The sequence below is a fragment of the Dendrobates tinctorius genome, unplaced genomic scaffold (assembly GCF_039654945.1).
Source record: "Dendrobates tinctorius isolate UK_male_01 unplaced genomic scaffold, ASM3965494v1 ptg000138l, whole genome shotgun sequence".
Classification (NCBI taxonomy): domain Eukaryota; kingdom Metazoa; phylum Chordata; class Amphibia; order Anura; family Dendrobatidae; genus Dendrobates; species Dendrobates tinctorius.
In genome coordinates, this window is record NW_027361806.1 from 14379259 (window position 1) to 14451347 (window position 72089).

At 40.6% G+C, this 72089-nt stretch overlaps 1 protein-coding gene across 1 annotated transcript; it reads left to right on the forward strand.

Moving 5' to 3' along the window:
• Positions 1–34102: 34102 nt before the first annotated feature.
• FOXD3 (forkhead box D3) lies at positions 34103–35808 on the forward strand. The gene has a single exon (XM_073544974.1). It carries the CDS (start codon positions 34481–34483, stop codon positions 35576–35578), a length of 1098 nt encoding a protein of 365 aa, XP_073401075.1. The 5' UTR covers positions 34103–34480; the 3' UTR covers positions 35579–35808.
• Positions 35809–72089: the final 36281 nt, after the last annotated feature.

The following is a 72089-nucleotide window of genomic DNA, read 5'->3' on the forward strand; positions in this document are numbered from 1 at the left end:
TATCCTGGTAATATGTCCCTTATTCTGGACCCCATCCTGGTATAATATTAATAATCTTAATTCTATAGCACCAACATATCACTTTACATTTTAGAGGGGACTTGTGCAGACAATAAAGACATTACAGCATAACAATAATCACATAAATCAATATATATATATATATATATCTACCATCCTGGTGTATATGTCCCTTATCCTAGGCCCGATCCTGGTACATATATCCCCCATCATCCTGGTATATAAATCACCCATCCTGGTATGTATATCACTCATCCTGGTATATACCGGTATGTCCCCCATCTTGGTATATGTCTTCCATTCTGCCACTGTTATTTAAAGCATAGAAAAAAATAAACAATTATACTCAGCTCCGCTCCCCCGCCGTGCTGCATTTTCTTCTGAAGCTGCCAACTGACTTCAGCGTGCAAGCGACGGGAACGCATGACATCTCTGTTCGCGCCCCATTCACGTGCACGCTGGCGTCTGCTGCTGGCCTCTGATTGGCCGGCAGTATGTACTGCTAGGACGCACATCTACTTGAAGTTTGTGCTGGCGACGGCGGACCCCACCTGCACGGACCTCTGTGACCGTGATCGTTATGCCCCTGCTTAAATGACTGCAAACAGTGGCTGCCACATGGGCTACCCTGGCCTGGACCTTGCATTACATGATCGTCCAATGATTTGATGAGTGGACACATGGAGCTACCTTTAGTAATAGATGCTGATCTATGGCGGTTACAGCAGCCGAACACTCAAAGTCTAGTGAAGATAACCCTTTGGCCATGCACTTGGGAAAAGTACAATATTTTGATGTGAAAATCAAGTATGCCACATTATTAGAATTCATTTATTATTGTGTTATTGAAAACAAAGCAAAAAAAATATCACTTAATAGAATAATTTAAAAAATGATACTGTACAGAATTATAATGGTGTCATCTCCCAGAGAGATAGGTAGATAATCCTTCAGTTAATTCCGCAGCTAGGTTAAAGTCTTTAAGAGCTGCCTTAGGCCCGCAGTGTTTCCAGCTGGGCTTTAAATGCCTTGTAATACCGTCTTGTGATGGGATTATTACTTGCACAGAATAGGTTTCCATTTCAAGCTTCTTTATTAGTATCGCCGTCTTTTTTCCTCTCCGCACTTTACCTTTGTGACCAAAGTCTTTAAGATTCCGGAGGAACTTTGAAGTTCATCAGCTTAAAAAAAAAAACACATTAAAAGAACCAAGGAACATTATTATATGCTGGAAACAGGGACTACATGACAACCAAGGCAGGGGCATGATATGATGGCATGATTTCATAGAGTACGACCATGAGAACCAGTTACTATAAATATGTAAAAAAAAAAAAAGGTTACCTGGTGTAAATGCCGCTGTTTTCCTGAATCCGGCATTGTTTTTCTTTTGTTCCTGCTCCTCCTGGTTCCTGAGATATGGTCCCATCTTACTGCTATATAAATCGAGTATTTTATACAAGTGGGTGGGGTCCTCAACTATTTCTGGGAGTGTCTTCTTGAAGACCACGCCCACTTGATAACAAGTCTCGATTTATATACTGGGAAGACGAGGCCATATCTAGGGAACGGAGAGTCACAGGAACAAAAGGAAAACATCGCCGGATTCAGGAGAACAGCAGCTTTTACACTAGGTTAAAAAAAATTACATATTTATGGCAAGTGGCAGCTCCTATTTATTGTGCCATTGACACGACTTTACGGCCAGGTTGTCACAGAGATTTAATGTACACTGGACATTGTGGGGTAATTGCGGCTAATATTGATAACATTTCACATAAAAATGTTAAAATGAGCCTCAAAATTGTATTTTGGGGGTCACAAAACTGTTTTTCAACTTCTAATTGTGATTTCAATAGTCGAATAAGGAACCTGGCAGCGACAAATTACCTGTGATTATCATACAAGACGCAGCTCTAAGCAACAAAATGTCTGCTTTTATCCAAAACATCATTGCATGACCTTAAGGCTACGTTCACACCATGAGCTTTTGGTGAGTTTTTCATGTTGCAGATTTTCTGCACCATTCTGCACACATTAAGTAAAATATATATATATATTTTTTCAAAAATATACAGCGTAAAAAAATCACCATAAACTCATCATGGGAACGAAGCCTTAGGTGGGCTGGGGCAAGAATAAAAATTATTGACACATAGCCAAAACCTTAGGGAGTTTGCTTTGAGAAATCTGCTTTAAGGGCAAGTTTACCTGAAGGAATGTTTATTTATTTACATACATCCGGCTTCTTTTTTCTTCTTTTCACTGTTTTCTCCCATACCTTTTTTGTATTGGTACCACTTTATGCGCTTCAGTAGTTTTTACTACTACTATTATGTTATTAATATAATAGTCATGATACTTAAAAAGATATTTATAATAATCTAAAAGTATTTAAAAATGTGAGATTATCTTTGCAGTTTAAAGAAATTAATACTTAAAATAAAAAAACATAAAGTCCAAGTTCTTACATAGTGTAAAAAAACTCTACAGCGTTTAAGGGTGTTTTCATATTGCACTCTCTGTCCCCGTCAGGGCAGACATCCAAAATCCCTTGCAAAACCATGTCCAGACGCATGCGCCAACGGAGCCAATAGACTGTAATGGTGACAGCAGCCAACGTGAGCTCTGCCGTGCACTTTTTTCAGGAGTGTACGCCTTACAGGAGGTGGACACTGAGACGCATGACAGATCTCACATTCGCTCTGCCGTCCCCATTTGAGTCTATGGCCTCGTCGTTGGCGCATGCATCCGGACTTCGTTTTTGCAATGGATTTCGGTCATCTGCCCCGATGGGGACACAGAAAGCAAAACTAACAGTTCAAGCAAAGTGACTGTGATTTCATGCAAATTCCTGCCAACTGCGCCTTTACAGATTATCACTGGTGCTCTTTTTCCTTATAGACTTGGATGAGAAGCCTGAAAAGCGCATGCGAAATCGCCATTGCATTTTTCAGTGCAGAATCACAGGGTTTTTGCGCTAAAGGAAGAAGAATCCATGAGATCTGAACTCCAGCACCAATGAATCATAGAATCATAGAATCGTCGAGTTGGAAGGGACCTCCTGGGCCATCTGGTCCAACCCCCTGCTCAAAGCAGGATTCGCTAAATCATCCCAGTCAGATGTCTGTCCAGCCTCTGTTTGAAGACTTCCATTGAAGGAGAACTCACCACTTCTCGTGGCAGCCTGTTCCACTCATTGATCACTCTAACTGTCAAAAAGTTTTTTCTAATATCTAATCTGTGTCTCTTCCCATTCAGTTTCATCCCATTGCTTCTAGTCTTTCCTTGTGCAAATGAGAATAAAGTTGATCCTTCTACAATGTGACAGCCCTTTAGATATTTGTAGACAGCTATTAAGTCTCCTCTCAGTCTTCTCTTTTGCAAACTAAACATTCCCAAATCCTGCAACCTTTCCTCATAAGACAGGGTTTGCAGACCGGTCACCATTCTGGTCGCTCTTTTCTGAACTTGCTCCAGTTTGTTGATGTCTTTTTTAAAATGTGGTGCCCAAAACTGGACACAATATTCCAGATGAGGTCTGACCAAAGAGGAGTAGAGGGAAATAATGACTTCACGTGATCTAGACTGTATGCTTCTGTTAATACATCCTAGAATTGCATTTGCCTTTTTTGCTGCTGCATCACACTGTTGACTCATATTCAGTCTGTGATCTATTAGTATACCCAAGTCTTTTTCACATGTGCTGTCACTTAGCCCTATTCCTCCCATTCTATATATGCTTTTTTCATTTTTATTGCCCAGATGTAGTACTTTGCATTTCTCCCTGTTAAAAACCATTCTGTTAGTTGCTGCCCACTTCTCCAGTTTATTTAAATCTTTTTGAATCCTCTCTCTCTCTTCTCTAGTATTAGCTATCCCTCCTAGCATTGTGTCATCAGCAAATTTAATCAGTTTACCCTCAATTCCTTCATCTAAATCGTTGATAAAGATGTTGAACAATACAGGGCCCAGGACAGAGCCCTGTGGTACCCCACTTGAGACATTCTTCCAACTGGATGTGCAGCCATTTACGACCACTCTTTGGGTCCGATCACTAAGCCAGTTATGAATCCACCTAACAGTTGCCTTGTCCATTCCATACTTAGTCATTTTTTCAATAAGGATTGTATGAGAGACTTTGTCAAATGCTTTGCTGAAGTCAAGATATACTATATCTACAGCATTTCCTTGATCCACCCAATCAGTGATACCGTCATAGAAGGAAATTAAGTTAGTCTGACATGACTTATTAGTTAGAAACCCATGCTGACTCTGTTTAATCACTTCATTCTTATCCAGGTATTGACATACATGTTGTTTAATAATTTGTTCAAAGATCTTTCCTGGTATAGAAGTCAGACTCACCGGCCTATAGTTGCCTGGGTCCACCTTCTTCCCCTTTTTGAAGATAGGAACAACATTTGCTCTTCTCCAGTCTTCTGGCACTTCTCCTGTTCTCCAAGAATTTTCAAAGATTATGGAGAGGGGTTCAAAAATTTCTTCTGCTATCTCCTTCAGTACTCTGGGGTGTAATTCATCTGGACCTGGAGATTTGAATTCATTTAGGTTAGCTAAGTGTTTCTTCACTATCTTTCTGTTTATAGATATCCTGGATTCTTCTATTCCCTTAATAGGACAGTGAATAACAGTTGATGTTGCATTTCCTTTCTGAGAGAAAACAGATGCAAAATAGGAATTTAAAAGTTCAGCCTTCTCAACATCCTGTCTTACCATTTCATCATTTTCATCCTGTAAAAATCCTATAGCATCTTTGACTTTTCTTTTACTTTTGACATATCCCCAAAATCCTTTATTATTGCTTTTGACATCTCTTGCAAGCCTCAGTTCATTTTCAGCTTTAGCTAATCTGATTTGTGCCCTGCAGGTTCTGCAGACAGCATTATATTCTTCTTTAGATATGCCTCCCTCTTTCCATTTTATAAACATTTTTTTCTTCCTTTTTAGCATGTGCTTAAGTTCTGTGTTCATCCATCCTGGTTTCCTTAAATGCTTCCTATTCTTCCCTCTTTTCGGAATTGTTAACAACTGTGCTTTGAGAATTTCATTTTTCAAGATTTCCCATCCTTCCTGGACATTTTTGTCTTTAAGGATATCCAGCCATTGGATCCCTCCAATTCTCTTTCTGAATCCCTTAAAATCTGCCTTTCTGAAATCTAACATTGACGTCTGAGTCTTCACAGGTCTTCCACCTCTAGTAATCCAAAATTCTAAAATAGCATGGTCGCTATCTCCTAGGGTCCCAGCCACTTTTACCTCCTCAACCATTTCCTCCCTGTTTATAAGGATTAGATCCAAGGTAGCAGTTCCCCTTGTTTTCTCCCTTACCTTTTGGAAGATAAAGTTGTCAGCAAGAGAGGATAAGAATTTCCTTGACCTGTTAGTTTTGCCTGAGAGAGATTCCCAACAAATGTCTGGATAGTTGAAATCTCCCATGACAACTATGTCATATTTTTTGGAGAACTTGGCCATCTGATGCATAAATGAGAAAATGTTAAAGCATAACTTTTATTGTGTAGTAAAAAACATGGTGAGGAAAAGCAAAAATATGAAGGATCCATAACTGACGCGTTTCGGGTTATTCATAGCTTTAATTGTACAATAAAAATTATGCTTTAACATTCTCTCATTGATCCTCATGGACCTTCTCTTCCATTTCTGACCTGGATACCAGCCTGCTGTTGTTCCTACACTCCTTGCACCACACTGACCACGCAGGGTCTACCAGGGCCCACGCAGGGTCTACCAGGGCCCATGCAAGGTCTACCAGGGCCCACGCAAGGTCTACCAGGGTTCCTAGGAGAATACGAGTGGTTTTCACACTGAATCATCCTGGAAGGTGAGCTGATTACTATTTTTCCTTCTTACCTTTTGCGCTAAAGACTTATTCAAACGTTAAGGTTTTTTTTTACTTGTGCATGAATAAAATGGACTGATTTTTGTGAGTGTTCTGGGTGAGCTTTTCATCCGTGTTTAGTCAATGTGTCTGTTTTTACAGTCAGTGATTTTTGTCAAGTAAAAAAAAATAAATATGGCAAAGCTCCTCCTGTCCAATACAATGTACAGCACACGGATGGTATCTGGGGGTTGTTTGTGACTTGGAAGAAGGAAACGACATGTCTCCTTAATGTTTTGCACACACACTATCCGCAGCAAAAAAAAACGGACATGTGAACAGCACCGTAGCCTATAATGGGTATGAGTTGCACCTGCGAAAGACAAAGATAGAACATGTACGTGAAAAACGGACGTCTGAATGGGTCCTAAAAGACACGAAATTGGCACACTAAGAAAAAGCAAATAAAAAGATACCGCATTCATGGCTACATTGAGGGTATGTGCACACGTTGCGGGTTCGTGTGCGGATCCGCAGCGGATTTGGCCCTGCGAATCCGCAGCAGTTTTCCATGGGATGTACAGCACCATGTTATCCTATGGAAAACAAAAACCGCTGTGCACATGCTGCCGAATCATCCGTGCGGAAACGCAGTGGTTTATTTTCCGCAGTACGTCAATTCTTTGTGCGGATTCCGCAGCGTTTTTACACCTATTCCATTCTAGGAATCCGCAGGTGTAAAAACCGCAGGCGAAATCCACACTAAATCTGCTAGAAATCCACAGGAAATCCGCAGGTAAAACACAGGCATTTTGACCTGCGGATTCTGCAGATTCCGTGCGGAAAAATCTGCACACGAATCCGCAACGTGTGCACATACCCTAAAATCTGCCCCAATGTGTGTGTGTAAAATAGTAGATTTAATGTTGAGCCTATACAGAGGGGACAATGTCTGTACAACGCTGCGGAGTATGTTGGCCCCATTCGGGTATGTGCACACACGGCAAACACTCAGCGAATTTTCCATCTGGCAAAGGGGGACACATATGGCAAATCCACAGCAAAATCTGCAGCTTTTCTTACAGCCCTAGTTTTTGCTGCATATTTATCGCTACAGAATTTGCCCCATGTGCACAGAACCTATAAAGCACCAGAACTGCTAGGTAATCGACTCTTTGTATACTTCTCCTTATTAACTAGTAAACGTAATTATTATTAATGATTGTTTTGAAATCATATAAACTTATGATTGTTATTATCGCTGATGATATTTTTATTATTTGCCACTGTTACTGTTCCTAGATCCTATGATTAGGGAGAGAAAATAAACATTATAAATCTTCCAAAAAAGAACATAAATAGATTTAAAACAGGAGAATTCATGTGTCAAATCTAATAAAAGTCTACTGGAAGCTGTGCGCTGCTCCCCCTAGTGTTATTTTGGAGAACTGCTCTGCTTCGTAAATGTAAGCCAATGTAATAAACAATATATTATTATTATTTATTATTATAGCGCCATTTATTCCATGGCGTTTTACATGTGAGGAGGGGTATACATAATACATACAAGTACAGTAATCTTAAACAATACAAGTCACGACTGGTACAGGATGAGAGGGGCCCCTGCCCGCGAGGGCTCACAATCTACAACGGGATGGGTGAGGATACAGTAGGCGAGGGTAGAGCTGGTCGTGCAGCGGTTTGGTGGATCGGTTACTGCAAGTTGTACAGTAGGCTTGTCGGAAGAGGTAGGTCTTCAAGTTCTTTTATCCGCTATATAATGGCGCGTTCACATGGGGTGAAATTGTTGCAGACATTTCTATGACTACCCCAATCATCTCAGTAAGATTTGGAAAAATCAATGCACATATACTCTCAGATTTATTAAATGGATTTCCCAGTAACCAAAATTTCTGCAACTTATCTACTGAATGTAAATATATTATATAGGTCAGAGCAGCAATAAATGATTTCAGGACCTGGGATCCCTCCAATCCACAGTACTGAAAGGGGGCATCATACGTAAAAAAAAAAATAATTTAAAGTTTAGTTAACCTTCAAATGCTAAACTTCTGGTTTCCTGCAGCCAACACTAGAGTGAGCACACTGCATTCAGTTTATACTTTAAAGGGGTTGTCCACACCGGAGCAACATGTTGGTTTGCCATACAGCTTTCCAAATCCTGATAGTGTGTGATGTACATGCCCTTAGTGTTTGTCTTCACTTTCCGGATTCAGCAGTCATCCCTTGATTGCAAGATTGTGATTTCCATACTTGCAGTCATATAACAATCGCTGGAACCGACAAACAAAGCCAAAACCTAACAGAGTTTATATTGCCATCATTAGGATTTGGCAAGAGGTGGAAAATCCTTCTACTCAGGGGTGGATGGGTGTCTTATAGACGCTTCTCAATTACTAAACCGTGGGCTTGATGTCACCTAACAATACAAAGGTGACATCAACCCCACCAATATTAACCCCACTTGCCACCGCTACAGGGCAAGTGGGAAGAGCCGGGCAAAGTGCCAGAAAAGGCGCATCTAATAGATGTGCCTTCTCTGGGCAGCTGGGGGCTGCTGTTTTTAGGCTGGGGGTGGGGCAATATCCATGGCCCTTTACCAGCCTAAGAATACCAGCCTACAGCTGTCTGCTTTAGCTTGGCTGGATGTCAAAAATGGAGGGGACCCCACGCCGTTTTTTAAAATTATTTATTTAAATAATTTAAATAAACAGCGTGGGGACCCCTTTATTCTTGATAATCAACCTTGCTGAAGCTGACAGCTGAGGGTTGCAGCTCCCCAGCTGTGAGTTTTGCCTGGTTGGTTCAAGAAAATAGGGGGAACCCACGTCGGGTTTTTCATTCATTTATTTCATTATATCACAGGCGGTGGTTGAGAAATACCCCCATCATCCGCTCCTGCTCTCACTGTTATTAGCGGCAGCAAGTGTCGGATGATGGGAGTAATTGTCCCAAAAGCCCCCACCTACTGTCATTTTTCGGACTTTAATATAACTCTCATCATTCTCCTCTGCTCGCGCCGATCGCCGGCAGAGCAGGGGAGAATAATGAGAGCCGTCTTCAGCTCCTGCTCTACCGGCAACAGCGAGCAGGAGGGAAAGAATGAATGAAAACCCGACGTGGGGTCCCTCTCTGTTTGTGAACCAACCCGGCAAAACTCACAGCTGGGGGCTGCTATTCTCAGGCTGGTAAGGGGCCATTGATCTTGCCCCCCCCCGCCTAAAAATAGCAGCCCCCAGCTGCCCAGAAAAGGCGCATCTATTAGATGCACCTATTCTGGAGCTTTGTCGGGTTCTTCCCACTTGCCCTGTATTGGTGGCAAGTGGGGTCATAAGGGGTTAATGTCACCTATCTATTGTAAGGTGACATTAAGCCCGGATTAGTAATGGAGAGGTGTCAATAAGACACCTCTCCATTACTAATCCTAGAGTTATTCAAGGCTTAAATATACACACACAATAAGAACAAAGTATTTTAATGAAAGAATACACTACACACAGTGTTTAAAGCTTTATTATACTCCTAATTCCATATCGACGCTATTGTTCTCCTGTTAAAAATTATAAAATAATAAACCAACAATATCCATACCTGTCCGGAGCTCAGTCAAGTCCCACAGCGTAATTCATCTCGGGGGGTAATCAGTTTACAGGCGGAGCACTGCTAATGCGACCGCTCCGACTGTAAACTACTGGGGAATGAATGGAAGCAGTGCGCATAGGCTCAGTGACGTCACCGCTAGTACTGAGCATACACCGGCTGCTTCTCATTGTTGCCAGCAGAGCAGGAGAGAAAAATGACAGCTGCGTTCAGCAACGCGTTTACTGTAGCGCTTCTTCCCCAATGGCCGCCCGTGTGGTCCTGATGCGGCACACGTGCAGCCCACGGTTGCCACATGTGTGCCACACGGAGGTGCCACGTATCCACATGGACACACGGATAGCTCCGGTACCATTTTTTCCGGTACCGGAATTATCTGGACGTGTGAGACCGGCCTTAGATTGCCTATCAAACTTACAAGCCATGTGTCATGCCACTAATCAGCAATGGGAGCCATGTTGCCAGAAGTGCCACACATGACCATTGGGGCCACTGGAAGAACCATGGGGGGTATAAGTGCTGGATGGGAGAGTAATTTAACATTTGATCACATTTGCAGCTGTGTTTTAAGAAAAATGTAAAAGTTGGATAACCCCTTTAAACTGAAAAATAGCCCAGTATGCAATATAGAGAGGTCAGGTGTGATAGAAAATCAATGATTTCCCACGCGGACACACGATCACTGTAAGCTCCGGCATTGGTAAGGTCAGTATGTCACCACTGTGCTCAATGATAGACTCATCATCACAATTCCACAAGCGTTTTTTGTAATTTTGTGTTTATGGAGTTCACCAAGCAGAAAAATTTTACATTTATTCTATGGGTTGTTGTGATTATAGTGATAAGTATAAAGAGTCCAATTCATCATTGCATTTCCGCCAGTTTTCTGGAGTGACCAGCTCTCAATCAGTGACTTTGATTTGAGACAGAATCATGAAACGATTTGCACTTTCTTCCATGTTGTCTTTTGTGGTATAGTTAGTTTTCTGATTTTTACATCAGTATGGCTTTTCCAGATGTTTTAGGGCTCATACAGACTACCGTATCATCCGTCCAGGTGCGATCCAACAAAACATCAGATTGCACCCAAACCAATGTTAGTCTATGTGGCACATTTGTTTTATTTCCTTGCTGCCTGCTTGAGTTTTATCAGATATTTGGATCACACTCAGCCATTCCAATCAATGACTCCATGGAAAAAAATCGAACTGCACTCTGATGACATCTGAGTGTGGTCCAATTTCTGCGCACTGACACATTGAAGACGATGGATACATTTTGTTCTCCATCTTCTCCTCATCAGAGAGAATCGAATCACACTGTCCTGACACTCTGATCACACACTGATCAGAGTTTGATCAGAGTGTCATTTGCATAATTGACCCGATTCTCTTGGATGAGATAATCTACGACTGTCTGCATTTGCCCTTAGACAGATTAATTAAATGCGACTTATAAAAAAAAAAGTTGCAAAATTTGGAAAACTCTACCCCAGTCCTCCTGGAATTATTACCTATTAAACAGTTATTATGTTGAGTCATTTTACAAAACATGCAACTTTTTGGCGGGAGAACCACTCAAAGACGTTCGAAAAGGACAATCTGAAATTTAGGACAAAGTTCATGCATCACGAGCGAAATTTAGTTTAAAAATACATCAGCAAAAACCAAAAGCAAAAAAAAAAAAAAAAAGACTAAAAAAAACCACAAATGACAATTTGGGCTCACAGACTTATTAGAAAAACTTCCTTTTTTAAAATCATTGGGTTTTGTCTGATCACTTTCCGATTCCCATGGGATTGGTAGTTTTTCCATTGGTGTCTTGTATAAGTGATTTTTTTTTGTCACATGAACTGTAGTTCCTTTTAATGCTATTTTAGGGGAACGTATAACTTTTTATCCACTTTCAATAGTTTTTTTGGAAACAGAATAAATATAAAAGCTAAACTGGCTTTACTTTATTGCTTTCACCTTTTTTTCAGTTTGTTTATTGTACAGTAGTACAAACAATAAATATTTTAGATTTATATATGTGTACATTATACATTCTTTTAGGGTAGGTTTTATCTTTTAGAAAAAAGTAATTTTTTTCTTAAAAAGATTCCTTATTGATCCTTAGCTTGACTCTTTTTTGCGTGCAAAATCATTTGTTTCGCTGTATAAGGCCGGTTTCACACGTCCTGATATTTCCAGTACCGGAAAAAACGGTACCGGAGATATCCGTGCCCGTGTGTTAATTTGTCACATTCGTGTGGCATCCATGTGCTATCCATGTGTCCGTGTGTGATCTGTGTGCTGTCCGTATGCTGTCTGTGTGTCCGTGTATTGAAGCAATTTGTTTCAATGTTAACCCTATGACTTTTAAAACGCACACAGTCTACATCGTTCTAAGGCCGGAGTCACATTACCGTGTGGATGAGATATGCTAATGACATTCAGCTCCTGTTCTGTTGCGATTGTGATACGAGTGTCAGTGCTCAGATCCTCTCACATGAGAGAATCGGAGCACAGGTGCGGAGGAGAAGGAGAAAGTAATTTCTTGATGTCATGCATGGCCAGCGTTCGCAGAAATCGTACTGCACTAGGGTGACATCCGAGTGCAGTCCAATATTTCACAGGCACCCATAGACTTGTATGAGTACATGCAATCCGATTCTCGCAGCCATTCCCAGCACTTGTTTTCGCATGCCGAACCGTAGTTAGAAAATAATTGCAGATGTGCACTGCCCCATAGAACACTGGGCCGAGCGCGATCTGATTTTTTATCGGATTGCACGCGTCCGATTTATTCACTCATGTGAGCGAGCCCTAATACAAAGGATTCTATGGGGAATTGAATGAGGAATTGCATCCGTAATACGGTCTGGAAAATAAGGCCATACTGCGCCCGACCCAAGTGAAATGACAATGGACTGAAAAATGAAAAGTAAATCTCTTTATTGGAAGGAGTAATCCAGGTGTCTAGGCCGGGACTGAAGAACTGAGAGAAGAGGCCTGACGTAGCTTTCTGCTCAAGGTCGCTCGCCTCCAGCCGAGATTTACGTGATTGTAACTTCGCCGGATACACTGCCAGTTTTGTGACATGATCTGTTTTTTATTTTTTAGGACCGCTATATAAACAATTGTGTTATTCTGCTGTAAATTAAGAGGGCACATCCTTGCAGAAGCTGAAAATGGAGAAGGTATTTTAATAGGTTTATTACACAATCATTCATATCGCTTCACCCGATCACCAACAGATTTGTTGTGTTTTTTTTTACTTTCCTTTCCTTTTTTGTTTTAGTATTTTTGCTTTCTTACAAAGTTTAAAGATAAATAATAGTTAAGGAAAATCAAGTTTGATCTTTGCATCCATCTATTTTTTTTATTTTACATAGAAACACAGATAAAGCTGGAAAATATATATAATTATGAAAGCCTCCCATACTATAAATACCATCATATACCATTATATTCTTCATATTCTTATTTATTTGCATAATGAGTCTGTTTCCTCCGGGTTCTCCGGTTTCCACCCACATTCCAAAGACATACTGATAGGGAATTTAGATTGTGAGCCCCAATGGGGACAACGATGATAATGTCTGTAAAATGCTGCGGAATAATATAGCGCTATTTATGCAAAAGCATAATAATAATAAATAATTATGGGGGAACAGAAAAGTTAGCGCAAACTGGTGATGGATGCAATTCAGAACAGTTCCACGAATAGACCGCATTTTGGCTAGTTAACTAGTCACAGAAACAGACAAGGATAGATAAATAGATAGATAGACAGACAGGGACTAGTAATGATTGAAGCACTGGCCAGATGACTGGTGAAAGAACTTCAGAATATTCATCATACTTAAACTACTAATTTTAACAAAGGAGCTTGCTTCATAAGTATTCACAAGACCCAAAGCCCCCTGCCTTTGAATTAATAGCCATTTTTTTTTGCTGACAGGTTCACGTTAAATAATATGTATGCAATATGCAACGAGACAAGTCCACTATTCTTTGATGACTTAACTTCTTATTATATCTTTATAGCAGTCAGAGACATGTTTTTTGTTCTTGCATTTAGCTGTAAATCCATTGAATAGAAATAAAGTCCAATTCATATGTCACGTCAGTAACTCACACACCCTTTCAGCGCCGTCCCACTCACTGCGGTCACAGCTCTGCTTCCCCTCATGCCAGGCTATCTCCCTGAGTTTGCCTTTTGTAGAATTCCTCAGGACTTCTGCATCATCTTGCTGACGAGTCTCTGCAGGAATTTAACCCTGCTGTGTCCTGCAGAGATTAACTTCCCTGGCCTATCTGCTGACAACAGAGCATATATTAGGTAGCTGTGGCCTCTACTCCTTGCCTGAACTTAGGTTCCTGGTTCCCGTTTAAGTGCTATTTTGTCTTGCCACTCCTGTTACCAACCCGGCTCATTCACCCATTCTGACTCACCTCTCCTCTCCTGACTTTGGCTTTATATTGTGAACCTATGCTGCCTACCCTGACTTCGGACCATCTGATTACATCTCTGCCTGTGCCCTCTGTACCGCGTATATCTGCCTTGACACTTTGTAAACCAGGTATTGGTACTTTTGGCAGTGTGGACTGGTGCCAAGTCCTGCTGGAGAATGACATTTCCATCTCCAAAAAGCTTGTCAGCAGAAGGAAGCATGAAGGGCTCTAAAATGTCCTGGTAGACGACTGTGCTGACTTTGGTCTTGATAAAACACAGTGGACCTACACCAGCAGATGGATCCCCAAACCATCACTGACTGTGGAGACTTCACACTAGACCTCCAGCAGCTTGGATTGTGGCCTCTCCACTCTTCCTCCAGACTCTGGGACCGTGATTTTCAAATGAAATGCAAAATTTACTTTCATCTGAAAACAACACCTTGGACCACTGACAACAGTCCAGCTCTCTTTCTCCTTGGCCCAGGTAAGACGCTTCTGGCGTTGTCTATTGGTCATGAGTGGGTGACACAAGGAATTTGACACTTGTAGCCCATGTCCTGGAGACGTCTGTGTGTGGTGTGAAGCAATGACTCCAGCAGCAGTCCACTCCTTGTGAATCTCCCCCAGATTTATGAATGGCCTTTTCTTAACAATCATTTCAAAGCTGCGTTTATCCCGGTTGCTTGTGCCCCTTTTTTTACCACACTTTTTCCTTCAACTCAACTTTCCATTAATATTCTTGGATCCAGCACTCTGTGAACAGCCGGCTTCTTTAGCAATGACCTTTTGTGACTTCCCCTCCTTGTGGAGTGTGTCAGTGACTGCCTTCTGGACATCTGTCAGGTCAGCAGTCTTCCCCATGATTGTGGAGCTACTGAAACAGACTAAGGGACCTTTATAAACACTTAGGAGCCTTTACAGGTGTTTTTTGTTAATTATTCTAATTTCCTGAGATAATGACTTATGGGTTTTCATTGGCTGTAAACCATAATCATCAACATCAACAGAAATAAACACGTGAAATAGATCACTCTGTGTGTAATGACTCTATACAATATAGGAGAGTCACTTTTTGTATTGAAGAACTGAAATAAATTAACTTTTTGCTGATATTCTAATTTTGTGATAAGCACCTGTATGTTGTACATTTATTTATCAGACCATTTTTATTAAGCAGACCACTTTACATACATTTACTATTATTAGTCAAAAGTTTTACTATGATTTCATATCTCCCAAAAAAAGAACCATGTCCCAGTCTGCTGGCAGCAGTGAGAGCAGACTGTGTGATGGCCAGTGATGGGGGTCTGCAGCTTCAAATCTGCACAGGGGATGGCAGTCACTGATGTAATCTGTTCTGTGACAAAGCCTCTGCTGTGTGAATGAGACAGCTCTGTGCCACTGATGTCTTCACACAGCAGCAGATTTGGTGCAGTGTATGTGTGAGCACTGTGTCTCTAATGACACAAATACAGATGGGAGCAGTCTGTCCAATCAGCAGCTGTAACAGTGTGAAGTGTTGGGGGGGTGTATGTATGTATTGTGCTGCTTTCACAAATACAGAATCACTGCTGTGTTCTTTCCAATGCTGGAATAATGATAAAGATGAGTGCTGGTGCAGTTTACTGCCAGCCAATGAGAGGGCAGTGGGTGGTGCTGGTTACTGGAGCTTGCTGGGAGTTTGGTGGAGCTTCGCACATACACTGCACCAAATCTGCTGCTGTGTGAAGACATCAGTGACACAGAGCTGTCTCATTCACACAGCAGAGGCTTTGTCACACAACAGATTACATCAGTGACTGCTGTCCCCTGTGCAGACTAGAAGCTGCAGACCCCATCACTGGCCATCACACAGTCTGTTCTCACTGCTGTCAGCAGCCTGGGACAGTGAGGGAAGGAATTACTGATAATGAGTTATGTATTGTAATCATGGAATGGCCCAGAATACAGGACGATTTTCACTCCTCACTAGTTTCACTTTCCATATATCACTGTTCAGCGTGTGTCTGGGGGAGGAGCAGCTGGGTGGTCTGCTCTCTGCACTGAGGCTGATAGAGGGGGAGGATTTGTTACTGTGTGATGAGGGCTTCTTCATGTGGATGGGGAGGGCCTGTAGCTATGGAGGGTGGGGTTGTTGCTATAGAGGCCATGTTTGGAGTAGAGTAGGAGGTTACGACTAGTTCTCATTTCAGTGCCATAACACCCCCCTTGGACGTTCTGTTCATAATATCTAGAAAACCGTGCAAACTAGTGACAGAAAGTAAATTACTTATTGTCATAATTCTGCAGCCCAGATATGTACTGAGATTACGTGAAAAGCCCGGACAACCCCTTTAAACAAATCCAGCAAGCTGCTCTGCCCAAGCCGACGAACTAAAGGAATACAAGTTAGTGTGGTGCTCCCAAAACATCATCACTTGCAGTAGCTTATATTGTTGCGCTCTAAAACTATAAAAAAATGAAATCCATCTTTGCTCTAGTTTGCTGTAGATGCATATTGCAAGTAGTACAGCCAGACAACATATACCGTTGTGCTCAAAAGTTTACATACCCCGTAGAATTTTTGCTTTCTTGGCCTTTCGTCAGAGAATATGAATGATAACACCAAAACTTTTTCTCCACTCATGGTTAGTGGTTGGGTGAAGCCATTTATTGTCAAACTACTGTGTTTTCTCTTTTTAAATCACGACAGACCAAGACATCCAAATGACCCTGATCAAAAGTTCACATACCCTGGTGATTTTGGCCTCATAACATGCACAGAAGTTGGCACAAATGGATTTGAATGGCTACTAAAGGTAACATCCTCACCTGTGACCTTTTTGCTTGTAATCAGTGTGTGTGCATAAAAGCTGAGTGAGTTTCTGGGATCCAGACAGACTCTTGCATCTTTCATCCAGCCACTGATGCTTCTGGATTGTGAATCATGGGGAAAGTAAAAGAATTGTCAATGGATCTACGGGAAAAGGTAGTTGAACTGTATAAAACAGGAAAGGGATACAAAAAGATATCCAGCGAATTGATAATGCCAGTCAGCAGCATTCAAACTGTGATTAACAAATGGAAATTCAGGTGCTCTACGGTCAGGTAAACCAACAAAAATTTCATCCACAACTGCCAGGAAAATTGTTCAGGATGCAAAGAAAAACCCAAAAATAACATCAGTTGAAATACTGGACTCTCTGAAAACTAGCGGTGTGACTGTTTCAAGATGCACAATAAGGAGGCAGTTGAAGAAAAATGGGCTGCATGGTCGAGTCACCAGAAGAAAGACATTACTGCGCAAATGCCGCAAAGTATCTCACCTACAAAAAGCAAAACAGCAAAGACATAAGCCTCAAAACTTCTGGAACAAGGTAATTTGGAGTGAAGAGACCAAAATTGAACTTTTTAGCCACAACCATAAACGTTACATTTGGAGAGAGGTCAGCAAGGCCTATGATGAAAGGAACACCATTCCTACAGTAAAGTACGGAGGTGGATCCCTGATGTTTTGAGAATGTGTGAGACACAAAGGCACAGGAAACTTGGTCAAAGTTAAAGGAAAGATGAATGCAGCACATTATCAGCAAATACTGCTGTGCATGGGATGTACTTGGATGTTCCAACATGACAATGATCCAAAACACAAGGCCAAGTCGACCTGTCATTGGCTACAGCAGAACAAAGTGAAGGTTCTGGAGTGGCCATCTTAGTCTCCTGACCTCAATATCATTGAGCCACTCTGAGGAGATCTCAAGCACGCAGTTCATGCTAGACAGCCCAGGAATTTACAGGAACTGGAGTGTTACCATGAGTCCTGTGCCTGCCAATATTAATGCTTTCTGAGACCATTCAAAGTGAATGGAAAAGCAAAAACACAGAATTTTCGTAAACTCCAAGCACTGATGAGACAAGAATGGGCGGTTATCAGTCAGGACTTGGCCCAGAAGCCGATATCTTGCTGCCAGAACGAAGGGCAGAAGTCTGGAGAAATAAGGATCAACATTGTAAATATTGTATCATGATTGGTTGTCGGGTGACCCGGGACCAAGGGCTCCTTCCCTGTCCCTAATGCTAGGGGGCACCCAAGCTCGCCCTATTCCCCTGGGTTACTTCTGATGGTGAAGATGCCAGGGCCATGTACCTTGCCTTATCTCCTGTATCCGCCTTCCATCTGTACCCTTCTCCCACCCAGGAAAGAGGGGAGCAGCCGTGCACCACAGAACACCAACCAAATGAACAAAGCAACATGAACAAGGGGTGACTAAAACTACCAGACATACCAATATTCACTCACATAAAACAGAGGACTGCACCGGGGAGTGGAGGATGGGGAAAACCAAATTAGGAGAAGGAAAAGGAATTATCACACTTACCAACCCAGGCAACAGTCACAGATAAATCCACAAAACTCCTTCTCATCTCATATAACCTCCAAGATACCCTCCTCCAAGCCATACAGCATAAGTTATCTCTGACAATGTGTTTCAGTCAGGACCCAGATTATAAAGGGAATAGGAGTGGCTAACCGAGCTCAGCTGAGTGCTCAGACTCCCAGAGCTCCCAGCATGACCTATTAACCCCTGTACTATAAAAAGAAATGAATACCATTAAAAAGGAAGGTGAAATGCTTCTTATCAGCGCAGGAGTAGGAGCAATCAGACACTGCGGTCTTCTGGCTCCTCTCTATTGTGGTAACCCCATAACATCTTGAGTCTTTCCATAAATGTTATGTATTTGTAAATAAAAGTTTAAAAACGTATAAAACATTTAAAATTGTACTTCAGCAACCATGGAAGCATCTGACTGAAGTATGTAAAAACACAGAAACTTGTTGTGAGCTCATTTTCTCATTCACCTTTGATGTCCGATGAACTCCCTCTGCTGGTGAAAGGAGGTGGTGAAACTGATTTGGATGGGAGAATCCTGTCACCTGAACAGGTGGATTGCGATTGGACATCCGGAATCTCTGAGTGGATTTGAGGCAGCTGACGCCCTGTAGGGTTGCTGGTGATTTCTCTGCTCTGAGCTCTGGCCTCCAGTTCAGTTCCTGTCTTCTAAAGCTAAGTTTGCACTGTTATTGTTCCATGAGATTTTGTCTGATTGGCTTAGTTTTGTGTTCTGCCAGCCCCGGCTGGGGCTATGCTGAATTTCCATTTTTGTCCCTGATCGGTTAAATCTCTTTTGCTCTGTCTTCAGAATATATCGGAGTGCTGATAAAGGGATTTTGAAGTCTAGTGACTTCAGGGCCGTTTTTCCTATCAGACGTGTTGGGACATTTTTTTGCGGATTGCAGCCAGCATCTTTTCTGTCCTTTCCTATCTGGTTAGTTGGGCCCCATCGTTTGCTCTGCCTGTCTTTCTGTCTGTGTTTGTGTTTTCATCTGTTTTCACCAACAATACATGTTGGGGGCTGTCTATTGCTTTGGGGTCTGCTCTGGGGCAGTTTAGATTTCCCCTTTCTTTCTTTAGGCTTATTTAGTTCTCTGGCTGTCAAGAGGCGTCTAAGACCACCATAGGAACGCTCCACGGCTACTGTTAGCTGTTGTGAATAGGATCAGGGGTCTGCAATCCGCTAGCTACCAACCGCTCCGGTTTTCTGGACTTAGCTTGCATTTTTGTTTTTTCCTCCTCCGGTGACTCATTCATAACAGAATCACCAGCCATACCGCAGATTCTAGGGTACTCAATAGCAGGAAAGAATTGTAAAAAAAAAAGTGTCAGAATTTTTTTTTTTAAATGTATATTTTTTCCTCTTTTTTTCTTGGGCCGTAGGAGGAATTTTTTCTTAATGGAGATTAAGCAATTGTCTGATCGTGTGGAGCAGCTCGCTGCTGAAGTGCGGGGAATTTCCACCTATCTTGCTCATTCACATGCTGCTGAACAAAAGATCCCTACTCCTGATGTGTTTTTTGAGGATCGGTCTAAATTTTAGAATTTTAAGAATAATTGGAAATTATTTCTTGCCTTGAAGCCTAGCTCATCGGGGAGCTCCGCGCAGCAGGTTAAAATTGTCATCTCTTTGCTGCGCGGCGATCCCCAGGATTGGGCGTTTTCTTTCACACCTGATGATCCTATTCTAACTAATGTGGACGCATTTTTTCAAGCCTTGGGTTTGTTGTATGATGAACCTAATGCTATTGATCAAGCTGAAAAAGCTCTGTTGGCATTGAGCCAGGGTCAGGATTCTGTAGAGTTGTACTGTCAAAAATTCCGAAAGTGGGCGGTCCTTACTGCCTGGAATGATGGTGCATTGGCAGCTCTCTTTCGGAAGGGTTTGTCAGAAACCGTAAAAGATACTTTGGTGGGATTTCCTGTTCCCTCTGGTCTTGACGATTCTATGTCATTAGCCATTCAGGTTGATCGGCGTTTATGTGAACGTAAAATTACACGAGAAATGTTGCCACCTGTTGAACAAATGTCTGAACCTATGCAATGTGATAGAGTTTTGTCTAGGGCGCAACGTCAGGAGTTCAGAAGGCGTAATAAGCTGTGTTTTTTCTGTGGAGATGCCTCTCATAATATTTCTGTCTGCCCTAAACGAGAGAAACGTTTTGCACACACATTTGCTGTGGGTGGTGTACAACATAAGTTTCTTCTGGCAATTACTCTGATCTGCTCCCTGTCCACATTTTCCACTAAGGCTTTTGTGGATTCAGGAGCGGCTCTGAACCTGATGGACTTGGATTTTGCTAAACGTTGTGGGTTTCCTATGACACATCTGCAGACGCCTATCCCTTTGAGGGGTATTGATGCTACTCCTTTGGCGAAGAATAAAACTCAGTTTTGGACCCAGGTGGTAATGCGGGTCGCCCCAGACCATCAAGAAAATTGCAGATTTTTGGTGTTGCATAATTTGCATAATACCATTGTTCTGGGGTTTCCCTGGTTGCAAATCCATAATCCAGTTTTGGATTGGAAATCTGTGTCTGTGGTGAGTTGGGGTTGTCAGTGTGCTCTTAGTGACACTCCTGTTTTCTCCACCTCTCCCCAGTCGCATGATGTTCCTGACTATTTCGCTGATTTTTATGATGTATTTAGTGAGATTAAGTCTGCGTCTTTGCCTCCTCATAGGAGTTATGACTGTGTAATTGAACTGAGCCCTGGGTGTAAATCTGTACCCGAGCATGAGGCTATGCGATCTTATATTAAGGAGTCGTTGGAGAAGGGTCATATTAGACCATCCTCTTCACCCTTGGGTACTGGGGGGTTTTTTTCGTGGCCAAGAAAGATGGTTCATTAAGGCCTTGTATTGACTATCGTTCCCTCAACAAAATTACTGTTAAATATCAGTATCCGTTACCCCTGATTTCTGATCTATTCTCCAGAGTTAAAGGTGCTTGCTGGTTTACCAAGCTTGACCTCAGGGGGGCGTATAATCTTATTCGCATTAAGCATGGGGATGAATGGAAGACGGCGTTTAATACTCCGGAGGGACATTTTGAGTACCTGGTGATGCCTTTTGGGCTCACTAATGCCCCTTCTGTCTTCCAGTGCTTCATAATGATATTTTCCGGGACTTTGTGGATAAATTTTTGATCATCTATCTGGATGATATTTTGATCTTTTCCAGGGATTGGGACTATCATGTGGAACATGTTCGGACTGTGTTCCGGATTTTGAGGGAGAATTCCCTGTATGTTAAGGGGTCGAAATGTCTTTTTTTGGTGTACAGAGGATTTCATTTTTGGGATTTATTTTGTCTCCGTCAACTATTGAAATTGACCCGGCCAAGGTACAGGCCATTTATGATTGGGTTCAGCCCACTTCTTTGAAGGCCCTCCAGAAGTTTTTGGGTTTTGCTAATTTTTATCGTAAATGTATAGCTAATTTTTCTGGTATTGACAAACCATTGACTGATTTGACTAAGAAGGGTGCTGATGTGCTGAATTGGTCTCCAGAGGCTGTTTCTTCCTTTCAGGAGCTGAAGCGGAGGTTCACTTCTGCTCCGGTTTTGCGGCAACCTGATGCCTCACTCCCGTTTCAGGTAGAGGTGGACGCTTCTGAAATTGGTGCAGGAGCTGTTTTGTCCCAAAAAGATCCGGTAACATCTAAAATGAATCCCTGTGCTTTCTTTTCCCGAAAGTTCTCCCCATCTGAACGCAACTATGATGTGGGGAATCGGGAACTGTTAGCCATGAAATGGGCATTTGAGGAGTGGAGACATTGGTTGGAGGGAGCTAGACATCAAGTCATGGTCCTCACTGACCACAAGAATTTGATTTACGTTGAGTCGGCCAAACGCTTGAATCCTAGACAGGCTAGGTGGGCCTTGTGTTTCACACGTTTTGATTTTGTGGTCTCTTTTCTTCCGGGCACTAAGAATGTCAAGGCAGATGCCCTCTCTAGGAGTTTCTTTGCTGATTCTCCTATTGTGACCAAGCCTGCTACCATCTTAGGTGAGGGGGTAGTTCTTTCTGCCATCTCGCCCGATTTGAGACGTGCTCTGGAAGAGTTTCAGGAGGACAAACCTGAGCGTTGTCCCATTGGAAAATTGTACGTTCCTGACCAGTGGAGGAAGAGAGTAATGTCTGAAGTTCATTGCTCCGCATTGGCTGGTCATCCAGGTATTTCTGGTACTAGAGATTTGGTGAGTCGGTCTTTTTGGTGGCCCACCTTATCTCGTGATGTCAGGAATTTTGTGCAGTCCTGTGGGACTTGCTCCCGGTCTAAACCTTGTTCTCGCTCTAGTGGGTTTTTGATGCCTTTGCCAGTGCCCAGGAGGCCATGGACCCATATTTCAATGGATTTTATTCCTGATCTGCCTGTCTCTTAGAGAATGACTGTTATCTGGGTGATTTGTGATAGATTCTCTAAGATAGTCCATCTTGTACCACTCCCAAAGTTGCCATCTTCCTCAGAGTTGGTGACCTTGTTTTTGCAACAGGTGGTTCGCTTGCATGGGATTCCTGAGAACATTGTATCTGACAGAGGAGTTCAGTTTGTCTCTAGATTTTGGAGGACTTTTTGTTCCAAGCTGGGAATTCAGTTCTCCTTCTCCTCTGCGTGTCACCCTCAGACCAATGGGCAGACGGAGAGAACAAACCAGACTTTGGAGTCTTATTTGAGATGTTTTATCTCTGCTGATCAGGATGATTGGGTCTCATTTTTGCCCTTGGCCGAATTTGCTTTAAATAATACAGCTAGTTCTGCCACTTTGATGTCACCTTTTTTTGTAACTTTGGGTTTCATCCTCGATTCTCTTCAGGGCAGGTGGAGTCTTCTGACTGCCCAGGTGTTGACACTGTGGTGGAGAGAATGCACCAGATTTGGGACCAAGTGGTGGATAAGTTGTCTCTCTCCCAGGAAAAGGCCCAGCGGTTTTCCAACCGGCATAGGACCATTGGTCCCTGGTTTAAGGTGGGTGATATGGTTTGGTTGTCATCAAAGAATATCTCTATGAAGGTGGCTTCTCCAAAGTTTAAACCTAGATTTATTGGACCTTACAAGATTTTGGAGATTCTTAATCCGGTCTCTTTTCGATTGACTCTTCCTGTTACATTTAAGATCCATAACGTGTTTCATAAGTCTCTGTTGAAGAGGTTTGTTGAGCCAGTAGTTCCTGTGGTGGCACCTCCTGACCCTGTATTGGTTGCAGGTAATGTGGAATATGAGGTTGAGAAGATACTGGATTCTCATCTGGCCAGACGGAGACTCCAGTATTTGGTTAAGTGGAAGGGTTATGGCCAGGAGGATAATTCTTGGGTCTCTGCATCTGATATTCATGCCAAAAGATTGGCTCGTGCTTTTCATCGGGCCCATCCTGATCGGCCTGGTGGCGTGGATGAGGGTTCGGTGACCTCTCCTCAAGGGGGAGGTACTGTGAACTTATTTCCTCGTTCACCTTTGATGTCCGATGAACTCCCTCTGCTGGTGAAAGGAGGTGGTGAAACTGATTTGGATGGGAGAAACCTGTCACCAGAACAGGTGGATTGCGATTGGACATCCGGAATCTCTGAGTGGATATAAGGCAGCCGACGCTCTGTAGGGTTGCTGGTGATTTCTCTGCTCTGAGCTCTGGCCTCCAGTTCAGTTCCTGTCTTCTAAAGCTAAGTTTGCTCTGTTATTGTTCCATGAGATTTTGTCTGATTGGCTTAGTTTTGTGTTCTGCCAGCCCCGGCTGGGGCTATGCTGAATTTCCATTTTTGTCCCTGATCGGTTAAATCTCTTTTCCTCTGTCTTCAGAATATATCGGAGTGCTGATATAGGGATTTTGAAGTCTAGTGACTTCAGGGCCATTTTTCCTATCAGACATGTTGGGACATTTTTGGTAGGGTTTTTGCGGATTGCAGCCAGCATCTTTTCTGTCCTTTCCTATCTAGTTAGTTGGGCCCCATCGTTTGCTCTGCCTGTCTTTCTGTCTGTGTTTGTGTTTTCATCTGTTTTACCAACAATACATGTTGGGGGCTGTCTATTGCTTTGGGGTCTGCTCTGGGGCAGTTTAGATTTCCCCTTTCGTTCTTTAGGCTTATTTAGTTCTCCGGCTGTGAAGAGGCATCTAGGACCACCGTAGGAGCGCTCCACGGCTACTGTTAGTTGTTGTGAATAGGATCAGGGGTCTGCAATCCGCTAACTACCAACCTCTCCGGTGTTCTGGACTTAGCTTGCATTTTTGTTTTTTCCTCCTCCGGTGACTCATTCATAACAGAAACTACAAACTTTATGAAAAAAAAATTTTGTTGCAATCTCAAACCTTTTCACCATGGCTGTATACAGTGGTGAGAAAAAGTGTTTGCCCCCTTCCTGATTTCCTTTTCTTTTGCATGTTTATCACACTTATATGTTTCAGATCACCAAACAAATCTAAATATTAGACAAAGATAACACAAGTAATCACAAAATGCAGTTTATAAATGAAGGTATGTATTATTAAGGGAAAAAGAAATCCAAACCTACAGGGCCATGTGTGAAAAATTGATTCACCCCCACCTTAAAACATAATTTACCTGTGGTTTATCTCATCTTTGGGAAGCTGAGTTCACAATCCCTAGCCACACCTAGGCCTGATTACTGCCACATCTATTCTCAACCAAGAAATCACTTAAATAGGACCTGCCTGACAAAGTGAAGTAGACCAAAAGGTCCACAAAAGCTAGACATCATGCCACAAGCCAAATAAATTATGGAACAAAAGAGAAACAAAGTAATTGAGATCTAACAGTCTTGAAATAGTTATAAAGCTATTTCTCAAGCTTTGAGACTCCAGAGAACCACAGTGAGAGCCATTATCCACAAAAGGCAAAAACAAGTAACAATGGTGAACCTTGTCAGGAGTGGCTGGCTGACCAAAATCACCAAGGAATGCAGCGATTACTCAACCAAGAGGTCACAAAAGACCCCACAACAACATCCAAAGACATACAGGCTTCACTTGCCTCAGTTAACGTCAGTGTTCATGACTCCATCATAAGAAAGAGAATACAAACACATGGGCCATGCACATACAGTGAACACGTCAGTAAGACAGTGTTCACACCATAAAGAAACTGGAACATAGAGAAACACAGTACAACAAACGTGAAAAAATACTCCTGTAAAAAAAATTTCAACAATAAACAGCAAGTGCTATTAAAAAGATGATAGCAAAACAGGGTATTTAGTTGATACGTTTTTTGCAAAAAATGTATGCAAAGCCGCTCTACCAACGCCAAGGTATACCCATCAGAGCAGTTCTATCCAATGTATTTAAAACCTGACCATGTGAACAGTACCTATATGAGCAGGGTTCAGAGAGGTAATGTCTGATGTGGACATGCTGTGTGAGACGGCTTTATATGTGCATGGCCCACATGAGAGGGGTGAAGTCCTCCCAAAAACTTGCAGATGCAAGAAACCAATAGAATACAAATGCATGGGCCATGCACATACAGTGAACAAGTCAGTAAGACAGTGTTCACACCACCAAGAAACTGGAACACAGAGAAACACAATACAACAAACGTGAAAAAATACTCTGCTGTAAAAAAATTTATACTGCAGAGTATTTTTTCACGTTTGTTGTATTGTGCTTCTCTGTGTTCCATCATAAGAAAGAGACGACAAAAATGTCCTGCATGGCAGAGTTCCAAGATGAAAACCACTGCTGAGCAATATGAACATAAAAGCTTGTGTCAGTGTTGCCAGAAAACATTTTGATGATCCCAAAGACTTTTGAGAGAATACTCTGTGGACTGAAGAGACAAAAGTTGAATGTTTTGGAAGGTGTATGTCCCATTAAACTGGCGCAGAAGTAACACAGCATCTCAGAACAGTAACACCATACCAACAGTAAAATATGGTGGTGGTGGTGGTAGTGTGATGGTCTTGGGCTGTTTTCCTGCTTCAAGACCTGGAAGACTTTCTGTGGTAAATGGAACCATGAATTCTGCTGTCTGCCAAAAAATCCTGAAGGAGAATGTCCAGTCATCTGTTCATGACCTCAAGCTGAATTGCAGCAGGAAAATGATCCAGAACACATCAGCAAGTCCATCTTTGAATGGCTTAAGAAAAACAAAATTAAGACTTTGAAGTGGCCTAGTCAAAGCCCTGACTTTAATCCCATTGAGATGCTGTGGCATGACCTTAAAACCCTTGGAAACCCTCCAAATGTGGGTGAACTACAACAAATCTGCAAAGATGAGCGACCAAAATTACTCCAAAGCGTTGTAAAAGACTCATTGCCATTTATAACAAACACTTGATTGCAGTTTTTGCTGCTAAAGGTGGCCCAACCAGTTATTAGATTTAGTGGGCAATCAGTTTTTCACACAGGGCCCTGTAGGTTTGGATTTCTTTTTCCCGTAATAATAAAGACATTCATTTATAAACTGCATTGTGTGATAACTTGTGTTATCTTTGTCTAATACTTGGATATATTTGGTGATCTGAAACATGTAAGTGTGACAAACATGCAAAAGAAAAGGAAATCAGGAAGAGGGCAAACACTTTTTCAGACCGCTGTATATATTTTGCTGATTAGGCAGGCTTTTCTTTATTCTTCTGTAAAGTTTCTGTTCTGATCAGCACTTGGAGCCAATCAGGTTCTTCAGCTCCTTTCTCAGCTTCCCATCTCACAAACACAAGTGAGAAACTGCAGCTGCATCCCCCTCCTATCCCTTGTATTCAGGACTTTAACTATTTTATGACTACAGCAGGTTTTTTTTGGACAGTGTAGGTTGGATAATGAGAACTGAGTGCTACCAGGAGGTGAGATTTTACAAAATATCAGATAGTCACATGTATTCAATCAAGCACAAAACAATGAATTAAACCTGTGCTAATGATATGAAGACCTACAGACAGAAAATTCCAAACAAGCAGAAGGCACCATGTATTTCAGCATAGACTCAAATGAAATTTCATCCAATGCGGTCACTGCCAACCCGCTCCTGGGTAGCTGTTTCAGGCCAGGCTGGACAGAAGAGCAGCTTGTTTGTATAGATTTCCAACAACAAATATTTTGGCTAAGGTATTTAGGCTTCCATTGGATCCTGCACCCCTCTCCAGTTATAAAACCACAATCTGGTGCTCCAGCCACTGCCAAAACAGACTGCACTGAAGCATTATATGTGAGCGATCAGAACTGTGTGCAGGCTGTTCCACCAGATCTACCTCCCATTTGGTGATAATAACTCAAAAAAAAAAAAACAGGATGTTTTCATCAAATATACTTTACTGACCTCAAAAATATATGTAAAATATATATGGAGAAGGCTTGTATGGAAGGTCTATGTAGTGTGTATGGAAGGTCTATGTACTGCAGCCTGGATCAGCCATGGAAATGAGATTGACCTGGGCTGATAGGGCATGAGGAACAATGATTGGTGTGGGATACATTAAAGAGATACTTTTGTTTTAATAAAGTACAACACTACTTTACAGATGTAAAGGAAGAATCCACCACATTGATATAAATTGTGCCATATTATACAGTGATGGTCATGGTGCAATATATTTAATGCCACCGAAACTGCAACAATCTTTAAAAAAATACTCTAAGACAATACTGAACTTGCAAGGTTCAATAGCGACCGACTATTGTAGGTATTTTAATTTGGGTAATATGGTGATAAATATGATGCAATGTTACAACTACTCCATCACAAATTCTTAGGCTGGGGTCACAAATGTCTAAATAATCAGTCTAGAAAAGTGGGACCATTTATTCACACTTTTCATCCGTGTGCAATCCGTTTTTTTGTTACTCAGCAGCTATTAATCTTCTACAGTACTATTTACAGTTTCCTATGTTACAGAATTGCAATGTATCGTACGTCATCCGATTTTTTTTCTCTCTGATTTCAGAGTGAAATCGCTTTTTTTCTCATGCCGAACATATTGACTGGCTCATTGAATAACATTGGTCCAGGTGCAATCCCTTTTTATCGGATTGCACTCGCCGCTCGTGAAAGAGGGTTAATAAATGTTGCACACTTTTCACACATCATATTTTACGACACTGCTGGGACATGTTTCTAGCAATGGGTCACTGTCCACCTCTAACACCCTGTAAATGAATTTATTGTGTGCCAGTTTATATAAAGTACATGTATACATTAATCAGACTGGCCACGTTCACACGGTCAGTATGTGGTCAGTATTTTACATCAGTATTTGTAAACAAAACCAGGAGTGGAACAATCAGAGAAAAAGTATAATAGGAACTCGTCACCACTTGTCTGTGTTTATCACCCACTCCTGGTGTTGACTTACAAACACTGATGTGAAATACTGACCAAATACTGAACGTGTGAACGTGGCCTTAAGATCATGTATTAAGCTTTATGTTTTGGGGTGTTTTCTTTTTTTTTTATTTCATACAATCTAAACGTCAACAGCAAATCACAGGGGGGGAAAAAAAATGACAATCTACAAAATGAATAAAGTTATCACCCTGGTCTTTTGCAAGTTTTGGAGGATTTTTGTTTTGTAATTTATTTTGTGCATTTGTGATTTTTTTTTTTTTTATTTATGTTTTGGGGCTTTTTTTATTTTATTTTTGGAGTTATTTTATTCTTTATTTTTCCTATAAGTCTAGCTGCCATTAAAAAAAAATTAAAATATTAATAATACATCATAATTTAAAAATGACATCCTAATAAGATATAAAACATATTTACCAAGGCCACTGTATAATAGAGACACATCAGCATCATTTCTGCATTTTTCACCAATTTCTAATTTTGGCTTACAAATATTGATCTGAAATCCTGAACGTGTGAACGTGGCCTTAAATTGTAAAGAAAAAAAAAACACACTATAGAACTGGAACCTTCTGCAAACAGCTAGAAATCAGCAGGAGACAAGGGCCCCAGGATGAAGTGCAATAATTAACCCCTTACCTCTAGGGTTGTTTTTTTTCTTTTTATGTAAGGTGTTGAAAGATGAAAGGGTGCTAACCTAACCTAAATACCCCAACCCAAAAGTGTTTGGATGCCATGGAGGGGTTCAAAACACAGGTGAAGGTGTGAGCTTCAGTAATAGCACAGGAAAAGGCATGAGCTTGGCCATAACACCCTCCCTGTCCTCTAAATGGGGGGGGGGGGATAAAAATGACTCCCATCATAGTGTTTGACAGAATGATCCAGGGTGATAAAGCAGCTTCTCCAGTGGGGGTAACAATGCTGGATTCTCCCTTCTAAGCTGAAGCCTGGAGGGATGAGGAGCCTCCATGAGCAGCAGCCTCCTCCTCCTCTGCCTCCCTCCTCTCTTCTCTCCCTGTATTCTGCTCATTGTGATGAAAGCTGACATGCAGATCACTCCATACTAATGTGCAATAATTAACATAATAGCTGTAATTAAATGCACGCTAACAAGGCCATAAATATATCATGTAGTGTTACTGTCTCACTGCCCCTAAATGCTCTCTCATCGTCCATTAAACCTGGGGCCTCCTGCAGGATGGATGTGTGCGCCATCCCAGCAAAAATAAATCCCACAAATCCTGGATGGAACGAAGAGAAGGGACCTGGAGGTGTCTGGAGGTGTCCTCCATTCATTATCTGCACCACCATCATCATAAGAATAACAGAAAAATATAAGAAAGGACAGAAAAAGTGTGAAAGTATAAGGATTAAAATAATACAGTGCATAATAACGTGGAAATATTGAATGTCAAATATTAGTCAAATATCATGAGAATGTGGAAATGTTATGGATGACAATAAGAAAACTAAATAAAAAAATCAAAATTTTAATATCATAATTGCAAAAATTGCAACTAATCATCATTAGGCAGAATATAATAATATGTAAAATGCTATCAATTGCAACATAGAGATCAAAATAGTTATGACTGATCTTTTTTTTTTTCTTTGCTTCTTGCCAGCCCATCCAGTGCAACCACCAAGAACAATAGATCCTACACCTGAACAGCAGATATCTGTATCACCATTGTTTTATCATGTTTGTTATTTTATTTAAAAAAAAAAAAATAAAGGACTGGAGCTGAGTTGTGTAATGATTACAAAGGGTTAAATCGATTCTGCTTTGGATCAGTTGTTATAAACTTGGTGTATAAAGGAGATATCTAGAGAGGGAGACTCCTGTGTACGAAGTGCAGCTAAAGATGGCATCAAAGCTCTGACACTGATTGGGATCAATCATTAGTGAAAGTAAGAAGATTAGAGAGTTAAAAGCGGACATCACTGATTCCCCTGCTCCAGAAATCCTTCTAAACCCACTGTGTGCAGATAGGTAGATGATAGATGGATAGATAGATATAGATAGATAGGTATAGATAGATAGATAGATAGATAGATAGATAATAGATAGATTGATAATGGATAGCTAATAGATGGATGATAGATAGATAGATAGATAGATAATAGATGGATAGATAGATAATAGATAGACAAATAGATAGATATTTAGAATAATAACATTTATTATTGAAAACACATTTTATATTTAGAATAACATTGCACTACTGTTCAGAAAAGCAATATATAAATTTTAAAAGTTATGCTAGGAAGACCCAATATGGGTCTTGCAAAGTGCTGTACAGGTAGAATAGATAGATCGATAGATAGATAGATAGATAGATAGATAGATAGATAGATAGATAGATAGATAGATAGTTTGGGCAGGTATACACTTGGTTGCAGTGCCCCCATGCTAGGTTATTATAGCTGCCACCCTTTGATATTTTGCTCTGTCTGAGCTCCTGATCCTATTATTGGGAGCCTCTTCCTGTGTCATCTGTGCACTTTTTGTTAAATACCTTCAGCGTTTTATAGCCAATTGCAATTAGGATTAGAAGAGGATTTACCCAACACCAGATCTGTCAGATGGACTAGAGAGCAAAACCAAATCTTTACAGAGCAAACACAACAAGTCCCAGAGTTCCTCCTCCTCCCAAACCCTTCGCTGACTCCATACACTGCGGATATTGAGCTCATTTTCATCCCTTTATTCGTTAAAAAAAAGAGTAATTCTTAACTAGGTTAAGATGTAAAAATAGCTATTTGCATTTGTACATAAATTTAAAATATATAATAGATAAGAAATATAGAACTATGGAAAATAGATTTAAGAAATAATTAGAACTAAAGATAGGTAGATGGTAAATAATACATATCGAAGGAGGGATAGATAGATAGATAGATAGATAGATAGATAGATAGATAGATAGATAGATAGATAGATAGATAGATCTTTACACTTGTACTTTTATATCTTCGATGCCATACTCAGGCAGGCCGGTGACACACTCAGCTCTGCTCCATCTCAGGTCGCCCCCGGTTATGGGGCAGATTTGGGGTCCTGTGTCGGATCCAGATGAGCTGTTTTGACTGATGGAACAAGAGATTACACGGACTCATATAGAAAGCTTGGCTAATAGCCGTGAGAGGCGCCTGTTCACACCGAGCAGGGTAATTAATGATATGAATCAATTAATTTGACTTTTATTGTGCTCACAAAAAAACAGTAACAAACGAATTGGTGAATATCTGCCCCTCCCTCCCAGTGCAAAAATGTACACCCCTCCTACTAAACACAAGCCAGGAGACTGTACACCCCAATCGGGTGCGAATGACCAGAATGATCGCCTGCAAGGAGCTGACAGACAATTAATAAAGAGGCCAATTACAGATGTGATAATTATCAGACAGGCTCCGGCTCCTGTTCTCTCCACAATTGCGGCTCTAATGCGATATTTGTCGCCCATAAAATAACACAAACAGGTGGAAAAAACACGCGTGAAATTAGAGAATGAACTAAATAAATATAGAGAAATTGCGAAATGTAAAGATAAAAAGATCTTGTAATGTGCATTGGTTCTATTGTCATTTATTCCTGGGAATGGATTATTACACACAATGGTCTCCGGATAAAATAGACACAAAATCACACAGACAGGCAAATACAGCAGCGATATTGTGGGAATGATAGAATGTGACACAGGGACATCGCCTCTCACCAAGCTTGGCCCAGGAGCTGACACTTCAGGCAGCAGCAGAGCGGCGACACAGCTACAGGAGGAGTCACAGCAACAGGAACAGAAGTGGGGAAAGCAATTGATCCCGGAGTCAATTATGGTTTTCTTTTTAATTAATGCAAATGTTGGAAAAATGCAAAACAAAAGTATGAGAAAAGGTAGAAAATGAGACAACAAACAAGCAAACAGAAAATGAAGAAAAAAAAGATGCCATGAGAGATGGATAGATAGCTAGATAGATAGCTAGATAGATAGATAGATAGATAGATAGATAGATAGATAGATAGATAGATAGATAGAAAGTTGGGAGAAAGAAATAAAGAAAATAACATAAGACAGAGAGGTAGCAAGAGATAGATAAATGATAGATTATTTTATATACAGTATCTAAATATAGGTATAGCAGATCAGAGAAAGATGCAAAACATATATATATTAAGCTATATTAGAAATATAGATATAATATGGATCAATAGACAGATAATAGATAGATAGATGACAAAAAATCAATAGATGATAGAGAGATAAATAGATAGATAGATAATAGATAGACAAATATATGATAGATAGATAGATAGATAGATAATAGATAGATATATGATAGATAGATAAATAGAGAGACAGATAGATAGATAGATAGATAGATAATAGACAGATAACAGATGATAGATAGATAGATAATAGATAGATATATACATAGATAGATAGATAGATAGATAGATAGATAGATAGATAGATAGATAATAGATAGATAGATAGATAATAGATAGATATATGGTAGGTAGATAGATAGATAGATAGATAGATAACAGATGATAGATAGATAGATAATAGATAGATATATACATAGATAGATAGATAGATAGATAATAGATAGATAGATAGATAGATAATAGATAGATATATGGTAGATAGATAGATAGATAGATAACAGATGATAGATAATAGATAGATAGATAGATAGACAGATAATAGATAGATGGACAGAGACATTCGCAGCTGGCCCACTCTTGTCTTGATCTCTGGGGTCGCACATTACACAATGGACTCGGAGAACAATTAACCTATAAATCTCCGCTTCCGATGTGGCTTTCTCCTGCGCTGAGCGCTCACCTGGTGCAGTGAATAGCGCCTCATTTCCTCGGCTTTCTCATGCTAACAGCGCCTGATCGCCTCCTCCTCATCAGCCTGCGCTCGGGCCTCCACAGTCTATGGCCTTTGTCCTGATGGCTTCTTTACATGTGACACAGCCATCAGTAGGTGTCCTCTGTGCCCCCTCACAGCAGCTGGGCGCCCTCTGCCCATCCTCTGCCTTCCCAGCACCTGACAGAGGTAGCAGCTTGTTGGTTTTTGGGTCAAGCCCCAATTGCATGGCCACTGCCATTCATTCCTAACCACCAGCCATGTCACCTGCCCTCATGCTGCTATTACAGCTGTTCCCCCATATAGACCCCTGGTTTAAATCCTGCCCAGGTGACATGTCATGCAAGGTGGGCTTACAGCCAGGATGCATGCATTGCCAGGGTGAGGGTCGCAGCTCCTTGTGCCAGGGTGCTGCCAGCTTGCCTCATTCTTGCAGATGATGGGAGTTTGTGCTACTGATGTCTCTTTGTTGACAATTTCATGAAACAACTTGAGTTGTGCCTGGTTTAGCTGGGGTGGGGTGCAGGCGGGGGGGGTGACGTCAAGTGGTCATGTGACCCGCCTGCTAGTATATCTTTAACTGGAAAGTAATCTATCAGGCAGTCTTTGCAAAGAGGACTTTAAAAGTGGCTGAGTGGGTAAGGCCGGCCATCACCTGCACACCACCCCTGCCACCCTGTGGACAGTGCCCTGGAGCCAGCCCTGCACTGGACACTCAGAGATTGTCTTCTCTGGACTCTGCTCCATTCCCCTCCCTGCTCCCTGGACAATCTGCTACCTCCAAGACTGGAGACAGAGGGTGGGGGCTCTGGAGCTCAGCACAAGGCTGGGTGAGTGCACAGGATCTGAGCAGTAGCTGACTGGCTTCCTTGCTGCAAGTTGGGTGGCCCTGAAGACTCAGCTGAGGACTTTCCGGAAAATTGGCTTGTCTTTTTGCCTTCATTTCTTCCCCCTTTTGCACTCCATCCCTAGCGGATCAGCCTGGCCAAAAGCTGTGATGACCCTGTCTGGAGGCAGCAGTGCCAGTGACATGTCGGGCCAGACTGTGCTGACCGCTGAAGATGTGGACATTGATGTGGTGGGAGAAGGGGACGAGTCCCTGGACAAGGACAGTGACTGTGAGAGCCACCCTGAACATATGGAGGATGTGGAGGATCTGGGGGGAAAGGAACTGAGAAGCCCCTCAGACAGTGCCAATGAAGCAGAGGGCAAAGGAGACCTCCAGGACGGGAGTGCACCCACCCAGAACAAACCCAAGAGCAGCTTGGTGAAGCCCCCTTACTCCTACATCGCCCTGATCACCATGGCCATCCTCCAGAGCCCCCAGAAGAAGCTGACCCTCAGTGGCATCTGTGAGTTCATCAGCAATCGCTTCCCTTACTACAGAGAGAAGTTCCCCGCCTGGCAGAACTCAATCCGGCACAACCTGTCCCTCAATGACTGCTTCGTCAAGATCCCCAGAGAGCCTGGCAACCCTGGCAAGGGCAACTACTGGACCCTGGACCCCCAGTCTGAAGACATGTTTGACAATGGCAGCTTCCTGAGGAGGAGGAAAAGGTTTAAAAGACATCAACCTGACAACTTGAGGGACCAGACTGCACTTATGATGCAGAGTTTTGGGGCTTACAGCCTGGCCAGTCCCTATGGCAGGCACTATGGGCTTCATCCTGCAGCCTACCATCATCCAGCTGCACTGCAATACCCCTATATACCCCCTGTAGGGCCCATGCTGCCCCCAGCTGTCCCCCTATTGCCTTCCACTGAACTCAGCAGGAAAACCTTCAACTCCCAGCTCAGTCCCAGCCTCCAGCTGCAGCTGAACAGCCTGAGCACTGCAGCCTCCATCATCAAGTCTGAGCCCAGCAGCAGACCCTCCTTCAGTATAGAGAACATTATTGGGGTGTCAGCAGCCTCCTCTGCACAGACTTTCCTGAGACCCCCAGTGACTGTCCAATCAGCCCTGATGAGCCACCAGCCCCTGTCACTCAGCAGAAGCACTGCCACCATCACCCCAATATTAAGCGTCCCCACCAACCTCCTATCAGGACCATTCTTACCCACAGCGGCTGCAGTAGCCAAATGGCCAGCGCAATAATCCCAGGCAATCACCCCCCCCCCCAAAAAAAAAAGACTTAAAATAAATGAACCCATCAGAAAGGACTGCTGTATTGTATCTGTACATCCCTGGAATGCATTGTGTACAGGTAACAACCTATAGATCATTTGTAAATATTTGTATCAGAGAAAAAAAAATACAAGAAATCCTTATATTTGATCGATTTTCCTTTCTGGGTTTTTATTTTTGTAAGAAAACTGTTAGATCTAGAGCACTGAGCTTTCATTTTTGTTGAAGGTTCACTTACTTTATGAAAACTGAAAAAAAAAAATGTATAAAAGAAAATTTTAATTGATACATTTTTAAGAAAATTGTAAAAAAAAAAAAAAGGAAAAGGCGATTCCCTAAAAATAAATCTGTTTCTATATGAATGAAGATTCTATGTATCTATGTGTTAATACTTCGTGTTGTACACAGTTTTGTAAATAAATGTTTTTAAAAAATGTTCCATTGTCTCCCACTGTTTTTATTATTATTAGTAGTAGTAGTAGTATGATTAGTATTATCATTATTATTATCGGGAATGAGAAGTGTCGGAAAATATATGCGGAGGGGAGAGAATGGCTTAAAGGAATCCAAGGATTATTGGAGATCGGATTATTATTATTAGTTGTTATTTTTCTTACAAAACACAATTAAATATCTGACAAATTGATTTTATATCAGATTATTTTATAAATTTTTACTTGTATGTTTTTTTTGTTTATTCTGCATATGATCCAATATTTTTACTCTATTTCACTATTTATTTATGTTGTTCTCACCCTCTCTATCAAGTATCTATCTATTATTATTATTATTATTATTATTATTATTTATCTATTATCTATCCATATATTTTCTATCTATCCATATATCTATTATCTATCTATCCATCTATTTATCATCTATCTATTTATCTATCTCTCTATCTATCTATCATCTATTATCTATCTATTTACTATCTATTATTTATCTATTATCTATCTGTTGTTCTATCGGATATCTAAATTCTATCTGTCTGATATCTATCTTCTGTGTATATTTTTTATCTATCTATGTGAATATATTATATACAACTTTTGCTATATATATATATTTGTAAAAGTTGCATAAAATTGACAAATGTCTCCCACTAATATTCATCATTTTAACTATTTCTTTTTTTTTTTTTTCAAAAACTTGCTAGATATCAAATAGATAAATAAATTGATAGATTGATGCCGATATGGGATTCATTTTATTTAACGTGAAGTGAGAAATATCAGATATGAAGCTATAGATTGGGATAAATATTAGCTAATGTAAAGCTATAATTAACATGATCAATAATGAATAATAGACTTCATAACACATCTCTAACAATCTATTTACTGTTTTGAAGCGTTCTATTATTTCTTTCAGGTGATCTTCCGTTGGCTGCATTGACCAGGAGTTATTAATAATAATAATAATAATAATACTAATAATAGCATTTGTAGAGGGTTTGGATGATAGTGCCTGCCTCTTCTGTGTGATGGTCGCAGTCTGCAGAGCTCTGCTGTCCCCTGATGAGGAGGATATTTGGAGCAGGGCTGAGTGTGACTTTTAGGGCTGGGGTAATATTATCCCTGCTCTGAGTAAACATTTATGCTCCTGTATAAATATAAGGGAATAAAAGACGATGAGAGAGGGGAGAGTTTATAAATAAGAGGAGTCACCTGAATACAAGGGGGATTATGTCTCCCACCCAGCACAGGGCTGCACAGGGCACATTACTCCCCTCAGCTCCTGCAGGGGCTGCTGCAGTTTCTTGCTTCACAGTTGTGTCTGGTTAATCGGTTCTGAGTAAACAGCAAATGGTCCTTCATTTGTACAAGAGGGAGGTTAGGACTAAATATAGCAGATCCCCCTGGGAAAAAGGGAAAGGACTTGTCTTCTTGAATTCACTTTTAGGCTCAAGAAGCTGCTGATCCGATGCTTCTAAATGGCATTGGATAACAGGGTCTCATTCCAATCCTGATCCTTTGTTACTTATAAAATTACTTCTTCATATCTCAGTACATAGCAGCAATAGCTCAGGCTGACAGGAGCTGGCTCAGGCCATCCACCACCCTGCAGACCAGGCCAGGGAAGAAGAAGGAGAGCTGGGTCATTGTCCCAGCCACAATTATACACCTACATTTTACTATCATTATTCTATTACTAGACTGATATTTTATTCTATTCCTTTATAGTATCACACAATGCTTTCACCATCTGCATCATCTCATTATTAGTATATCCAAGACCACATATTCTGTTATCATACCATTTTACATCATTATTATTTTCCCATTCCCTCTACTTCTGCTTGTATCATATTAAAATGATCTGATATTAATGCGGAGGGTATTATAATTATTATTACTGTTTTGATATTACCACTACTCTGCTAGTACTTGCAACAATCTTTGGAAAATGATATTACTAATGTCATTGCTATTATTGGATTATTACTTATTTGCTATGAGCACTATTCTGCTATTAATTGTATCATTTCATTAATATTAGATTAGTAATGTCATTGGTAAATTATTTTTAGTATGTGCTGTTCTGAAATAATTGCATTCCACAGTATATATATATAGGAGTCAAAAAAATACTTATTTTTTTGCACATACACATATATTTTACTTTTTTTTATGTTTTTTTTTTTTTCTAAATAGATCTACATTTAATCCTGCATTTCATATATATCACATCATGTATTAGCATCTTATATCACATCATGTATTAACCTTTCCACAACTTTCTCCTTATTTCATCTCCTACGCAAAAAAATATATGTACACATTTATGCGCGTGTATACATATATATGTTGTGTATATCTATATATATATATATATATATATATTATGTTTGCTTAAATAATATAGCACATTGGCATGTTGAATATGTTATAAATTATTACACTTTTTTCTTTTTTTTTTTTTTGCTCTTCGTCCATAACCAGTTTTGTTGATATATTTGATAGCAAAAAAAAATGTGACTAGTTAATAAAAAAAAATACAAGCTAATGAGTATAATTAGCAAATGACAGCTACAGGCCACCGCCAGGCTAGAGAAAGAGCATGCTTGCCAGAGTTTGGACAGCTGTGTTCTCTGCTCTTATGAGGTCAAAGGGGGAGAAAAACTAGCAGCAGACAGGTATCACTGTACCGCTGTCACTAGTGGCTACCGTCTGCAGCTCCAGCAGTGTCCTCTAGGTGGCAGAGCAGCAATACTGCAAATGGGGAATTTTATCGTTCAGTGATTCCTTTTCTTTTCTGCAAACCCCATGTCACCATATATTTTACTAAGCAAAGTATTAAACAAATTAATTTGCCAGGATAATATTTAACCCTGTTTATGGATTTTGTATTTTATGTATTTTAAATAAGTATAAATTGATTTAAATATTCTATTTATTGTCCCTTTTTAATTACTATCATACTGGCTTTACGTAGAGAGTAAAGCCAGTATGATAGCAGATTGGTGTATATATTATACATTATAAATGCTTTTTTTGAAGACATCTAATTAGCATATTGCATATTGAAAAAAAAATGATAAATGCAAAAGGTATGCATAAGCATATACATGCTTATTTAATTTACATAAATATATATAATTTATATAATTACTATGTATATTGTACAATCATTACATATATTATGTGTATTTATTATATTATTTTATATACGTATTATATATATATATATATATATATATATATATATATATATATATATATATATTGTTCAGGCCTTCCACATGTGTAATTTATGAATATGCAATATGAAGAAAAAAATAATTAATAAATTAATTATTTATTATTGTAATTAATTTTAATATTTTTTTTATTTAGCGCCAACATATTCAGCATTTCTTTACATTTCAGAAAAAAAGTATAATAAAATAATAGAAAAATAAATAATAAAATAAATAATAATATAAATAATAAAAAAGTAAAAAAATATATATATATATTAGTAAAATATACATCGGAGCTAAAAAAAAACAAAAAAAAAAAACATGCCCATGCATATAATATGAAAACTTTTTTTTTTAACTGATTGTTTTCCTGTATTTGTTGCACTAATGAAATGTCACTTAGGGCTGAGCATTGGGATCAGCTTCCTGTAATGGTTTTGGATGGAGGTGTCAGGGCAGAGCTCAGGCTTTGTAATGTCATCTACAAGTGGTGGCTGCTGGCTGTGAACTTCAGGCCTCGTCCATGTAACCCAGTCTGATTTTGTGCTTTTCTCTCAGCTTCAATAAACTATTTGACACACATGGGAAAACCTGACACTGCTAGTGACAGATGTCTATTAGTATAAAGCATAGCAGCCTGTCCTGCGGGTGTATTAAACGTAACCGGATCCTAAACAGGGAGAGAATGACCATGCTCTGCTCCCAACAGTTGCTGGACGCTCATCCAGAGCCAACATTTCACTGGTGATTTACAACAATGGAAACATCTACCCTTCACTGCCCAGAAGCCCCCAATCCAGCAGACCCCTGAGCAGAGGGGCCACAGTCCTGCCCCAGCCATGGGTAAGATGGAGCAAAGTGACAGAGGCACCAAATGGTGGTAATGACTGTGAGACATTACAGAATTATGTATGATAGAAAGCAAGGAGAGAAATGGAGAGAATACATATAAAATTATAGGATGGTGTTTTGCTTTTTCACAATTCTTTATATTTTAGTAGATATTTCTCTTGTGTGTTGCATTGGTGAAAACTGAAATTAATAAAATATATGAAAATTCAATAAATAAAAATAAATACTTGCCAGTAACATTTATATATAATGTTATGGATAAATTATTATTGACCTTTATTTTTTTTTATACATTATTTTTCATTAAATTATAATATATAGCTCTGTAATAATTTATAAACATGGTAACCTACAGATTATACTCAATACACAATAAGTATGCACCTACAGATGATTAAATCAATACATTTGTGAATGTTTTATATATATATATATATATACATATATATATATATATATACAATATTCATAAATGTATTGATTATAATCCTCGGTAGGTTTGAGCATATATGTGGGTTATTATATATGTACCTACTCTATAGAAACAGTGTGGCTTTTGGTGCATACTTATTGTGCATTGAGTATAATCTATAGGATTCCATGTATATAAATTATTGCAGCGCTGTATATTATAATTTGGGATTGTATGCACTGTTGTGATGATTGCTGCCCTTGCATTGAGCTTGCAGGGGATGAGCCAGTGCCTCTAAGCTCTGGTACCCACAGAGAGAGGCTCCAGACTGCAGGGAATCTGCCATTATCCACAGAGGCTGGAGCACAGTGCTGTACAATATATAACACCCTGCCTGTAAATGGATCAGTCAGCTGCTTCCAGCATCACCTTATTATGTGCTGGTGTAATGTCACATCCCAGTGTGTGGCTGCAGATCTAATAGATGAGGAGCTGAGGAATCTCTCCCTGGTCAGCTCTGTGTTCTGGGTGCATTGTAGGTAATGGATGTGAGATGCTGCTGTGCAGGTATAGACAGACACCGAGCGACAGCCACTGCCTCAGACTCTGCAAAGGACTGAGACTAAAAGCAAAATCTTCTGTTCACAGGAAATAATCCAATGAAAAGATTTTAATAAAATATTTACTATGGGGAAAATGCATCAAAACTGCAAAATATGAAAATAAAATTATGTTACTAAAATAACAAAAAATTAAAATATCTATATATTATCTATCTATCTGTATTATCTATCTATCTATCTATCTTTCAACAAAAAATGGGAAGCAGCACTCCAGAAATTACATAAAGAATAAAGTGAACTTTATTAGGTCAAGTCCACCTATTCTTCATATAATTTCTGGAGTGCTGCTTCCCATTTTTTTGTCTCTAAATATTGGGAAAGTATACAGATTGTTTGCTGTGAAGCCAGCACACCCGCCTAATTTTGAAAGTGTCTGTCTATCTATCTATCTATCTATCTATCTATCTATCTATTATCTATCTATTATGTATCTATTATATATTACCTGTTTATTTATCATCTATCATCTATCTATTATCAATCAATCTGCTGAAAGTGTGCTGTTCCATTTTTTCTTAAATTATCAATCTTTCTATCTATCGTCTATCTATCTATTGATCTATCTATCTATCCATCTATCTATCTATATACAAAAATTGGAATAGCACCATAGAAAATACCCCAATAGTGTGCACGCCTCTCCAACCAGCAATCAATTGGCTCCTTAGAATAAATTACAAAAAAAAGGGAAACAGCACAAAAATATTAAAAAAGTGAACTTTAATGCCCAATAGCGTGGTGACATTTCATATAAAAAATCCTTTCTCAAGTCCGGTTTGAGAAAGGTTTTTGTATCCGAAATGTCGCCACACCATTGGGCATTAAAGTTCACTTTTTTTTATATATATTTTTGTGCCGTTACCTTTTTTTGCTATTTATCTATCTATATATCTATCAAATATACATAGTAACATAGTTATTAAGATTGAAGGGAGACTTTAAGTCTATCTAGTTCAACCCATATCCTGTCCTAACCTGCCCTAACATGTTGATCCAGAGGAAGGCAAAATAAACACCCAAATATCTATTATCTGTTTATTTATCATCTCTCTATGATCTATTATCAATCAATCTATTGAAAGTGTGCTGTTCCATTTTTTCTTAAATATCTATCTATCTATCTATCTATCTATCTATCTATCATCTATCAAAATTGTCAAACTTACAGTTATTGTGAACAGTTAAGCAAGTTGAAGATGAAATGATCTCTAAAAGGCCTAAAGTTACAGAAGACACATTTCCTTTGTATTTTATGCAAAATAACAACAATAATGTGTACAGTATATAGTCATTTTTTAAATATAATAAATTAAGAAAAGGAAAAATGGGCCGATGCAAAAATATGGGACCCTTGGAGATTTGTGTGCCCATGGTTTCAGACCTTAATTAGCCTGTTAGGGTTGTGGCTTGTTCACTGTCATCGTTGGGGAAGACCAGGTGATGTCAATTTCCCAGCTTTATAAAAACCAAGACGCCTCTAATCTTGTGCCAAAAAACAGCAGCCATGAGTTCTTCCAAGCAGCTGTCTAGCACTCTGAAAATGAAAATGGTGGAGGCACACACAGCAGGAGAAGGCTATAAGAAGACGGTAAAGTGTTTGTTTTTTTTAACTTGCCCTTTCCTCAGTTTGAAATGTAATTAAGAAATGGTGGTTACCAGGAACAGTGGCGATCAAGATAAGGTCTGGAAGACCAAGCAAAATTTCAGTGAGATCTGCTTGTAGGATTGCTAGAGAGGAGAGTCAGGACCCCTGTTTGACTGCAAAAGACCTACAGAAAGATTTAGCAGACACCTGCACAACTATGGCCTTCATGGAAGAGTCATCAGAAGAAAAATTCTCCTGCGTCCTCACTATAAAATTCAGCATCAGAAGTATGCAAATGAACACATTAACAAGTCTGATGCATTTTGGAAACAAATCCTGTGGGCCGATGAAGATAAAACAGAAGTCTTTGGCCACAATGATCAAAGATATGTGTGGAGAAAAAAGGCATAGAATTTCAGGAAAAGAGCATCTCGCCAACCATTCATCATAGGGGTGGATCAATCATGCTTTGGGGTTGTGTTGCAGCCAATGGCATGGTGAAGATTTCATGGGTAGAGGGAAGAATGGATTCAATGAAATTTAAAAAAATTCTTGATGTAAACATAACACCATCTGTAAAAAAGCTGAAGGTGAAAATAGGATGGCTTCTATGAATGAATGATGATCCTAAACACACATCAAAATCCATAATATACAACATCGAAAGTCAAAAGCTAAATGGCCCTCACAGTCCCCTGATCCGAATATAATTGAAAATCTGTGGCTAGACCTCAGAATAGCAGAGGATGCAAGACGGCCCTGCAATCTCACAGAAGGGGAAGAATTTACATAGGAAGAATGGATGAAAATCCCTCAAATAAGAAATGAAAGATTATTGTCTGGCTACAAAATGCGTTTACAAGCTGTGATACTTGCAAAACGGGGTGTTACTAGGTACTAACCAAGCAGGGTGCCCAAACTTTTGTATCTGCCCATTTTCCTTTTTGTAATTTGTAAAATGTAAAAGATGAATGAAATGTGTCTTCTTTAACTTTAGGCCTTTTAGAGATCATTTAAACTTTAACTTGCTTGAATGTTCAGAATATCAGTAATTTTGACCAGGGGTGCTAAATCTTTTACATGTCACTGTATGTTCATTATTTTTAACATTAATTGAGCACTTTTTCAAGCACCTGAGAAAATGTTGTGTGCAGAATTAAAAATTGTCTTAGGGCAGGTGCAGACGAGTATATTTTCGTCCAGACTGCAATTCGAAACAATTGGATTGCACTTGGACCAATTAGTCTATGGGGCCGTGCACATATCCGATGTTTGGATCACACTCAGCCATGCAAGTCAGTGAGCCTGTGCAAAACATTGGACTACACTCGGAAGACATCTGAGTGTAGTTCGATTTCCATGCACTGACACAATGGAGAAGGAGAAATTTGTTTCCCAATCTTCTCATGCGAGAGAATCGCATCACTTTATGATCAGAGTGTGCTTGCTTGAAACAGTCATTTTGTGCTGACAGAGTCCCTTTAAACCCATCTTTCACACAGTGATTTCCTCCTTCCTTCTGTAATAATAAAGATATGTAGACAGATACAGAGGCAGAAATACTTTTTGATAATTTTTGACAACTTTTTTTTATGTATATGGTAACAGTAAGGATTGAAGATTTCTGATGGCAAAGATGAAAAAAAAATAAAAAATTGTTCACTTGCCAAACAATGCTCATGAAGCTCCCAAAGATATCAAGCAGTAGACAGTAGAAGCTAATTTAGTGGCTAACAGAAGCCAACTGAGACCTTGAAATGATAGTACAGAATTAAACCAGCTCCACCAGTGTCCACAGGTTGTGTCTGGTATTGCAGCACATTTTGTGCTACTAGGCTTCCTTTAAGGGTGTGTGCACACGTTACGGATTCTGCTGCGGAATTTTCCACGAGGATTTGTCTAAATCCGCAGGTCAAAAGACCTGCGTTTTATCTGCGGATTTTCTGCAGATTAGCCTGCGGTTTTCCCTGCGGTTTGACACCTGTCATGGAGCAGGTGCCACCAAACCGCTGCGGAATCCGCATAAAGAAGTGACATGCTGCGGTTTTGAAACCGCAGCAAATCCGCAGCGTGTGCACTGCGGTTTTCATTTTACATAGACTTATGTGGTACTGTACACCGCAGCAAAAACTGCTGTGGATCCGCAGGGTCAAATCCGCTGCAGATCCGCAGCAGAATCCGCAGCGTGTGCACACACCCTGAAAATGCTTTCTTTGTCTCGTTTATTTGATATAGAATCTATGAGCTAATGTAAATACAAGGCACTAATTGGTGTAATTATATATATATATATATATATATATATATATATATATATAATCATCTTTTTGTAACAATTTTCATTCTTTTTAAGAAACGGCGACATTCCTCTCTACTTGGCCATGTCTGGTATCTCAGCCACATTGATTGCCAGAAAACAATCTCTTGGAAATTGGATAGGGACAGAAATGTAATCATTATGAATCCAATTTAGGAAAGGCATACAAAGAGGCTTTTATAATAAATAAATAAATAAATAAATAAATAAGGAGGGCAGATACTTTCTATTACATTTATTTGGAATTCTCAGCACCAAAAAGTGCATCAGAAGGTTCAGAATTGAACATATGTCATAAACACTTGGGATCTGCGGGTGCGGGGGATTCCTACACTTTATGGTCGTCACGGTTGGCCATTCCTGGCTGATAACAGAGAACAACAAATTGCATCAAAAGGGATGGTAAATGGAAAAAGGAAACTTTTTACAGTTTCAATCTCTTTAAATTAATCAAAGCACGCTGCAATGAAGATTTATAAGAATATAGTGAACAAATCTGTGTATTGTCTGCTGGAGGGTTAAACCAATTATAAGGAAATACACGGTGTAGACTCTCATATAATATTACTGGGGTCCAGAAGTGAAAATCCATAAACCATACACTGCTGCATCCTGAATATTTCATGTCTTTATAATATACAGCGGAGGTGTAATCACAGGAATATTCACTATTTATATGGAATGGTGGCCGCCCGGCTGTATCCCTCTTCATATGATGACAATATACAAATGAAGAATGGCAGAGGACCTAAACTTTTATAGGGTGTATGTGAGGCGTCCGGTTGATCTATGTGCTTGCTTTTCCTTCACATCTCTATTTCCAGGCACTCATTATAATATAGCGATTTATATTTTATAAGCTATTTCCCCATGACCACTAGCTATGACCCACACGGCCCATTCAGCTTTACATTTGTCCCAAAAGTTAAATTCAAAGTAGTAACAATTTTGTTGCCTATGACAAATCCAATATTTGACAACAAGAGATAACGAATCCGGGTGGGAAAACAAGAATAATATGTGCAGAGAAAAAGATCTGAGTTTTACTTTTTTTTTTGTCTACAGAAAAACTCTTGTCCTTACATTGTACCTGGAGTATAATCCTGTACCAATCCGGAGTTACAGCCTGTATTACATTCTGTATATACTCCAGAGCTGCACTCACTATTCTGCTGGAGCAGTCACTGTGTACATACATTACATTACTGATCCTGAGTTACATCCTGTATTATACCCCAGAGCTGCACTCACTATTCTGCTGGTGCAGTCACTGTGTACATGTGGCGCCCCTGAGGCTTCAGTCGCCACAGAGATACTGCACCTTCTCCTAAGGTGTAGTGTCCCACCATCCAGGTAAGGTGGGAACTCTTGACCACGCTCCACACCTGCATTCCACACACAGGATAGTTCAGTGGGGCCACCTAACAGCTTCAAGCTGGGGGTTAGCAGAGCACCCCTCGTGGAACCCTGCTTCGTAACACGAGATGTGCTGGGAGGCGGGTGGAGTGAGATTATATAAAAGAGAGGGAAAGTGTAGGATTTGAGGTCAGTCTGACAGGAGGTCAGTCTGGGGTGAGTCCCAGAGAAGGGAGTCAGACGAGGGTCTGAGAGAGAGAGAGCAGGCTGACAGCAGGTCAGCCTGAGAGGAGTTCAAGGCGGAGGAAAACAGTCAGTCAGGAGAGACTGAGGACTGGTCTTAGTGGAACGAGCTCCTCAAGGAAGGAAGAGAAGGAGAAAGAGACGTAGACTGAAGACTACAGATTCCATAAGAGAGATAGAACAGATCGGAACGAAGGAGAATAGAAGTACGGTGGGAAGAAGGTTGAGAAAGAGAGAGAACCCTTCCAGTCCAGAGAGCGCAAAGGCCGGGGCCCGGTCCCCGAGGTTGATTGGATCTTTATGTCCGGCAACAGACACCGGAGGAGTAGTGAGCCGCTAACGCCTTGCTCCCATCATAGACTTGGGACACAACAGCAACCGATTTGCGAGCCAGGACTCTGAGATGAGTCCCCGATAGAGGCTACAGCTGTCTGTCACACAAGTAAAGACTAGGAACACCTAGAGAGAGGCATTCCAGGGTAACTAAGTACTGGAGTGCTTCGCACCTAAAGGCGCTTTGGAGGAGTCGTTCAGTAAGGTACATGTTGGCGGAGTGTGGAAGGGAGAATCCTATCCTGCCTGGAGGTTGGCTGGAGCCCTGACCCGGAGAACACAGTACGGAGGCAGGCAGTGGTGTGAACTGCAAACAGTGAGTAAAGCTTTGGAACCGCATACTCTGGTGTCCTCCAGTTATTCCAGCACCGCTACACCTGAGTAACAACATCTATACCATTCTGCGCCTCTCCTCATCCATTGCACCTACACTGCCCTGGGACTACAGCTCCGCCTGTGGGGAGCTATACCATCTCTGCTGCACCACACCATCAGTCCCAGCGGATCTGCATGCAGCGTTGGCTCAACATCTGACTTGCCAAACACCACGGGTGGCGTCACGAACTATTCATATAAACTCTAACACCATTAACATCACCGCCACTGATATTGGGCGTCCAGGGCCACGGACAGGGTCGCCGCTGCTGTGACACGTTCCCGCCTGACACCGGCCCGGTACCGAGTACCCCGCTGCCCTGGGCGAGCGAGGGCGCCCCATACATACAGTACATTACTAATCCTGAGTTGCATCCTGAATTATACTCCAGAGCTGCACTGACTATTCTGCTGGTGCGGACACTGTGTACATACATTACATTACTGATCCTGAGTTACCTCCTGTATTATACTCCAGAGCTGCACTCACTATTCTGCTGGTGTGGTCACTGTGTACATACATTACATTACTGATCCTGTACTGTTCCTGCGTTACATCCTGTATTATACCCCAGAGCTGCACTCACTATTCTGCTGGTGCAGTCACTGTGTACATACAGTATATTACTAATCCTGAGTTACATCCTGTATTATACTCCAGAGCTGCACTCACTATTCTGCTGGTGCAGTCACCGTGTACATACATTACATTACTGATCCTGAGTAACATCCTGTATTATACTCCAGAGCTGCACTCACTATTCTGCAGGTGCAGCCACTGTGTACATACATTACATTACTGATCCTGAGTTACCTCCTGTATTATACTCCAGAGCTGCACTCACTATTCTGCAGGTGCAGCCACTGTGTACATACATTACATTACTGATCCTGAGTTACCTCCTGTATTATACCCCAGAGCTGCACTCTCTATTCTGCTGGTGCAGTCACTGTGTACATACATTACATTACTGATCCTGAGCTACATCCTGTATTATACTCCAGAGCTGCACTCTCTATTCTGCTGGTGCAGTCACTGTGTACATACATTACATTACTGATCCTGAGTTACATCCTGTATTATACTCCAGAGCTGCACTCTCTATTCTGCTGGTGCAGTCACTGTGTACATACATTACATTACTGATCCTGAGTTACATCCTGTATTATACTCCAGAGCTGCACTCACTATTCTGCTGGTGCAGTCACTGTGTACATACATTACATTACTGATCCTGAGTTACATCCTGTATTATACTCCAGAGCTGCACTCACTATTCTGCTGCTGCAGTCACTGTGTACATACATTACATTACTGATCCTGAGTTACATCCTGTATTATACTCCAGAGCTGCACTCACTATTCTGCTGCTGCAGTCACTGTGTACATACATTACTGATCCTGAGTTACATCCTGTATTATACTCCAGAGCTGCACTCACTATTCTGCTGGTGCAGTCACTGTGTACATGCATTACATTAATGATCCTGTAGTGGTCTGGAGTTATATCATGTTCTATTAAGGAAGTGAGGTCAGACTCCGTAGCGTTAGCCAGGGCTGTAGAGTTGGTGTCCATTTTAGTGAAGTCTGAGTTAGTATAGTATCCGAATCCTACAATATATAATACATTGGGTGCAGTAGTACAATGCAGGATGTGATGTAAATATTTTCATAAGAATTTGGGAAAGTAATGAAATGTCCTATAAACGTCTGTTCTATTCCTGATCTGAGGATCTCGGCTTTTAGTTGCCATGAATCTGTGCTGCACTTTTTGTACATACTCAGTAGTGACCAGTGCTGAAGAGTCGGAAGTCAGGGAAATCGAAGAGTCGGAGGTTTGGCTTTAGCAAGAGTCACTCTTTCTGTTCCTCATTAGATCAGTTACCTGATTCTATATAGTTTTCACCCAGTTGCTGGGAAGGGGGCAACACCAGCACATGAAAATAAATAAAATAAAGGCTAATATTTAATAAATCAATCCAAAAGATAGAAGTCTGTAAATTTCTCTCTCTTAGATCCTGTTCACCTTTGAGGGCACTGCACCGGGTCATGACTCTGCAGTGTTGCAACTGTAAGGGTGTGTCGGGATTCATACCCTGCATCCCTTCCTGATAAACGGGTACATTTTAAGTGTAACATGGTTTATTATGTGGTGACATACGTGTAAAGCACAGTGTGCTTTTTTTTTAAGACTATGGACAGAGTTAGGGTACCGTTACACATAGCGATGCTCCAGCGACCCCGACAACGATGCGACCTGGTAAGGATCGCTGGTACGTCGCTACCTGGTCGCTAGTAAGCTGTCAGACAGGAAGATCTACTCAAAGACGCAGCAACGATCCGGCGATCCGTATAACGACCTCGGCGGTCGTTGGGACCTTGTCACACAGCAGCGATTCTGACGACTCAGACCTCGATAGCGTGAGTTCTGAGTCGCCAACGAGGTCGTTCATCGTTGCTATGGTGTCAAACACAGCTATGCATGCTGGCCAGCGGGACACCAACGATCAAAAAATGGCCCTGGACTTTCGATCGCTGGCGAGGTCGCTGTTGCGTCACAAAATCGTGACCCAGCACAGCAATGCCGGGCTGGAGGTCTGGTATACAGTCTGCTCTGGGGTCAATTTTGGATATTTTTCTGAATTAACCTCTTTCCAACCTTAGACGTATAGATATTTCTAAGGTGGGCTCCCCTTGTTTGCTATGGGCTCTGGCGATGAGCCCGCAACTTTTCCAGCACATGTCAGCTGATTTGAACAGCTGACATGTGCCCCTAACAGCCATGGGTGGAATCACAATCCCACCACGGCTGTTAACCTGCTAAATGCCGCTGTCAATCTCTGACAGCAGCATTTAACATGATTGCAAAGGACGCGCGTCACTAATCCCGTCCATTGGCGCCCGTGTCACATGACCGCGGGTTGCCGATGGGTTGGCATGATAACCCAGAGTCTGTAGCAGACCCCTGTGGTTGTCATTACCGAATCGCTATGAGCGTCGTCCAGCAGTAGACACTCCTAGCAAGTGAGCCTTTCTGCTTCTGCTGCAGCCCCGCTGTGTGTAGCACAAGCGATCGGATGATTTTTTTTATGTTTTAAAAAATATTAAAAAATTAAAAAATATATAGACGTTCAAATCATCCCCCCATCAAAATAAAACAATACAAAAATTACACACAGATTTCTTATCACAGCATTCAGAATCCCCTGATCTATCAATATATAAAAATAATTAAGCCGATCGGTAAACGGCGTATCAAGAAAATAAATCAAAACGCCAGTATTACATTTTTTTTTCCGTCACAACATTGAATTAAAATGCAATGATGAGTGATCAAAATATCTTATATCTACACTAAGATAGCATCAATAAAAACGTCAGTTCGGCGCGCAAAAAAATAATCCCTCATCCAGCCCCAGATCACGAAAAATGGAGACGTTATGGGTCTCAGAAAATGATGACTTTTTTTTTTTTGTAAAGAAACTTTGAATTTTTTTTCACCACTTAAATAAAAAAGAACCTAGACATGTTTGGTGTCTATGAACTCATAATGACCTGGAGAATCATAATGGCAGGGCAGTTTTAGCATTTAGTGAACATGGTAAAAGAACAAAACAAAAAACAATTGGGTAATTACACTTTTTTGTGCAATTTCACTGCACTTTGAATTTTATTCCCGTTTTCCAGTAACCGATATGGCAAAACCAATGGTGTCATTCAAAGGTACAACTCGTCACGCAAAAAACAAGAGCTCATACGGCCAAATTGAGGAAAAAATAAAAATGTTATGGCTCTGGGAAGAAGGGGAGCAAAAAACAGAAATGCAAAAAATGGAAAAATCCAAGTTGTTGAAGGGGTTAAAAGGGGCTGTCTGGACAGAATAAAACTTTGCCCAAGGGACAGAAACTATAAAAAAAAAATAACAAACTCAGTCATACTCACCAGCACCCACCTGGATTCAGCGCAGGCCGCTCCATTGTCTGTGCCGAAACTGGACGTGGTGAAGTTACTGTTCTACTAGTCCCTGGACTGCTGCAGGCTATGATTACCTGCAGCGGTGAGATGACTTTGAGCAGTACATCATCATAAAACATCCAATGCCAAGCTCCTCAAATCACCTGACCGCTGCAGCTAATCACTAGTGACACCACTGTTTTATGCCTCTGCACAGTCCATGGTGCTGCCTGCGCGGGATCGAGGTGGGCTCCGGTAGGTGAGAGTGATTGGTAATTTTACTGATTCTGTGATCCTGTCCTCTGGGTAAAGTTTTATTTTGTCCAGGCAACCAACCTCTTTAAGTTATGCGTCTAGTCTGGGGTCAGGTATTTATATAGGGGTCTGGTCTGTGATCTGAGATTAATATACCAACGTTCACTGCTCGTTTCCATTTTGTGATTTAAAAAACATACTTGCATTTTTTCTGACTGTTAGGCCACGTTCACACGTTTTGTATTTGACATCGGTATTTATAAGCCAAAACCAAGAGACAAATCCAGAAGTGGTGACGGGTTTCTAATATACTTTTCCTCTGATTGTTCTTCTGGTTTTGGCTGATAAATACTGATGTAAAATAGTGACCGAATACTGAATGTGTGAACGTGGCCATAAAACAGCTGCTCACTGGGGGGTTTGAGATCATGCTGGGACTTCCTGCTGAGAGGTGACGAGATGCTTCTGTGCTCAGAGACGGACACATAGCGAGATCGATTTTGTGACGCAACAGCGACCTCGCTAGCGATCTCGATCTTGTTAGGTGTGACACTTAGCAGCGACCAGGCCCCCTCTGCGATGTCGCTGATCGTGCTCGAATGTCCTGGGCCATTTTCTCATTGTTGGCGTCCCGCTGGCCAGCATGCATTGCTGTGTTTGACGCCGACGAGCGACCTCGTTGGCGACTCAGAACTCAGGGACGCAGGCGGGAGTCATCAGAATCGCTGCTGTGTGACAAGGTCCCAACAACCGCCGAGGTCGTTATACGGATCGCTGGATCGTTGCTGCGTTGTTGGGTAAATCTGACTGTTTGACAGCTTACTAGCGACCATGTAGCGATGCACCAGCGATCCCTACCAGGTCATATCGTTGTCGGGATCGCTGGTGCGTCGCTACGTCGCTAAGTGTAACGGTACCTTAAGTGGTAGCAGAGAACTTTTATTGAAACGTTTTATTAAATAAATAAAGTTGTGCCGACATTAATCTCCATTATATACATCGATTTCCAGTGCTTTCTATTTTTTATACATCTGGTTGTCCCAGTTACCTATCGTGATCGTAATCCAATAACTGATCGTAATGCACAAGTCCACCAGCCTTAGTGGTGCCAGTGGGCCCTTTATCTCTTGGCCGCTGTGCAGCTGCCCTGGTTGCCCCAATGACGTCCGCCCCTGTATCATTTGTTTTATACATGAGTTGGACACAGTTGATGTCCCATTCCTAGTAATGCTGCACGGAATGTGTTTATGAAGCGTCCAGCTCAACCACTGATGAGGCAAATGTCAAGGTCAATCCCATAGGAAACGGTGGGACCAGAAAGTTCTCACCACCAAGCTGGAGGGAATAAAACCCTGAGAAGCCGTAACCATCCCAGACATTCGGACTTGTCTGTTTTATCCTTGTAGAACCCTTCCATGTTCCAGGAGCCAATTCCCCACCCCTTTTCTTTAGAGAAGGATTTCCTGCACCAATTCTAGTCATCAAATACTGGCGCTTCTCTCTTCAAATAAGATTTGCTGTGTGATAAAATGATCACCTATCCATGGGATAGATTAGTGGGGGTCTGACTACTGAGACCCACCATCGATTCCTAAAACAAGGAACTTTTTCCCCATTGGAAATGATCATGAGTTAACCATGCACAGTGCTGTTACCATTCATTTTCTATGGGGCTCCCAAATCTCTAGTAGGCCCATAGACACTGAAAGGTGTGCATGCGCGACCATCGCTCCATTCGCGTCTGATCTAGAAGTTATCGCCGATATTGTGCACAGATAATAATTCCTTCACACCCCTTTAATGTCCCCCCCCATTGTGATTGCTCATTTGATGCCCTGGTACTGAAGTTTCCGTTGATGGGCAGGTAGGGAAGGTATGAACCCTTCCCATTCCACAGAATCTCAGCACCCATCACCTTGAATCACTCTTGCGCTACAGAAATAAAAGATCTTGGCGTGGGAAGGATTGCGATGACCTGGATTATGTACTGAGGCTGCACCAGGTATTAACCTCCCATGGAAGACTTTTTTATTCAGTGGATGTTCAATGTAGCAGCTACAGATGAACTTAGCGCGTCTCCTGTACTGAGCAGGGAACAGACTCTTGAGCCATAAAATGCACTTAACAGTCTATTTAATAGTGGCGAGGTCCTTGAAAATGCAATATCCATGCTAATCTCGCCTTTTCCGAAATCACAGAGGGAAAATAGGTCAGCGGTGGACGGATTCCTCTCCTTCTGTCTGAAATGTGACATTTATTCTTATTTAAACAAGTAAGTAAACTTCGCTTAATTTTATTCCGGATTCAGTAAGCAAGATGAGAAGGTTAGGGGTTGGGGGGGCTTGTCAAGTTTATGAAGATTTCGGTCCTGTATTGTGTGCCGGAGAGGTGGCGGAGCAATCCCAGAATGGATCATTAAGTGTACCCGGGAATGAACTAAACTGCCACCTTCAGGCTTCACAAGGAGTAATAGCCCCTGAACCACAAAACCCGCGTAAAAGGCGTCCGCCGCTGCCCGAGACCTGGAGGAGAGCACTCAGTGACTGATGAGCCGTGCGCTAATTGTCACTTGTATTTACATGCGGACAGCTAGTCATTGGGATATTTAACTTTCCTGATTGTTTTCCAATATCTCTGCTGATCACAGATGAATGAACACCGCACGGCTCTGCTCAGTGTCAGCCCAATAGGACCGAGCCTGGAAATAAAAGGTCACTTGCATTTTGCATATTAACCAGGAATTATTGATATGGAGGATATATTGTATTTATCTGCACTCAGAAGAAAAAAAAAAGGCAACCAATATCACCTGGTAACAAGCCCGGACTGGCCCATAGGGGGACTGGGGAATCCCCTGGTGGGCCCCTGTGCAGATCTGAGCCCCCAACCTTACTGTATGGGCAGTACTTGTCATAATTCACTTGATTCACTCTATACAGAATAAAGCAGCATCTCATCACTTATTAACCAAGCTTAACCCAGTTTATTATTTTAGAGATATGGATAAATTTGTGAACCAGGGTCGTGTAATATTTCTATGCAGGTGAAAAGTGGGACCCTCCCAAAGTCAATTGAACTGGTGGGCCCTTGGCACCCCAGTCCAACACTGCCTGGTAATGTCTCAAATCTTGACAAACTCAACTCTGCTCACACAGTTGCTAGAAAAGGTAGCAAAATCGTTTCCGGTCGGGACACAAATCTCCTGCCTACCCGTTAGGTTCACCATTGACTTTATCTGAGACGTCATGCACAGACCTTGAGTCTATTGGGCGTCCCATTGTGGATAAATGCTGGAGCATCTACTTTTCTAGATATCCCAGGTCTGAAGGGCTCCAAGTACATTTACGTTTGTTTTTTTTAAGTGGATTTTGCAAACTTTGCATCCATTTTCAAATCAGTTTTTAGCGTAACCTTGGATAGGTTGCCTTTTAAAGGCCAGTTTTCATTTATCAGTCCATCCGCCTTTTTATTTTTCCCTATTTTTCTGCAGCAGTGAAAATCTGGAAGGAAAGTAATGCAAAAACTGATGTATTGTTTGCTATGGAGTCCAGGGGCGGACGTATCATTAATGCAACCTGTACAGCCGCAGGGGTCCAAGAGGTCAGGGGGAAACTATCACCTCCAAAGCAGGAGGAATTGTGCATTATGATGAGCTATAGACTGCAAAGGGCCCATATACTGTTCTTGCACAGGGGCCCTAACAAACGGACAATCCCTGCATGTGTTGTGGCTGTCGAGCAGCCCTGAGACATGCAGCGGCGGGGACTCAAGCATTGGTTTCGAGCACGCTGAAAAAGGACACGAGCATGCTCAGATAACACCTAATCCGAGCTCGCTCGCTCATCACTAAACAGGATACAAATATGCCACATTTTATATTTTTTTAATCCATTTCTCCAGCTTAGCCGGTGGCACAGATATAAGGAAACATAGTGGCAATTTGGCCATACACATGTGATTGACCATGGCCGTGCACGTATTCAGCCATCAGATCCTGGTTGGAGAATGCAGTTTTTGCAATTTATTATTATTATTTGGGATTTTATATTCTAGATAGACTATATAAACTAATCGACAACTCTAACACAGTCTATTATAATAAAGTGCGTGATTTGGAAGAAAACCTGCAGATCTGACCTGACGCGGGGACATCGTGCAGCTCAGCAGTGGGAACGCGTCTTACACATATCACAAGTTACAACTGGAAACTTTTCCTGAATAAATAAAAATGTTGTCCTTCTTATATCGGTTTTCGGGCCTATTAATAGTGTTGGCACTTCATACCCTCGTCCATGTCAAGTCCAACAAATTACCGACCAGGTGGCCTCCTTATTTGGTATCCTGGCAAGAGGGCAGTTTGCCTTCCACCTTGGCCCACCAGATCTGTCCCCATATTAGGGAAGCTTGCTCGCAGAATTCCACGTTTCCTTATGTGACAAATCATAAATCTGAATTAATAGATCTCATGACGCTGCCTCGCCTTGTCCGGAATAAAACCAACCCCAAAATAACTCTAATAAATGTGCAAATAAGTTGGTTATATTTTATATTTATTTCATTTTTTTTAGTCCTACATAAAATAATACATAAATACATTATTCTTACAGACTGTCACAAATACATACACTGCCAATCATTTACAATTTCAAGTGCTAATTTAATAATATTTTAATTCTACTATTATTATTAATAATAATAATAATAATAATAATAAATAATAATTGCCAATTTCAAGTGCTATTTTAAGCTTTTTTTTTTTTTCATTTTATTTTTATTGTGTTTTTTTTCTTGTTCCAACATATGCACAGATTTAGAAACGATTAATTGGAAGCAGCATCATAATAAAAAAGTTTTACAGTGTATAGAATAGGCTCACTATCACTTCTATAACACTGAAAAAAGTAACTTTTCTTTATTCTCTATTTTGTGTGATTATTTATATTTTTACACTTCTTGCTGTAAACTTTATATATTTAAATATATTTGCATAATTATGCAATAATGAACATAATATCCCCCCCAAAAAATAATAATAATAATAATACAAAAGTAGTTTGTGTTTTCACTGCACGGAAATGTGACATACATTTAAGTAAAAACAATATGTGTAATTTGGCCATAATTATACATAGGAGCGCCGGTTTAATGAAGTCTGTGTTACACAATTTAATAGGCTATTGAAATTACATGAACTGGCATTGATTAACAATTACAGAAAAATCACTTGGAGGTAACATGCTTGTATTTAATTATGGGAAATTACCTGTGAAATGAACACCGTAAAACCAATGGCCGGTCCTTCAAATGATAAATAATCTAAACAAAGACCAATTTATGCAACAAAAAAAAACAACTAAATAAACAAATACATTTATTTATTTAAAAAAATATCAAACTCTTTAAATAAAAAAAGAGAAACTAACAAATATTGACCAGGAGTTTATTTAATAAAGGCATTTTATTTAGTGCCTGGTCTGTAAATCAGAAGTTTACGGTGGCATTATGAATCTCGGGGCTCACATTTCGGCTCCATTTGTATGTAGCCATAAGAAGTTTCCATAAAAGTATAAAAACCCATTACTACCTTCCGCATGTCTCCAATTTCACACAGAGGTATGGCGAATGTTTTTCTGTTGGGTTATGTATAATTCCCATAGAAAAACATCTTGCATGCTTAGTGATACACAGATGCATTGCTTCTACAGTAGCACCTCTCCAGAAATACAGATTTCTTCCATACCAAGGATTGCAGATAAAAATATATATATATATATATATATATATATATATATATATCAAATATGCAGATTCCTGAGAACGTGAAACTTTACCACAATGCTACAGTCATTAATCCTATGATTTATTACCAGGATTAATGACAAGTATACATTTTCCCCCCTTAAGTGTCAGATATTGAGAAAATACTGCAAAGTAAGAATGCTTTCAAAAATAGAAGTGATTATAGTTTATTTTTTATCAATTGAAAAAATGCAAAGGGAATGAAAAAGAGAAAACTAAATCCCATCAATATTTGATGACCGCCCATAGCCCTCATCACTTCTTCTCGGTACTTTGTACTTGCAGTTTTTAAAGGAACTCGGCAGGAGATTGTCCCAAACATCTTGGAGAACTGACCCCAGATCTTCAGTGTTTGAGGCTTGTGCGGGTCTCCTGTCTCTTCATGTAATCCCAGATAGACGGGATGATGTGAGATCAGGGCTCAATGGTGGTTGTATCGGAAATCTCTTTCTAATTCTTCCCGTGTTTGCTGCTTCACACCAGCAGGATCTGGCACTCCTCCAACTATGGAACTATGGTTCCAGGACACATATATTACATGCAGTGGTAAGCTCACTTTTACTCCTTTCCTCATAATGGAGTAGTATCTGCCTGGATTTCTCAGCATTGAGGACACCATTAATCCTGACCAAATCCCCAGCTCAGTTTGCTGTTGTTGATATACAGTCGCAAACTTCCGGGACCCTCCACTGTGTGTCACAGCTTCTGCAGACCCTCATTATTGGGTAGCTTTCAAGTGAACAAACTACCTAGTGTTACTGTCAAATATTTCACATTGTGACTCACCAGTCCAGAACACCTGCTGCCATTTTTTTTTTTTTTACATCCCAGTAAGTTGAGTCTCTTGGCCTTAGTTCCATCTACAAGTTATGGTTTTTGGCCACAATTCTTCCATGTAGACCATTTCTGGCCAAACGTCTGAACAGTAGAAGGTTTATCTGAGTCCCTTTGGCTTCTGCCAGTTCTGAGCTGCTGGACATCTTTTGAAAGAAAATAAGCATGATGTGTCTTTCATCTGCTGCACTAAGTTTCCTTGGCCAACCACTGCGTCAGCGGCCTCAACATTTCCATTTATTGGTGTCCTTCATACTGAAAAATACAGGCAGATACCGGTACTTATCCATCATGTAATACCATCAGGAGGCGTCTGATCAGCTCCAAATTTATTCTGCAGTCAGACAACGACTCTAAACATCCGGTCAATGTCATTAATAACTACTATATCTTCAGTGTAAAGAAGAACAACATGTTAGGCTATAGATGGACTTAACGTCTACCTTCAACTTTAAAATCTATGAAGCTATGAAACAAGGAGTCCTGGAGGTGATGATCCGGCCCCACAGAGCCCTGATCTCACATCATCCAGTCTGTCTGGGATCACATGAAGAGATAGAAGGATCCGCACAAGCCTCATACACAGAAGATCTGGGGTCAGTTCTACAAGACATTTGGAACAACTTCTTGTTGAGTTCTTTCAAGCATTGTGTGCTAATACAAAAGTACGTAGAAAATCTAGGGTGGTCACCAAACACTGACTTGATTTAGATTTCTCTTTTGTTCATCCACTTCTCATTGCATTCATAAAAGTAAACTATGAAAACTTTTATTTTTTAAAGCTTTTCTCTTTGCAGCATTTTTTCCACACCTGCTCAAAACTTTTGCACAGCACTATATATGTGTATATAAACATATATATACCGTATACTGTTTATACAGTACTTATATGTATGCATGTAAATATATATCTTTTTTTTGTAGTCCACTTAGTAAGAATCTACCATGTAGTGCAGCCTATTTTCCTATTAATACAGAGGATTTGCCTTCATCTGGATAAATGATATCAAATTGCTGATTGAATTTAACCCCTTTCCTACATTAGACGTACTATTCCGTCCATGTGACCTGGACGGGGGGAGCGCCGCTGATCGCGGCTGGGTGTCAGCTGATTATCACAGCTGACACCCGGCACTATGTGCCAGGGGCGGTCACGGACCGACCCCGACATGCATAGGAGAGAAGCGCGCAGGGAGGGGGCTCCCTCCGTGCTTCCCTGACACCCCCGGAGCGACGCGATGTGCTGCGTTGCTCCGAGGGTCCTCCTCCCTGCAGACCCCCGGATCCAATATGGCCGCGGGGGCCTTTGGGGTCCTGCAGGGAGGCGTCTTTCTCAGTGCCTGCTGAGAGCAGGCTCTGAGAAAGCCTGTAGCAGCGCCTGTCAGATCAGTAATCTGTCACATGACAGTGATGTCCCCCCTGGGACAATGTAATAAAGTAATTAAAAAAAAAAAAGTGTAAAAATAATTTATAAAAAAATCGCTAAATAAAAAAAATATATTCCCCAATAAATTCATTTTTTGGAAAAAACAAAACAATAAAAGTACACATATTTAGTATCGCCGCATCCGTAACGACCCACCCTATAAAACTGTCCCCCCTGTAGTTAACCCCTTAAAAACTAAAAATATAAAATAAAGCAAAAAACAAATGCTTTATCATCATACCGCCGAGCAAAAAGTGCAATAACGCGCGGTTAAAAAGACGCATATAAATAACCATGGTACCGCTGAAAACATCATCTTGTCCCTCAAAAAAGGAGCCACCATACAGCGTCATCAGCGAAAAAATAAAAAAGTTATAGCTCGCAGAATAAAGTGATGCAAAAATAATTATTTTTTATATAAAATTGGTTTTATTGTATAAAAGCGCCAAAACATAAAAAAGACATAAATGAGGTATCGATGTAACCGTACTGACCCAAAGAATAAAACCGCCTTATCAATTTTACCGTACGCGGAACGGTGTAATCGCACCCCCCCATAGAAATTAATGAATTGCTGGTTTTTGTTCATTCTGCATCCCAAAAATCAGAATTAAAAGTGAATAAAAAATGTCACGTGCCCGAAAATGGTACCAATAAAAACGTCAACTCATCCCACAAAAAAATAAGACCTCACATGACTCAGTGGGTCAAAATATGGAAAAATTATAGCTCTCAAAATGTGGTGATGCAAAAACTATTTTTACAATAAAAAGCGTCTTTTAGCGTCCAACAGCTGCCAAACATAAAAACCGCCATAAATAGTAAATCAAACCCCCCGTTATCACCCCCTTACTTAGGGAAAAATAATAAAATTAAAAAAATGTATTTATTTCCATTTTCCCATTAGGGCAAGAGTTAGGGTTAGGGCTGAGATTAGGGTTAGGGGTGTGTTGGGGTTAGGGTTGGAGTTAGAATTGGGGGCTTCCACTGTTTGGGCACATCAGGTGCTCTCCAAACACAACATGGCGTCTGATCTCAATTCCAGCCAATTCTGCACTGAAAAAGTCAAACAGTGCTCCTTCCCTTCCAAGCTCTTCCATGCACCCAAACAGTGGTTTACTCCTACATATGGGGTACCAGTGTACTCAGGACAAATTGGACGACAACTTTTGGGGTCCAGTTTCTCCTGTTACCCTTGGGAAAATAAAATATTAGGGGCAAAAATATCATTTTTCTGGAAAAAAATATAATTTTTTTATTTGTATGGCTCTACGTTATAAAGTTCTGTGAAGCACTTGGGGGTTCAAAGTTCTCACAACACATCTAGATAAGTTCCTTGGGGGTCTAGTTTCCAAAATGGTTTCATTTGTGGGGGTTTTCCACTATTTAGGCACAAAAGAGGCTCTCCAAATGCAACATGGCATCCGATCTCAATTTCAGCAAAAAAAAGTCAAATGGCGCTGCTTCCATTCTGAGCTCTGCCATGCACCCAAATAGTGTTTTACCCCCACATCTGGGGTATCAGCATACTCAGGGCAAATTGCACAATAACTTTTGGTGTCCTGTTTCCCTTGGGAAAATAAAATTTGGGGGTGAAAAGGTCATTTTTTTGTCGGAAAAAATTATTCTTTAATTTTACGGCTGTACGTTATAAACTTATGTGAAGCCCATGGGGATTCAAAGTTCTCACCACACATCTAGATAAGTTCCTTGGGGGGTCTATTTTCCAAAATGGTGTCATTTGTGGGGGGTTTCCACTGCTTAGACACATCAGGGGCTCTCCAAATGCGACATGGTGTTCGATCTCAATTCCAGCCAAAAAAGGCTAATGGTGCTGCTTCCCTTCCGAGCTCTGCCATGCGCCCAAATAGTGGTTTACCCCCACATATGGGGTATCAGCGTACTCAGGGCAAATTGCACAATCACTTTTGGGTTCCTGATTCCCTTGGAAAATAAAAATTGTGGGTGAAAAGATCATTTTTGTGGAAAAAATATGATTTTTTAATTGTATGGCTGTACGTTATAAACTTCTGTGAAGCCCTTGGGGGTTCAAGGTTCTCACCACACATCTAGATAAGTTTCTTGGTTTCTTGGGGGTCTAGTTTCCAAAATGGGGTCACTTGTGGGGAGTTTCCACTGTTTAGGCACATCAGGGGCTCTCCAAATGTGACATGGCGCCCGATCTCAATTCCAGCCAATTTTGCATTGAAAAAGTCAAACGACGCTCGTTCCCTTCCGAGCTCTGCCATGCTCCGAAACAGTGGTTCCCCCCCACATATCAGGTATCAGCGTACTCAGGACAAATTGTGCAATAACTTTTGCAGTCCAATTTCTCCTGTTACCCTTGGTAAAATAAAAAAAATTGGACCTGAAGTAATTTTTTTTGTGAAAAAAAGTTAAATGTTCATTTTTTTAAACATTAAAAAAACTCCTGTGAAGCACCTGAAGGGTTAATAAACTTCCTGAATGTGGTTTTGAGCACCTTGAGGGGTGCAGTTATTAGAATGGTGTCACTTTTGGGTATTTTCTATCATATAGACCCCTCAAAGTGACTTCAAATGAGATGTGGTCCCTAAAAATAAAATGGTGTTGTAAAAATGAGAAATCGCTGGTCAACTTTTAACCCTTATAACTTCCTAACAAAAAAAATTTTGGTTCCAAAATTGTGCTGATGTAAAGTAAACATGTGGGAAATGTTATTTATTAAGTTTTTTGTGGGCGATATCTCTGTGATTTAAGAGCATAAAAATTCAAAGTTGGAAAATTGTGAAATTTTCAAAATTTTTCTGTTTTTCTTCACAAATAAACGCAAGTTATATGAATTAAATTTTACCACTATCATGAAGTACAATATGTCACGAGAAAACAATGTCAGAATCACTGTGATCAATGGAAGCGTTCCAGAGTTATTACCTCATAAAGAGACAGTGGTCAGAATTGTAAAAATTGGCCCGGTCATGAACGTGCAAACCACCCTTGGGGGTGAAGGGGTTAATGTTGGTTTATGTAGTCAATGAACCTTAGAAATAAGAATCTAAAAATTATTTAGAAAAAAATTTTGTATTGCCAAATGAGTGCATGTAAAATATGGGGGACAAATGGCTACGGAAAGCGCAATAATTTGCTGGGAATTTTTTTTTTTTTTAATCTAAATTTTGAAATGTAAAAAATTGTGTGTCCTTGATCACGTAATATTATCACATAATCTCTGGCTAATAATTGGCACAAGTTCATACGGCATCTTTCTGAAGTGCCATTCTGATTCTACCCAGGCGGTGTAATTCAGTAAGCTATTGCCTGTGCAACTTATCTCTAATACAGTGGTATGACATTTTAACAGAATTCACTCATGAATAAAGTATCACATGCCAAATATTACATCTTAATGTCAAACGGAGTTCAGGATGACATTAAGTCTCAATAAATACCAAGGCCGAGAAGCGTTTTACCGCAAGGGTCCGGAGCAGAACATAACAATTCCTTAATACATCGTGCTGGATCACTAGCTGTGACTACAAAAAGTAGCGATGAAATTGGTGTCAAAAAGTAAGAAAGTAATTTGCTTTTTAGTCAAGATCCTATATATTCCTTATAAAAAAAACCCTGAGAATTTAAATCCTGCAGAATCCCCCATTTGTTGGATATTACCAACACAATTATAAGGAAGCTTTGCTTTTAACTTTTTTTTTCTTTATTATTGTAAATTGTATTTATGGTTGTAATTTTTTGTCAATTTATAGAACACTTTATGCCATAAACTAATACCCAAATAGAGCAAAATGTTACAAAACGCCGCAAAATGAACAAAATGTGTAGATTGTACACCGTGCTCATCAAAAGTCTAGGAAGTGGGCAAGGTGTGAAGGGATGTGCCTAAAAACTTAGATTAATTAGACTCTGTGCTGGAATGTTTTGCAAATTTTGGCACAAATCTGCACCTGCTCATATAGGACATGTATATTTCTCTTTTTACCTTTAGTATAGTCTAAAAATGTAACAAATTCTTCAACTGGTGCAAACCTTAATAAATTTGGACCAGTGGTATTTTTTTTGTCTTTAGATGGCATATTAGGGTATGTTCACACGCTGCGGATTCTGCTGCGGATCCACGGCGGATTTGGCCGCTGCGGATCCGTTGCAGTTTTTGCTGTGGTGTACAGTACCATAATATCCTATGGATATTAAAAACCGCAGTGCAGACGGTGCAGATTTTTCCGCGCGGTTTCTAATCCGCAGAAAGAATTGACATGTCAATTCTTTCTGCGGATTCCGCTGCGGTTTGCCATCTCCTCCATTGTGGAGATGAAAAACCGCAGGGCAAAACCGCAGTCTAATCCGCAGGTAAAACCGCAGGTCTTTTGACCTGCAGATTTACTTGCGGATTTTACAAAATCCGCACCCCAATCCGCAGCGTGTGCACTAGGGTGACCGGATCTCATATGGGGGGGAAAAAATGTCAGAATCTTGTTCGTCTGGACCCCACAAAACGATTCCCCTTTCCAGATATTGAGAGAGCCAAAATTTGAGCTCGATCAAACGACGATAACCCGTGCCGCTTGTCGCTCAAAGTTTGAAAAAATCCAAATTGAGGTATTTTAAGATTTAGGTATTTTGCATAGTCTGTTAGACTATAAAGAATGTGACAACAACATTGCAGAAATAGCCCTGACCAAATTTTCGAACCATTTGTGGTATTTGAATGCAGAGTTGGTGGGATTATCGTTTTTTGATCCCACCATTACAGACAATGAAAAGTTGTTAATGGCTAATAAATTGCTCAGTAGCACAGATGAACCATCAGAGCACGCTAGGGTTGTAAATCCAAAAGTTAGGAAAGAAAAATTAAAAGAGGTAGGAAGTAACCGACTTTAACAACCTTCTGACAAAAGATGAAGAACAAAAGCAATATGTCCTGCAAGTTGTAAGCAAATGCCGAGCATTATATTCTGACGTTTCAAAAACTACTTTAACAAAAGCTCTAGAATAGATTAGATAACTATGTAAAATTATCAACTCATGTAGGTTAGCGTGCTCTGATGGTTCATCTGTGCTACTGAGCAATTTATTAGCCATTAACAACTTTTCATTGTCTGTAATGGTGGGATCAAAAAATGATAATCCCACCAACTCTGCATTCAAATACCACAAATGGTTCGAAAATTTGGTCAGGGCTATTTCTGCAATGTTGTTGTCACATTCTTTATAGTCTAACAGACTATGCAAAATACCTAAATCTTAAAATACCTCAATTTGGATTTTTTCAAACTTTGAGCGACAAGCGGCACGGATTAACGTCGTTTGATCGAGCTCAAATTTTGGCTATCTCAATATCTGGAAAGGGGAATCGTTTTGTGGGGTCCAGACGGACAAAATTCCGACATCGATTTTTTGCGGTCACCCTAGTGTGCACGTACCCTTAAAACAACAACTTTATTACATTTCTACCTTTGTAACTTATAAAAAAAAAATAAAGCTTAGGGTAAATGTCATATTCCTCATCCATTTCCATCCCACTGGATTTCTAGAATTGTTCAAAAATGTCATAAGTCTTAAAAAAAAATTAATCTAAAGTTATACAGTTACTAGAATACAAAGAAGAGGGGGAGGAGGGAGATGCTGCTTCAGTTCAGTTTCTCTATTTTTTTATCTGATACTGCATGCTTCAATTATTACTTTCCGTATATTATGTATCATAAACACTAATTAATGTATATATTCTTGTGTTCATGCATCATATGTGCCAGGGTCAGTATAATATGCTTTGCCTCATATTATTTATTTATTTACAGTCATATATTAAAGTTTGGGCACCCCTATTAATGTTAACCTTTCTTCTTTATAACAATTTTGGTTTTTGCAACAGTTATTTCAGTTTCATATATCTAATAACTGATGGACTCAGTTATATTTCTGGATTCAAATTAGGTTTATTGTACTAACAGAAAATGTGCAATCTGCATTTAAACAAAATTTGACCAGTGCAAAAGTATGGGCAACCTTATCATTTTCTTGATTTGAACACTCCTAACTACTTTTTACTGACTTCCTGAAGCACTAAATTGGTTTTGTAACCTCATTGAGCTTTGAACTTCATAGCCAGGTGTATCAAATCATGAGAAAAGGTATTTAAGGTGGCCACTTGCAAGTAGTGCTCCTATTTGATTCTCCTATGAAGAGTGGCATCATGGGCTCCTCAAAACAACTCTCAAATGATCTGAAAACCAAGATTATTCAACATAGCTTTTCAGGGGAAGGATACAAAAAGTTGTCTCAGAGATTTAACCTGTCAGTTTCCACTGTGAGGAACATAGTAAGGAAATGGAAGAACACAGGTACAGTTCTTGTTAAGCCCAGAAGTGGCAGGCCAAGAAAAATATCAGAAAGGCAGAGAAGAAGAATGGTGAGAACAGTCAAGGACAATCCACAGACCACCTCCAAAGACCTGCAGCATCATCTTGCTGCAGATGGTGTCACTGTGCATCGGTCAACAATACAGCGCACTTTGCACAAGGAGAAGCTGTATGGGAGAGTGATGCGAAAGAAGCCGTTTCTGCAAGCACGCCACAAACAGAGTCGCCTGAGGTCTGCAAAAGCACATTTGGACAAGCCAGTTACATTTTGGAAGAAGGTCCTGTGGACTGATGAAACAAAGATTGAGTTGTTTGGTCATACAAAAAGGCGTTATGCATGGAGGCTAAAAAGCACAGCATTCCAAGAAAAACACTTGCTACCCACAGTAAAATTTGGTGGAGGTTCCATTATGCTTTGGGGCTGTGTGGCCAATGCCGGCACCGGGAATCTTATTAAAGTTGAGGGTCGCATGGATTCAACTCAGTATCAGCAGATTCTTGACAATAATGTGCAAGAATCAGTGACGAAGTTGAAGTTACGCAGGGGATGGATATTTCAGCAAGACAATGATCCAAAACACCGCTCCAAATCTACTCAGGCATTCATGCAGAGGAACAATTACAATGCTCTGGAATGGCCATCCCAGTCCCCAGACCTGAATATCATTGAACATCTGTGGGATGATTTGAAGCGGGCTGTCCATGCTCGGCGACCATCAAACTTAACTGAACTGGAATTGTTTTGTAAACAGGAATGGTCACAAATACCTTCATCCAGGATCCAGGAACTCATTAATAGCTACAGGAAGCGACTAGAGGCTGCTATTTTTGCAAAAGGAGGATCTACGAAATATTAATGTCACTTTTATGTTGAGGTGCCCATACTTTTGCACCGGTCAAATTTTGTTTAAATGCAGATTGCACATTTTCTGTTAGTACAATAAACCTCATTTGAATCCAGAAATATAACTGAGTCCATCAGTTATTAGATATATGAAACTGAAATAGCTGTTGCAAAAACCAAAATTGTTATAAAGAAAAAAGGTTAACATTAATAGGGGTGCCCAAACTTTAACATATGACTGTATTTACAGATTATGCATTTTGGTATTTTTTTTTCTATTATTTTTATTTATTATTATTTTTACGTATTGCACCTATGGGATTTTTTTACATAATGGTTTTGCTATAGCCACAGAATTTGACCAATGTGTGTAAGAGGCCATATGGTGTGACTTGTGCATATATATACAGTGAGGGAAAAAAAGTATTTAGTCAGCCACCAATTGTGCAAGTTCTCCCACTTAAAAAGACGAGAGAGGCCTGTAATTGACATCATAGGTAGACCACAACTATGAGAGACAAAATGAGAAAACAAATCCAGAAAATCACCTTCTCTGATTTGGCAAGATTTATTTTGCAAATTATGGTGGAAAATAGGTATTTGGTCACCTAAAAACATGCAAGATTTCTGGCTCTCACAGACCTGTAACTTCTTCTTTAAGAGGCTCCTCTGTCCTCCTCTCATTACCTGTAGTAATGGCACGTGTTTGCACTTGTTATCAGTATAAAAGACACCTGTCCACAACCTCAAACAGTCACACTCCCAACTCCACTATCGTGAAGACCAAAGAGCTGTCGAAGGACATCAGAAACAAAATTGTAGCTCTGCACGAGGCTGGGAAGACTGAATCTGCAATATGCAAGCAGCTTGGTGTGAATAAATCAACTGTGGGAGCAATAATAAGAAAATGGAAGACATTCAAGACCACTGATAATCTCCCTCAATCTGGGGCTCCATGCAAGATCTTACCCCGTGGGGTCAAAGTGATCACAAGAACAATGAGCAAAAATCCCAGAACAACACTGGAGGACCTAGTGAATGACCTGCATAGAGCTGGGACCACCGTAACAAAGTCTACCATCAGTATCACACTATGCCGCCAGGGACTCAGTTCCTGCAGTGCCAGATGTGTCCCCATGCTTAAGCCAGTACATGTCCAGGCCCGTCTGAAGTTTGCTAGAGAGCATTTGGATTATCCAGAAGAGTATTGGGAGAATGTCATATAGTCTAATGAAACCAAAGTAGAACTGTTTGGTAGAAACAAAACTCGTCATGTTTGGAGGAGACAGTATGCTGAGTTGCATCCAAAGAACACCATACCTACTGTGAAGCATGGGGGTGGCAACATCATACTTTGGGGCTGTTTCTCTGCAAAAGGACCAGGACGACTGATCTGGGTTCATGAAAGAATGAATAGGGCCATGTGTCGTGAGATTTTGAGTGAAAACCTCCTTCCATCAGCAAGGGCATTGAAGATGAAACATAGATGGGTCTTTCATCATGATAATGATCCCAAGCACACTGCCAGGACAATGAAGGAGTAGCTTTGTAAGAAGCATATGAAGGTCCTGGAGTGGCCTAGCCAGTCTCCAGATCTCAGCCCCATAGAAAACCTTTGGAGGGATTTGAAAGTCTGTGTTGCCCAGCGACAGGTCCAAAACATCACTGCTCTAGAGGAGATCTGCATGGAGGAATGGGCCAACTTACCACCAACAGTGTGTGCCAACCTTGTGAAGACTTACAGAAAACGTTTGACCTCTGTCATTGCCAACAAAGGACATATAACAAAATATTGAGATGAACTTTTGTTAATTACCAAATACTTATTTTCCACCATAATTTGCAAAATAAATCTTGCCAAATCAGACAAAGTGATTTTCTGGATTTGTTTTCTCATTTTGACTCTCATAGTTGTGGTCTACCTATGATGTCAATTACAGGCCTCTCTCATCTTTTTAAGTGGGAGAACTTGCACAATTAGTGGCTGACTAAATACTCCCCCCCCCAAAAGTATAGACAGATAGATAGATAGATAGATAGATAGATACATATGACCAAAATTGAACTTTTTGGCCACAACCATAAACATTACATTTGGAGAGATGTCAACAAGGCCTATGATGAAAGGAACACCATTCCTACAGTAAAGCACGGAGGTGGATCGCTAATGTTTTGAGGATGTGTTAGCTACAAATTCACAGGAAACTTGGGCAAAGTTGAAGGAAAGATTAATGCAGCACATTATCAGCAAATACTGAAGGCAAATTTGCAATCATCAGCCCGGTAGCTGCGCATGGGATGTACTTCGACGTTCCAACATGACAAAGATCCAAAACACAAGGCCAAGTCGACCTGTCATTGGCTACAGCAGAACAAAGTGAAGGTTCTGGAGTGTCCATCTCAGTCTCCTGACATCAATATAATTGAGCCACTCTGGGGAGATCTCAAGAGCGCAGTTCATGCTAGACAGCCCACGAATTTTCAGGAACTGAAGGCTTTTTGCCAAGAAGAGTGGGCAGCTTTAACAACTGAGAAAATAAAGAATCTCATCCACAACTACCACAAAAGATTTCAAGCTGTCATTGACATTAGAGGGGGCAATACACGGTATTAAGAAATGGGGTTTGTGAACTTTTGATCAGGGTCATTTGACTTTCTTCTGGCAACTCGACCATGCAGCCCATTTTTCTTCAAGTGCCTCCTTAGGCTATGTGCACACGTATGCAGAAAATTCCTGACTGAAAACCGGACTCCTTCCCAGAAAACGAGCGTCTTTCATGCGTTTTTTTCCGGAGCATCCCCAGTCTCATAGAAAATAGCTAGAAATGCGGAATTTTCTGCAAAATTAATAAGCATGCTGCGTTTTTTACCGCGATGTGTTTTTCTCGCGGAAAAAAATTGCATCAATATGCACAAAAAGTGCGGAATTCATTAAAATGAATGGGATGCTTCTTGTAAGCGTTTTTAAGTGTTTTATTTCGTAAAAACACAAAAAAAATACTTACGTGTGCAGATACCCTCATTGTGCATCTTGAAAGAGCCACACCACTAGTTTTCAGCTGATGTTATTTGTGGGTTTTTCTTTGCACCCCAAACAATTTTCCTGGCATTTGTCACAGGTCACAGGTGAGGATGTTACCTTTAGTAGCCATTCAAACCCATTTGTGTCAACTTCTGTGCATGTTATCAGGCCAAAATCACCAGAGTATGTGAACTTTTCATCAGGGTAATTTGGATGTTTTGAGTCGCCTTTATAATTTAAAGGGAATCTGTCATCACTTTTTTGGGCTATCAGGTAAAAATATCATTCAATTTACTGTCCCCTATGTATTACACAAGTGCTTTTGATACCCCTAGACTCATCATGTATGATCCATAAATGCCGTTTTCATTCCTCCCGCGCTGTATGTAAATATGTTCGGTCCGGTCTGATGGGCGTGGCTTATTGTCCGTCTCCCCCCCCCCTCGCTTGCTCTACGCATTTCTTTCAGGGACTATCTGCTTTTGCGTAGAGTTGTGATGCGTGCGCATTCAAATGGCCTCTTGCGCGTGCGCAGTATGCTTTGCCCAACTGTGGGCAAAGCATAAAATCAGTATTGCGCATGCGCCAGCATACGCGATTGTTCTCTTTTTCTTAGCCCCTCTCATTATTTCACAGTGCAGGGTGCTGGAGCAAAAGTTAAAAAAGTATAACATTTTTGGGCAATTCTGTGTCAATTTTAGCACATTTTGTTACTAGAACACTCTTCAAGGTTTCACTCACACATCAGTGAAAAAACGGTACTGGTGTCATCAGTATTTTTCATGGATGCATAAATAAATTACAAACCTTTTCTTATCGTTTGCAATGTTAATATGGACAGCACATGGATGTTGTACGAATTTTTCACGGACCAATAGACTTACAGTGGGTAGGGAAAGTATTCAGACCCCTTTTCACTCTTTGTTTCATTGCAGCCATTTGGTAAATTAAAAAAACTTCATTTGTTTACTCATTAATGTACACTCTGCACCCCATCTTGACTGAAAAAAAAACAGAAGTGTAGAAATTTTTGCAACTTTATTAAAAAAGAAAAACTGAAATATCACATGGTCATAAGTATTCAGACCATTTGCTCATATTTAAGTCACATGCTGTCCATTTCCTTGTGATCCTCCTTGAGATGGTTGTACTCCTTCATTGGAGTACAGCTGTGTTTAATTAAACTGATAGGACTTGATTTGTAAAGGCGCACACCTGTCTATATAAGACCCCACAGCTCACAGTGCATGTCAGACCAAATGAGAATCATGAGGTCAAAGGAACTGGCCAAGGAGCTCAGAGACAGAATTGTGGCAAGGCACAGATATGGTCAAGGTTACAAAAGAATTTCAGCAGAACTCAAGGTTCCCTAGAACACAGTGGATTCCATAATCCTTAAATGGAAGACGTTTGGGACCACCAAAAGTCTTCCTAGACATGGCCATCCAGCCAAACTGAGCAATCATGGGAGAAGAACCTTGGTGAGAGAGGTAAAGAAAAACCCCAAGATCACTGTGGCTGAGCTCCACAGATGCAGTAGGGAGATGGGAGAAAGTTCCACAAAGTCAACTATCACTGCAGCCCAGTCTGGCCTTTATGGCAGAGTGACCCGACGGAAGACTATCCTCAGTGCCAGACATATGAAAGCCTGCACAGAGTTTGCAAAAAAATACATGAAGGACTCCCAGGCTATGAGAAATATTCTCTGGTCTGACCACCTTTTTGGTGATAATTCTAAGTAGTATGTGTGGAGAAAACCAGGCACTGCTCATCACCTGCCCAATACAATCCCCACAGTGAAACATGGTGGTGGCAACATCATGCTATGAGGGTGTTTTTCATCTGCATGGACAGGACGACTGGTTGCAATTGAAGGAAACATGAATGCAGCCAAGTACAGAGATATCCTGGATGAAAACCTCTTCCAGAGTGCACTGGACCTCAGGTCAAAACAATGACCCTAAGCACACAGCTAAAATAACAAAGGAGTGGCTTCAGAACAACTAAGTGACCATTCTCGACTGGCCCAGCCAGAGCCCTGACCTAAACCCAATTGAGCTTCTCTGGAGAGGCCTGAAAATGGCTGTCCACCGACGTTCACCATCCAACTTGACAGAACTGGAGAGGATCTGCAAGGAAGAATGGCAGAGGATCCCCAAATCCAGGGGTGAAAAACTTGTTGCCTCATTCCCAAGAAGACTCATGGCTGTACTAG

Coding starts and splice junctions, on each gene's coding strand:
- FOXD3 (XM_073544974.1), top strand. CDS start 34,481: ATGACCCTGTCTGGAGGCAGCAGTGCCAGTGACATGTCGGGCCAGACT.